General features: G+C 45.1%; 1 protein-coding gene across 1 annotated transcript; it reads right to left on the reverse strand.

The window, feature by feature from the left end:
• Positions 1-19,223: 19,223 nt before the first annotated feature.
• Positions 19,224-59,900, reverse strand: LOC135877790 (uncharacterized). The gene is made up of 16 exons (XM_065403342.1): positions 59,886-59,900; positions 55,588-55,705; positions 53,337-53,395; positions 50,551-50,709; positions 49,852-49,972; positions 47,477-47,553; positions 39,400-39,491; positions 35,410-35,481; positions 34,716-34,818; positions 31,497-31,634; positions 30,515-30,690; positions 28,659-28,852; positions 27,527-27,591; positions 23,055-23,076; positions 19,733-20,101; positions 19,224-19,633 (listed from the first exon to the last, which is right to left on the reverse strand). Exons 1-16 carry the CDS (start codon positions 59,898-59,900, stop codon positions 19,224-19,226), a joined length of 2,190 nt encoding a protein of 729 aa, XP_065259414.1.
• Between the last annotated feature and the right edge of the window lie 1,048 nt (positions 59,901-60,948).

Here is a 60,948-nt window from a genome sequence, read left to right on the forward strand (position 1 = left end):
AGGTCTATGCCACTCTCAGACTTCAGGCCCTCACCGCGGTGCCGTAGCCTCCTCGCCTGGTTTAGCTGCATCTGCCTCTGGGAAATGTGGATGATAAGCTGCGAGGCGTTGACAACGGCCACAACTGCAGCGATGGTCGCAGCGGGATCCATGCTCGCAGTGCTGTGGCGTCCGCGCTGTCACTGACCGGAAAAGTGCGCGAACTGATTTCCCGCCGGCGCTTTCAGGGAGGGAGGGAGGGCGGTAGTGACGGACGGATGACGACAATTACCCAAAAGCACCCTCTACCCTTATTTTTTTACCCAGAAGGCATTGGCGGCTCGACCCAGAATTCCAATGGGCAGCGGGGACTGCGGGAACTGTGGGATAGCTGCCCACAGTGCACCGCTTCCAATGTCGACGCTTTCCCCGTTAGTGTGGACTCACAAAGTCGAATTACTGTCCTTAGTGTGGACACACACGTTCGACTTTGCAATATCGATTCCACAAATTCGATTTAAGAGAAATCGAACTACCCTCGTAGTGTAGACATACCCTAAGAGATCACATTTGGGGAAGAGAGAGAAACGTTTTTGTGGTAGGATGGTGTGAATAAAATATGGTGGCTGTTTAAAGCCGCTCACAGATTTGGAATGAAACATTAAATCCCAAAGAGATGTATTAGTGGATAAAGCATAGGTGAGATGGTTAAAGGACTATGTTTATCACATGGCTGAATAATATGTCTCATGCATATCACTTCCATTTGTATTTGACTCCATAGTTAAGGTTGTGTTTTGTGTTTAAAGCAGCTATTCAGCCTCCTTATTATGTATGAAGAAGACCGTGTATCCTTTCAAGACTTACACTAGTTAGCAATTTTCTGAAAATTTACAAATTAATTGTGTGTTTAAAATTCATTTAAAAATTGATATTTTGAGAAATTTAGCTTTCAATGTCAGATCTTTTTTTGTCCCGAATGGTCCTAATAACACAATGCTGCACACTCTTCAAACTTTCCATACTTAAAAACATATTCTCTTAAAGTGGCAAGCTCCAGATGCCTGTAAGAAAAGTACAAAATTTTCCAGAATAGGCAGATGTGTGATAATCTGCTCTCATGAAGAAGTCCTCTCTTAACCTCCAATAGTTAGAAGTTGGCTTAAATAATGAAGTATGAGGTTTTATATTATTAAAGAAAAAAGGTTTTGAAAGATTTACTATAAAAAATCTGGATATTATTGTATTCCATATAAATGACTTTGACATTCCCCAGGGTACAATCTGGACTGCTGAATAGCTGTGTCTCCTCAGTTCTCCAATCTGAGGCGCTTTTTACACTGCTTTACTAGTGAACAGCTACTCTTGGCCCATTAACACACAGCCTTCAGAGTGTAACTTGCTCCCAGCTACACAGCATTGAGTGCTACTAGCTAGCCACTCATGAATTGCACTGCAGAAGAACACCAGCAGATTCCCACTCCCAGACTTTCCCCCAGAAGTGTGCATCTTGTACTTCTCAGTACTCTCCTGAACAATACAAGCTCATAGAAAGTTCGTCATTTCATCTAAGGAAAATGATATGGACAAATCTTGATATCCCAAGTGATGGTTCTCAAACACTTAAATCCAAACACACAGGTTTAGATAAAACAAGAAGATAAATTTATTGTCCATAAAAGTCAGGATAGAAAAGAAAAGAAAAGAAAACAAACAAACAAACTAATACCCAACTTAACAGGTTAAGTGAACTTAAAAGCTTAAAAGCAAAAGTTTTTTCTGACCATAAGCTGTAGTAAATTTCATAGGCTGGGTCTCTTTGCAGCCTTGGACGCCTCCCCCTTAGTTCAATGTCCTCCAGGTATTCATTTATGTTATCAGCAAAGGGATGGGAGGAGAAAAGGTGAAGTGGAGGGCATTGTCTCACATTTTTATACCACTCTCCCCTCTTTGAGGATTACCCCAAGCTGCGATGCAGGCAACATGCAGTCTGTTGCCGACGTGAGGTATGAACCATCCCTGTGATGAAATGTACATTTCTTGTTTACACCTTCCCGCCTGCTGGTGAATGGCTGCTTTAACACCTGGCTGGGGCCAGTGTGTCTTTGTTTCTGAAAAACTGGTTTTATGGGTATTATCCAGAATTATAGCATATTACAGTAACAATCATATAGTAGAATTTATAAATTAATATACAATGCTGATATACATGTTTTACTCAGACAATAATGTTCAGCAGATTGTAACTTTTCATATGATACTTCACAAGGCATACTTTGTACAAAATTTATCATAGTCCTGTGAAAGGGGTGAACATAGGGGTGTGGCTGCCAATCCCTCTTTGAATCTTGTTAAATTCTTGACCCTTGGTGATATACTGTAACAATATGTTCCAGATAATAGCAGGCAATAGCAGATAATAGCTTCCAACTACAGTAGTCTGGGAATAATCAACCAATATGAGGATTACATTAATGTTTATTCTGAAATGAAGACTAGTGCTGTGTTTTTTATAATCTATCTCTGTGCTTTTCTTTAACATAGGTTCTGGTCAATGCTGACATTTTTGGCTCATGTTATGATATTCATTATAACTGGAATTGTGATAGCTGTAAAAGCCTTTCCACATGTGACTATTCATGATTTGTTTTATATCTTAACATTCTATCTTGCATTGAATCTTATAAGGTAAGGACTACTGTTTGCCCCTATGTAGGACAACCCTCTGCCCCATCCCCCTGCCTTTTTAAAATCATGATTGCACATATTGCTTTAAAAATATTGAGTTATCTGTTTTATGATGTTTTAAACTGCATTGCATTTTCTTTGTTTATGCAGGCACTGGCATGTTGGGGTGCTTTCAGAAATACAATTTTATGTTTATTTTAGATTTTATTTAACACTAACAGCAATGAGTTCAGCTTCTAACAGTAATTGCTGGAATTACATTAATGCTTAGCATTTTGTGGGCTTGCAGGGTAACCTTGTTAACAGGATTCCTTTGCTAAACCATGGGCTGAGTCTGATCAGTTGCCTTATAGAGAATATTTGAACTCTCATGGCCTGGTTGTATAAGAGGCAAAGAGGAAGTTCTACAAAATTTTGAATGGTAAAATTGTGTGGTAGACAGCTTAAGTAATTCAAGCTGCCATCATTCTGTGGTTGAGTCTGTTGGGACAAAATATCAGATTTTGTGGATAAAATCATATGGATTGGGAATGAACTGTCTGTTTCTATGGCTGCAGAAAGGAATCTGAAGGGGACAAATGCTATATCTTCTCTGTGTTTAGTCTGTGACTTGTGAGGAACTAGCAATTTTGGGAGCACTTTGTTCCAAAATCATGTCTTTTGCTCGGAGTAGTTCTTGGCCGGTGAAGGCCAGTGAGGAAGTACTGGGTCCATTGTTAGCCGAGAAAGGCAGCATTTCCCTTAGAACAAGGACACAATGCCAGCTTCTCTGAAGGTAGCTGCTGTGGGACTTTTTGGTCAAACAAAAAAACCAAAAACCCCACCAATAGTACAACAAAAACCACTGACAATCTGGCTGACTATCAGCCAGTATCCAAATTCGATTCTCAATCAAATTTATAGAGAAGTTTGCAGTAAGACCACTCTCATAGTACTTAAATGCCTTGGATCTACTTGACTCTTGGCAGTCTAGGTACAGACCTAGATATGGGACAGAAAATGCACTATTGTCACTGGTTGATTTTGATCTCCTGGTGGTGAATGAAGATCAAGTATCTATGCTAATATTGTTAGATCTATCAGTGTAACCCCTCTGCCCGTCAGAGTTGGCAGCAACAAGGGCCGGGTTCAATATCTAGGGGTTCCGTTTCAATAACACCATGCAAAATCGGCTCAAGCCCCCACCCAGTGACCTGGGACAATTACATACCACTCCCCTCTCTCAAGCACAGAGTCTGAGTGTAGCAAAAGCCTTTTAATAAAGGAGGGAAATAATGCGGCATTATGTTGGGGAAACACCACAAACAGGATTCATAACACAAACCATGAGCAAAAGACCCACTCCCAAGTAAGTTTGGCAGTGTCCTTTTCCCTTCAGGGTCTTAAGTCCAGCAACCCAAAAGTCACCCCCCTCCCCCCCACAGTTTCTGTACTTGGTCAGTGCAGCCCCCAGAGTTCAGAAGTTCATCTGCAGAGTTTACCTCCCAGCCTGGGTGGAAGTGGGGGGAGGTATGGAGGGAATCTTACATGCTCCGCTGCTCGGGTTGATGGCCAATTGCCTGGCCTCTCCATGGGGTTCTGCTGCAGTCTTCACCGCCAGCTGCGCCTCTCCGCTAGCCGCGCCGCTGCACTATCCGCTCCTCTCCGCTAACCGTCCTTCTAGCCGCTCACCAACTTGTCTTCAGGCCCTCCCCCCTACTTAACACAGCTCTCAGTGATCTCAGCTCTTAGTAACTTCAGCTCTTTAGTGACTTCAGCTCTCAGTGATTTTAGCTGGTAGTAGGGGAGCATCAGTGCTGGTGCACCACTAGCCCAAAGTAGGTCTAATGCTTAGACCTAGGTATTGGTGATCTCAGCTCTGCAGCATGTAACAAGACTCCTAATGGAGTCAAAATTAGCTCTGTTATTACACAGGGGAGAGAGGAGGGGTCAAAGTGGTGTTTGGGGCCCATACTACCAGGTACAAATACCTGCTCCCCACCTCTCTCAATTCACTGGGTTTTGGAACCCATGTCCCTTGCCTAGCGAGTGCTACTTAGTTGAGGGCGAGTCCCTCCAGCATAAAATGCCAAGTACAGTTCTACTGTCCTTGATTCATATAACCAGGATAATAACCCTTTATTACTCCTGCCCCAATAACAAAGAGACTGGGGATCCCACAGCAGCCAAAGTGACCATTTGGGCAAGCAGTCCCTTCATGCTAGGCAGGGTGGGTGTGCCCATGCAAACGAGATCAGCCCCTGAAGTCCTTTTCCACAGCTCACCACCAGATGTCAGGGTAGAGCTCATTCTGACTCTGCTTACATCAGCTACCTTCAATACCATAGTTCGTGAGGTAATATTGATTCACTTGCACACTGCATCAAAAGTGGATGCTGTTGCTTTTGGGTGGCTCTTCTTTCCCGGCTTAATGTTCCCATTGGATGGTGTGGGATCGTAGCTCCTCCCACTAAGCACTATTTGAAGTTCTCTAGTGTTCCATTTTATCTTCCCTCCTGTTCAACATGTGCATGGGATTGTTGGAGGGTTTGTATAAAGCTTTAGACTGCAATGCTTTCAATATGCTTGATGACACCCAGCTCTATGTCTCGATCTCTGAGCATTGATATTTTTGCTCATTATCTTATTCTTTTATTTACACAGAGGTCTAGTTGTTTTGTTCTTGAGCCCTCTTCTGAGCCGCCTTGGTTATGGATTTAACTGGCGCTGGGGAGCTGTCATTGTCTGGAGTGGAATGAGGGGTATTTTTACTTTGACTATGGCTCTTGGGATTAGCCAGTCAAAAGATCCGGGTACAGCAGCAATGAAGAACATGGTAAAAAAAATTTTTTAAAGGGCTATCTACATTTTTTCCCCAAAACTTGTTCATAACTTGTACTAGATACATTTTGTTGGAATAAGTGATAAAAGAACTATAAGGACAATCAGGACAAGATTTTTCAAAGCAAGTCAGCCAAATATATTTGCATATGAGTAACCCTTGCATAAAATAACCAGCACAAGTACACACAGATTATTTAGGTACATAAAATTAGCACATTCAAATCTATTCATACCATTATATGGCTAACTTTGAAAATCTGGTCTGACTAATTTTGATTCATAATAGAAATATGCATGTAGATGCTACTTTTTGTATTTAAAAATGCATTGCAGTTTAGTTTGTTTAAATGTTTATATATAATCTGAATTTTCACATACTATACAATGGGTCAATATTGTTTCATCAATACTTTCACTATACCTATGTAATTAGCACAGAAATATTTTTACTACAGTTAGCTGTCCCTCTTAGAACTTTATGTGGACTCAGGTGCATCATGTGAGCCTTTGTGAACTAATCCATTTTCTGCTAGGGATACTGTTATCTGGAACTGTGTTTGTTACAAGTGCTTATGGCTAAGATTTAAAAAAAAAAAAGCATGCTTGAAGTTGGGTCCTAAATCCATATTTAGGCACTCTGAAAATCAGGCCAGTTATTTAGTTATCTCTGGAGTTAGGAGCCTGACTTTAGGTATATTCCCTATATTCCCTCCTGTGAAACTTTTGATGATTCTGGAACTGGAGCCTCCATTGTTAGATGTCTCTCTATTGTCTTGTATTTAGAACTGTGGTGGTACCAGAATTTAAGATATCAAAAATGAAAATCTCTGCCTCCAGCATTGATGGTATCATTGCTTACTCTCATGTAAGATCTGAAACTCTCTCTGTTTCTGTACCTCAGGGATCTGCTCTTCCTTTAGAGGAATTTTATTCACCTGTATCCTCAGCTCTGTATGGTAGTAGGAGTCCTTCTCCAAGGATGTTTTTGCCTTCATCTAGGCAATCTCGATGGAAATTCTTCTCACTTCAGATTTCATGCTTTACAGAGGTCTTGTTCCATGGATCCCATCCTTTTATGACACCATATGCTTTATCTTATGGGGCACAAATGTGGCCATTTGACCCTCACCTTTTCCCATCAGCTCCTTAGTCAGCTGAATCAAGTTGCAGGGGGAAATAGTTGCTTTCTAAGAATCCTGCTGGAGACACTCAGTTATCCTGTCAGGAACTCTTAAGAACCTGCATCACCAGGAATCTCAGAATGAGCAGCAAGACCTTGTGGAGGAATATGAGGACCAACCTACCCCTTTATCCATATCCTCAGTATCACCTGATGAGGCTGTGACACCATCAAATATGTTAACTGTAGATTACTTCAGGACCTCCTTAAAAGGATGGTGGACATACTAGATATTCCTTTGGAATTGTCTAGTAGAGAGATCATTAATTGTTTGATTTTTTTGCACCTGATATCCCAGGATCAATTAGCCATGCCTATTAATGAAGACATCCTTGAACTTGCTAAAAACTTGTGGCGGACTCTTACTGCCTTGTCTTGGCCGTATCTTAGAGGGCAGATCTTGGGTACCAAGTTCCTCCAAAGGCGTTTGAGTACTTTTTTATACATCTGGTACCTGGATTGCTTTTTTTTAAAAATGGCTCATGAAAAATTGAAGTTGCCTGGGCTTTCTAGGTGTTCCCCAAGAGATAAAAGACCTAAGAAGATGAGGCTTTTGGGGAGGAACGTTTATTTATCTGCTTTCTTGCAGTTTTGTAGGCCAATTATCATGCCTTGTTGGCTAAATATGATTTTAGGCAATGGGACAATGGTTTACATATGTCTGAGATGCTTTCTTAAGAGCCCAGAGATGAGGACATTTAGGAGCCAGCAGGGAAAATGGCTGTCTAGATCTGGCGCTCCTGCTCAGCTCCACTAAAATTCACTGACGTCTGCTATTATTCTAAGGCCACAGTTTTTGTCTCAAAGTGGTTCATCCTGCTCTTTAACATCTTAGTAGCAGATAGATCTGTTTTTGGAACACCCTTTCCTCCCCTTACTCTCTCACCACCCTCCACCCCAAACTACAAGGAAGCAGAGGCTCTCTGACAGCCCTATGCAGGGCAGCATGACACCACTTGCACAGGAGGTCCCTCTGCCTGGGCCCTTGATCAAGTCTATAAAATGCTAAAGCAGATATTTGAAGAGCAGATTCTGCTTAGGAAAATGTGAGAGGATATCTCTGAAATTAAAGCCATGACTGAAACACACCGGGCCAGTTTGCAGGGACTATCCTTCCAGGATTGGGGAGGCTGAGAATCACCAGAGTTAAAGGGAGCCAAAGAAGTTCCCACCTCAGTGCCGTATCCCGCATATCTGCCATCTTGCCAATATGTAAATCGAGGCAGAACCATCAGACACTCGCAGACTGAAATCAACACACCACATCCCACTGATCATGACTCAGACCAGTCTTGGTGCCATAGGGGACAGTATCTATATTGTATCCTCTCACTGTGGCACCAGGGTTGATTGATTTGCCTAACAAACTGTGCAAACTGGGGTTGGACAGCTATCAATCCAATCTCCTGACTCCATTTCTAATAATGGTTATGGAGATTTGTTTTACTGGTTTTGTGATTGTGTGCTGCATCCACTCCTATGTGCAGCTTACATGAAATGTTGCTTCAGATCATTTTGAATTTCTTGCTAGAAGTTTTCCAGGAAAGTTAACACCCTACAAATCCATGCTTCAGACGTATCTGATATCCGTGGACCTATCACCAGGAAAGAAATATGGTTTCAGATGTATTTGAAATATTTGTTCTACTCTTCAAATTTAAAAGGGCACTTGCACTGACCAATGCACCTTCAATGGGATTTGTCCTTTGTTTTACAAGTTTAATGGGCTCTCTTCTGATACATTGGGAAAATAAAAAATTGAATTGCTTTCTCTAAAGGTGGCATTTGTAGACATTCATTTCCATTCTGAGGGTTAAGGAACACCGTTTCCTAGTTATCTGTCCATCTCTTGAGTTCTTTCAAGATAGGGATGACCACCATGGAGACATGTGGACTTAGTGGGTCAGGATTTCACCCAGGATTTCAATGGGTCATGGTCACTTTTCGGATCCTGACAAGTTTATGTCTGGAGTGAATCCTGAGTTCCACATGAATCAAACCATTATTTGCTTCACTTTGTACCTGGACTTTGACTTCTCTCATCAAAAAAATATTCCTTGTGTGTGAAAAGGGCTTTGAAGTTTTCTCTCTCCTGTATTCACAGTTTTAATGAGGTAAAAGTTTTTTTGTTGTTTTAAGGGTGACAATGAGAAAAAGCAGCTACCAAGATACTGGTTAGGACATGCTAAGCCCTTGATCCTCGAGTTAATGTAGTGCCACTCTTCTATACCTTGGAGGGTTAAAGGCATCTGCATAGTTGTTATTTGGCTATCTACAGATTGCAATATGTCACTACCAGCTAGATTTCTCCTCCTCAGAGAACATTTCTGTTGATCAGAATGTGCTTGCATGTACCATGTAAAGTAAGCTACAAGTAACATTTTAAGGTAATCTCTGATGGTCTGCTCACTACATCTATCATATGTTCATTCTGTTTCTCTCTATTAGTAAGATGGGAGAAGAGGGATGTGTAACAAAGGCAAATTACTTGTTTGTAATTCCTTTTGTTGTAGTCTTGTCCCCTCCTACACCTCCTTGGTCCTGGGTGCTACTTGAGAGTGTGGGTGGAGTTTTTTTGTTGTTGTTTTTCTTTGAGGGGTGGGGATGAGGGAGTTCTTTTTTTTTTTTCTTTTTTTTTTTTTTTGACCTACCTGGTTGTTCCTTGTCTTTTGCTCTTGAATAGTCTTACTAGAAAGAAATGGATGCACTGGTGTTTTTATATACCAATCTTACAATCTTGTTTCCTGCTAGTGGGGTTATAATGTTATCTCTTCATACTTTCTTCCTCTTGGTAGAATGGGGGGGAAAAAACAGTACAAAAGAAAGGTAGTATGGTCCAGTGGTTAGGGCACTACCCTGGGGCTTGGGAGATCTGGATTTGATTCCCTGCTCCACCACAGACTTCCTCTGTAACTTTGGACAAGTCCCTCAGTGCAACAGGGATGATAATACTTCCTTAATTCATGAGGTGTTGTGAGGATAAATACATTGAGAAGTGAAGTGCTTTGAGATATACTAATGAAAAGCATTATTAAATACTTAAAAATATTATTATAAAAAGGAATTACTTTTAACTTAATTTTCCTTATTTGGACATTCTGACAACCATGAAGAACATATGGTTAAATTTAGCAAAATTATAAATAAATAAAAACATCCACTATTTGAAGATACACAGTTGTGTTGCACTGTTGAAGATGATGTCAGCAAAGGCATTGTTTATGGAAAATATGTAGAGTACTTCACTGTTCAAAATAATTTGCATTTTACTTTATACTACTGATGATAACACTGATTTGAAGTGGTGACATGCTCTCTTTGTTTTTCTGTTTTAGATATTACTGCATGCAGGAACAGCATCATTAATGACTTTGATGATTAATTCTACCACGGTCAAAAAGCTGGTTACAACATTGGGTAAAACACATCTATTGATATTGGGGAGGGAAGGAAAATATTAAAAATAACATCTTTGATATTCAGTTAATTTATAAAATCTGCTTTGTTCAGTTCTGGCCTATTTGGTGGATATTAGATTGAGTGCACTAGTGTAATTTTATTACTTTTTAGAGTGCATTCTGCATGGATATATTAATTGGACAATTAACACAAAATAGTAAAATATATAAAAATCACAAAACAAGGCATGATATAAGAGTTATCAAAATTGAGTTCACTATAACTCAGTACCATTTTTGCAGCAGTACCCCTTTGTACAGACATTTAAAATTCAGTTACCTGAGAGCTAATTGATTTATCTGAGAGCTAATTGATTTAAATCAATGTTTTTAAGGTTTGATATATTTAATGAACTCTCTTTAACAAAATTTTCTACATATCTGCATTCCTTGTTTTGTCCAGTAGTGAAAATACCCAAAATTATTTAATGATAAATTGTTTGTCAAAGATTTCCCTGTCACATAACAGAATTCCTGGCAGATAATGTTGTGTCCACTTACTAAAGAGGAAGAAGACTACAAACAAAATAAACAAACAAAACAACCTATCAGACAAATGTGATTATAAAATCACCAGTACAGCAACTTCTAGTTTAGCCCAGAAACTTCCACAGTTAAAAATCTGTAGTCCTCCATCCTAAACGGGCAGCAGGATTGGAAGTTGGATGGGGAGATAAGGAAAACTACAGTAAAGTACACACATTGTCCAGGAAGTAATTTTCTCTTGTATATCTCCTCTTCACCATTCTACAGCAGAATTTTGAAAAGAGAGCAGATGTATTGAGTAATACACATTTGAGAAGGAAGACTTACTTTACAAAGGAGGCTATAGCAATTTGTGTTTAAAGGCTGTGTAGTGAGCCGGTGTGGCTCCCCGCCGCCCTGGAGATGGTCGAGCCCCGGCAAACTCTTGTACAGGCTGCCTTTGAAAACGCAGTCAAGTCCCTGCTTTTAGTGGCTAGTGAAGATGATGGACGGTCATGAAAAACAGTGTGACCAACTTAAGAGCCACAGCGCTTATTGATCTGTGAAGCGTAAAGTTAGCCTTCTCTTTTTTGATAACCACTGAGGGAAGCTATTGCTTACACGGGAAGAGTTAATTAAAAATGTATTTTTACAGTTTTATATAACAGCAAAAATTATGACAAAGCAACCACTTTGTACTGAGTACTGACAATGTGCTGAATCATAGAATCATAGGACTGGAAGAGACCTCGAGGGGTCATCTAGTTCAGTCCCCTGCACTCATGGCAGGACTAAGTATTAATGTTGTATAAACATCTGAAATATATGCGTGATATATCCTGACTTTAGTAAGGCTTTTGACCCAGTCTCACGTGACATTCTTATAAGTAAGCTAGGGGAATATGGTATGCTGAAATTACTGTAAGATGGGTGCACAATTGGTTGAAAAACAGTACTCGAGTAGAGTTATCAATGGTTTGCTGTCAAATTAGAAGGATGTATCTGGTAGGTTCCCACAGGGTTCTGTCCTGAATCCGGTACTGTTCAATATTTTCATTAACAACTTGGATGATGGAGGAGAGTACACTTTTTTAAAATTTGTGGAGGACACCAAGCTGGGAGGGGTTGCAAGCACTTTGGAAGACAGGATTAGAATTCAAAATGATAATGATATACTGGAAAATTGATGTGAAATCAATAAAATGAAATTCAGTAAAGATAAGTACAGAGGACTACACTTAGCAAGGAAAATTAAGTACACGAATACAAAATGGGGAATAACTGACAGGGCAGCAGTACCTACAAGAGGATAGAGATTAATTGTTCTCCACGTCCACCAAGGGTAGGACAAGTAGTAATCAGATTAATCTGAAGCAAGGGAAATTCAGGTTGGATGTTAGGAAAAACATTCTAACTATAAGGATAGCTAAGTACTGGAACAGGTTATCTAGGGAGGTTGTAGACTCCCCATCATTGAAGGTTTTAAATAATAGGTTAGATAAACATTTGTCAGGCATTGTCACCATATACTTAATCTTGCCTCAGTGTGTCAGGGGAAGGAGGTTGATTAAATGACCTCTTAAGATCACTTCCAAGCCCTGATTTGAGTCTAGATCATGTAGTGGCTAAACAGTTAAAACATAAATAATATAGCAGTTGGTGGTAGAAGCTTCATGTTGATAAATTTTTTAATGATTATTTTTGAAAGACTTTGCAGAAGTATTTTAGTGAGTTAGTTTCATGCACAAGAAGAGGGAGATCATTCCAACAGTTGCATTGAAGAAAGCATCGAGGTACAATAGGGAGAAGTCTGGATTTGAGCTTTTCTACACTTGAAATTTGTTGCAGGTTAACTTGAGTTATTTCACGTAATTAAACCCACTTTGGAAGCAGGTTTGCTGAGTTGTGGGATGAGTTTATCTGCAAAGAAGTGTGTGTGAATGCATCCCCATCCCAAGCAACTGTTGTGATCTTATAAGTCCTCCTACTGGTATCCCACAGAGGTATTCCAGCTACCTGGATCAGCCTTTCTGCTTACTTGTGTGCCCTCTATTGTTCCAGGGTCATCCTGACTGGATGTCACCTCTCTTTTTAAGTGCTGTCCTTTGCACCTGACATCCAGGTGCTGTCCTTTGCATTTCCAGTTCATGGAATTCACATACTTGTGTCATACTCCTGATTATTAAGCAGTCATGCCTCATGTGTCAGTATAGTCCTGTGCTGAGGGCCAGGACTTAATTGCCCTCTGGGGAGAGGAGCATGTACAGACCACTCTGAATTCTAGCCACTGCAATGCACAAATATACAAGCAGCTATCCAAACAAATGGAGTAGGTCACCACCAGGACCCAAGCAAGTGCTGCATTAAGGGAAGGTACTCCAACTGGATTATAAGCAGGCCTCAAGTCAGGCCAGAATGCCCCAGAACACCATTCCAGCATGCCAGAAATGTCTTCCAATTCTGTTACTTATGACTGATAGCACTGGAAGTGGATTCCAGCCCTTCCTTTTTTAGGACTCCAGCACTTGTTATAATACTGTGAAGGACAATAATAGGACCACTGGGAGAGCTTGTAGCTGCTGCAATGAGTGAACCATGTATTTGTGAGAGATCCCACCAAACAATCACTGAATTGTATAGACACCACTGAGTACACCTCCACTGATGTCAAACAGGATGCAGACTAGGAGATTGCTAATGAAGTACTGGATATTGACTCAGTGGACCAAGAGACAGATGCTGCTCCAGAGACCAAGGAGCAGCTGTCCAAGACACAACTAGAGGTTGCACTTGGATCGCCAGCAGAAATCCAAACAGTGGAGGGTGCAACTTCCAGTAAGTATTGTATGATACATTATATTACAACTTTATGGGGGGATTTAAACAACTTAGTTCCAGGTGTCATTAGAATGCTGCCAGATGTTGGTCTACCCTCTGCCTGCCTCCTGGGTTTTTAACCCCCCTTCTCTACCAGTTACTCAAAATAGTGGCCATGCGGGAGGGTGTACAAACTCTTCACTGCCCCTGTCCTTTTTAAAAAAGTAAACACACAACCATCACTTAAGCTTATTGTGTACTGCTCCACACACCCCTATCATGGCTTATTGATCTCTCTCCTTCCCAGTCATTCCTCCCCAATCAAGCCTCTGCCTCCCCAGCCAAGATGGTGGCACTGCATGGGTTAACAAGGAGATAGTTTGAAGAAAAGGCACTTCTATAGTGTTGGCAGATACAGGAAAGAAAAAACAATAAAATTATTTCTCTGCCTCAGGGCTTTAGTAATACCATTAGCTTTAAGGCATTGTGCGGTATTATAAAATAAATCAGCTGTCACACTACACAAACATTTCTAAGAATAAAGACTATGGGTTACTGCAGAATTCCATTTCTCCTGCAGAGCACTTTGCGCTGATCTGATGGTGTTAAAAATGAGAATTAAACCACAGATAATGCTCTAATTTGGTATGGAGATTGCATGATTATGCAGCTCTTAGCACTGCCAAACTGAATAACTGTCTAAATAGGTGATTTATAGGGGTCAAGGGTATGTGTGTGTGGGGGGGAGTTTTGTGGAACATTGTAGCAGTTACTGTGGAGAGAGGGGGTTGTATGATTCTCATGGCCTCCTTATCAGCATTATGGTACCAATCTCCTGCGTGATAGGAATAGCTAGGATTGTCAGGAGGGCTTTAAACTAACCATAGAAGGAGAGAGTGATAATGGGGCAATCATGACACAAACACCCAAATAAGAAAACCAACCTCAAGGCATCACGCATATTAACATATCCAAGCACTAAGGTGCATGTAAGGAACAGATTTTTAATTGTTTATATGCTAATGCTTGGTGCCTATACAATAAACAAGAAGAATTGAAGATACTCATGAGAAAAAAATATGACATTTTTGGTATTACTGAAACTTGGTGATGGCTCTAATAACGGGAACATTAAAATTGATAATTACAACCTGTTCTGTAAGGAGAGAATGGGAAAACGAGAATGGCACTCAACATCAGACACCATTACCTGTTAGAGTCATAGATGATTCAGAATCATAGGACCTTGAGTACTTATGTATTAAAGTTCTAACTAGTAAAACTAAAGTTGGGATACTGGTGGGTATCTCTTACAGATCACTTAATCTCACTAGAGAACAGGACAAACTCCTCCTTAAACATCTGTCTGTAATGTGTAGAAAGAAAAATTGTTCTTCGAGTGCTTGCACATGTCCATTCCAATGTAGGTGTGTGCACGCCCTGAGCAGAGCTGCCAGAATTTTTTCCCTTAGTGGTATCTGTTGAGTCAGCTCTAGTGCTGTCTGGTGCCATGCACTCATATTGCCAAGATAAAGGGCCCTGCCAACCCCATGCCCCCTCAGTATCTTTTTACTGCCTGTGACAGGGCGTTGGAACTGTTCTCTTTGTTTCAGCAAGCTTTTCCCAGTGGTTTTTTCACTCTGTTTGCAGTATATATAGTTGATTTGGTTGTATGTTTTTTTTTTTTTTTTAAGTTTTAGTTAGTAAATGTTTGGAGTTTTCTCCATCAGTTAGTGAAGTAGGTTCGTTTCTCAATGCCGGGGCATGCCTCTGTCACTGGGTTTCAAGGCCTGTGGCAAACCAGTGCCCTTGAGTGACCTGGACTCAAGTTGTCTCAAGGCCTTGGGAGAGACTCACATAAGAGATCGCTGCCAGATCTGCAAGAACTTCAAATCTCACACAAAAAAGGACCAAGAGGCAAGACTGAAGGTTATTCTTATGGAAGCAGCGCTAAGACTCACTTTGGAACTGAGTTTCTCTGACTTGGCACCGAATACCTCGGCATTGGTGCAAAGTGCTCCTCTCACTGTGTGAGAGTCTCTGCACCATTCCCCATTCCTGGTGCCCAAGAAGAAGCACAAGACGCAGAAATCTGAGAGGGGTCATTCCCCAGTGCTGAAGATGGCCAGGCATGGGGACTGGGACAGAGTGAGACAGGCTACACCTCAAACTCAGCATTGCAACAGCCGGTACCAGTGACCCAGGAGGCCCTGCTGACTCTGGCACCAGAGGTACCGTTTTTGGGCAGACAGCACGGGACTCTTTCTCTTCAGAGATGGAAGGGGAGTTCTCCTCTCACCCTCAGAGCCACCTGTGCTACTCTCTGAGGCACTCCTACCCTGACATGACCCAAGCCCAGGGTTCCCTCTTACGCTCCTACTCAGTGGTCTCTGAGAGCAGAGTGCCACCACTGGCTAGACGATCCAGAATCTCTCCTTCAGGTGGGAGCCATGGAAGAGATTTCACAAATCTGGAGATGAGAGGGGTTCTACTCCCGTTACTTCCTAATTCTGAAAGCCCAAGGTTGTCTCGGGCCTATTCTAGACCTGCACTACCTCAAGAACTTAAAGTTCTGCGTAGTGTCCCTGACTTCCATCATTCCCTCTCTGGATCCTGGGGACTGATATACTGCCCTCAATTTAAAGGACGACTATTTCCACATATCGATTTTCTGAGGACACAGACGGTTCCTCAGATTTGTCTTGAACCATACACACTACCAGTTTGCAGTACTTCCGTTTGGCCTGTCGGCTGCTCCATGGGTCTTCACCAAATGTATGGCAGTAGTGGTGGCCTTCCTGAGGAGATGGGGAGTACCGGTCTTCCCATATCTTGACAACTGGGAGTCTAGAGGCCAGTCCAGGGTTCAAGTGGGGTCCAACTTCCACCTCATCCAGTCGATTTTCCAGGCCTTAAGCTTACTAATAAACATTCAGAAGTCTACCTTCGTCCCAGTACAGAGGATAGAGTTAATCAGACCAGTACTCGACTCCACTCGGGCCAGAGCCTTTCTCCCAGGAGGCCAGTTTGAGGCGATCATGGCCCTGGTAAGGTCCCTCAAGGTCCACCCAGTTTCAACAGCACGGAGCTGTCTAAGACTCCTGGGCCACATAGATTCTTGCACTTATGTGGTGAAACATGCGCGCCTGCACCTAGACCCCTTCAGGCATAGCTGGTCATGGTGTACTTGCCAAGCTGTCACCATTTAGACTCTATTCTCACTATGCTTCCCTGGATTGGTGGCTAGACCAGCGTATTATTTGTGCGGGAGTTCCCTTTTCACGGCCCCAGCCATCGATGTCCCTGGTCTTGGATGCGTTGGAACTGGACTAGGGAGCCTACTTGGGGCCCTTCAGGACGCAAAGGCCTCTGGTCTCCAGAAGAGCTCTCTCTCCACATTGTCAGAGAGTTCAGGGCAGTTCAGCTGGCCTGTCAGGCATTCCTGCCTCACATTATGGGCAAGGATGTGTTGGTTCTTACAGACAGCACTACAGCTGTGCGCGCACTTCCCCCTTTGCCAGGAGGCAGTTTAGCTGTGGGAGTTCTGCATAGTGCATTCAGTCCACCTCAAAGCTTCTCACCTGCCGGGAGTTCAGAACGAGTTAGTGAATCGCCTCAGTGTGTCTTTCTCCACTCGCCACGAGTGGTCCCTTTGGCTGGACATCACAAGGGACATTTTCCAACTGTGGGGGACTCTCCAAATAGACCTATTTGCTACCCAGAACAACAGGAAGTGCTACCAGTTCTGCTCCATGTGAGGCCCACAGCCCAGGGTCTTTACAAATGCATTCCTGCTACCATGGATAGATCATCTGTATTACGCTTTTCCCCCATCCCACTAGTGCACAAGGTTCTGGTGAAGATCAAGCGGGACCAGGACCAAGTCATTCTCGTAGCCCCGGCATGGCCCAAGTAACACTGGTTCACCACTCTATTAGATCTCTTGCTTGCTTCATCCAAACCTTAACTTTTCATCAGACTGTGTGGAAGCTCCATGGCTGACTATTGGAGAGCAAAGCTTGCTCGGAACATGTTAGTCAAGTCCTGTTAGGTAGTAGGACGCCCTCCACCAGGGCCACTTACCTTGCTAAGTGGAAGTGGTTCTCCTTCTGGTCTTCCCAATGCAGAGTTTTGCCATCACATTCTTCACTACAGCATATATTGGAGTGCTTCTTCCATTGGAAGCAACAAGGCCTAGCTATCTCTTCTGTCAGGGTTCACCTTCCAGCGATATTGGCCTTCCATTCCCCAGTCAACAAACACTCCATCTTCTCCTATGAGATGTCGATCCATTTCCTAAAGGGCCTAGAGATTATCCCCCCGGGGTAGAGAACCAGTTCCTCCCTGGACCTAAACCTTGTCTTATCAAGAATTATGGGTCCCCCGTTCGAGCTGCTAGCCACGTCCTCATTAACACACCTTTCCTGGAAGGTGGCCTTTAGAGTGGCCATCACTTCAGCCAAAAAAGATTTTGGAGATTCAAGCCCTCACCTCAGAGCCCCCGTATATGATTTTCTTTAAGGATAAGGTGCAGTTGTATCTGCACCCTGCTTTCTTCCTGAAGATGGTTTCACAGTTCTATTGCAGTTAAGCAATCTTCCTACCAGTTTTCTTCCCAAAACCACATGCGAATAGGGAGGAGCAATGTCTCCACTCTTTAGATGTCAGTTGGGCCCTAGTGTTCTACATAGAAAGGACCAAGCCATTCTGTAAATCTACTCAGCTGTTCATATCGGTAGCTGACAGGATGAAGGGCCTCCCTATCTCTGCTCAGAGAATTTTGTCCTGGATCACATCCTGCTTTCGCACATGCTACGATCAGGCAGGTCAGGTTACAATCAGGTTAGTTCTGCCTCCAACTGACCTAACTACTCATTCCATGAGATCGTAAGCTTCCTTGGCTACTTTCCTAGTGCAGGTGCCTATTCAGGACATCTGCAGGGCAGCAACTTGCTCATCGGTGCACACGTTCTTGGTACACATCACCCAACAGGCCAGGGACGATGCCAGCTTTGGCCAAGTGGACTTGCAGTCAGCACGTCCATGAACTCTCAGCTCACCTCCTATACGACTGCTTGGGATTCACCTACATCGGAAAGGACATGTACAAACACTCGAAGAAGAAAAATGGTTGCTAAACTTCTGTACCTGTTGTTCTTCAAAATGTGTTGCACGTGTCCATTCCAAGACCCGCTCCTCCTCCCCTTTTATCAGAGTTGGTCGGAAGAAGGAACTGAGGGGGGCTGGGGTCGGCAGGGTCCTTTATACTGGCACTATGAGCGTGCAGCACCAGAGGGCACTAGAGCCAATCCAACAGATACAATTAGGGGGAAATTTTCCAGTGACTGTGCTCAGGGTGCGCACACTCCTACATCAGCATGGACATGTACAACACATCTCCAAGAACAACAGTTACAGAAGATTAGTAACCGTTTTTTATCATGGATGACTTTAACCTGGGGGACATTGGTTCAATATTTTATGTAGCCAGTAATAAAACTTCCTTGCAGTTTCTAAAAATAATAGACGATGATTTATTAACATAGACAGTGATAGCTCACTGTTGGAGTCCATTCTGATGGGCAAAGAATAGTTAATCACTGAGATAAAAATTACCAATCTCCTAGGTACCAGTGATCACAATCTGATGCCATTTGCCCTGTGTAAAGAGAATATAGCACTGTCACAGGGTTTCCTGCTCACTGCTAGGGTGCCTCCTTGTGGCACATCTTGGGATTAGCTCTTGATCTATTTGGTGCTTCCTCCTTTGGTTGCTCGCCTTGTGGTCAGTCTCTCTCTCTCTCTCTCTGGACTCAGTTGCTTCCTCTTTGTGGCTTGGCCTTCTGGTCATTATAGTTATATGAAACGGCATCTTTAGATGATTTGGCGGCATCACTGACAACCAGATTGAGCGAATGCGCATGGCAAGGAATGAAAAAAGCTCGATTGTTTAAATTCAATATTCTTTGCTGAACACCTGCATGTCGTCCTCTCATGTTTGAGCCGTTATCGTACCCTTGGCCACGCATATTTTCTAAAGGTATTCCATAGTGTTCCAATCTCTGTAGAATTACATCTGTGAGGGCTTTCCCAGTAGTTTCATTCACTGGTATAAATTCTAGAAAGTGTTCACAAATTTTCACTTCTGCATTTTCATCAATTTTCAGAAATCGTAAAACTATTGACATTTGCTCAGTTTTGCTCAGATCTTGAGTACAATCAACTATAATTCAGTAATATTTGGCATGTTTCAAATTCGATAAAATTTCATTACGCACTCCATTAGAAATTAATTCTATTATCTCATTTTGTGTATTTTTACCCAAATAATGGGTGTGAATCTCTCCATCTTTCACTCTTCGTACATGCTCAGCCATAACATTATCAAATTTTGCCAATAACTCAACCAATTTTAAGAAATTTCCATTGTTATTCTCATATAAAATATCCGAGGCTCCACGGAATGCGAGGCACTGTTCGGCTAGGAAATTAATGATTGCCAGTAAACGTTCCAACACTGCTTGCCAACGTAGAATTTCTGAATTTAGTTGACGTTGCTGTACCGCATCGATTGTTGTACCGGTCCGTAATCTGTTTGACAGCTCAATCCAATTTGTCAATGAGCGTAAATGATTTTTTGATGTTTCATGTTCTTTCAAATGCTGATGCAAATTTCGCCAGTCATTAAAACCTGCAGTTGCCAGAAAAATGTCCGAGTTACAGAACAGTTTGCAGCAAAAACAAAAAACTACATCTTTGGTCTGTGAATACACTAACCACGATCTATTAATTTGTTCCCCATTTTTCATTTTTTTCTTCATACTGGATGGCATAAATCGACGATTTGACTCATTAAATGGATATTCAAATGTAGGATCTAGTTTTGAAGGACCTTTTTTCACAATAATAATTCGCATTGTATCAGTAATTATTGTCGGCCATGTACTTGGATCCGATCCTATGTCAGTCTCTCCACCTTCCAATAATTGTTCTTCAGTTTTAGATTTGGATAACAGTTCTTCATTTCTGGACTCTTCAGCTGAAGTAGTAAATCTTTGGATGGATTGTGATTGTTCATCTTTATCAGTTAGTGAAGATAATCTTTGGTCAGATTGTTGTTCATCTTTATCAGTTGATAAAGGTAATCTTTGGTTGGATTGGTCTTCATCAGTTGATGAATAATCACCTTCAGTGCATTGCTTAGAGCTTTCTCCTTGATTGTCGACTTTTTAAAAATACTTTTTTGAAGTATGAGATAGTTTTTCTAATTCTTTTTGCCGTTTCTCTCTTTGTTGCCGGTAAGCAGCACCAGAAAGTCGTTTTCGTTTTTGTCCCGGCATTTTAACCCTATAACCACTGGCACCGACGCGAAACGGAAATTAGCGCGAATGGCGCCGATAGGGCAGCACAGTACACACACGTAATCGTGATTTGAGTGACCGTGTCACAACATGACATGATATTTTTCACGTCACACTCCTATTGCACTACTGTACTTGCCGTAGATAAGGCGCTAGTCATTGGGGCGAGAGAGCTCCCCACGAGCTCGGATACACACTGGACCCAGCCCTGCTGGCGTTTTCCCAGCGCTGAGGCCGCCCAGCTGGGAGCCTGAGGGGCATGCAATGGAGACAGCTCTGTGGCTGGAGGAGCCAAGGAAGAGGTGCTGGGCTTGCTGGACAGATGCTGCCCCTCTCTGCCAGGTTGCTCGCCCCCTGCAGGGGAGGAGGCAGAAGGAGACTCCAGGCACTGGAGTGCTGTGAGGGGCTGGGGAGGGAGGCAGCAGCCTCTGGGTCTCCAGCAGGCAGAAGCTCCCCAGGGGTCCTGGGGACCCTCCCGCCTGGCCCGACTCTTACCTTGCTGCAGATCTGGCCTGAGGTGGAGTCATCTCTGGTCACCGCTGCTCCCAGGGCCAGGGGTTGGGGCTGCTGCTGGATCCCAGCCCTGTTCATCCTTGGGCTTCGCCTTGGCTCTGGCACGAGCTGGGCTCAACCCGGGCTGCCACTCCGCTCCCCTCTCCCCTCCCCTGGCAGGAGGCGGCGCAGGGAGGAGGAGGAGGAGGAGGAGGAGGCGGGGACAAGCCGAGGAGGAGCGGACCGCCCGGGCGCCATGTTCCCCCGTCCTCTGCAGCCGGAGCAGGGCCGCGCTACCGGCTCCCGCCTGGGGGGGGGGGGCGCTGCCCGCGGGAGAGCGGCGCGAACTAGCCGAGGAGCGACCCGTCCTCTGAAGCCGGGGCAGGGCTGCGCTACCGGCTCCCGCCGCTCTCCCGCTGTCAGTGCCCACCCCCCAGGCAAAGCCGGTAGTGCGGCCCTGCCCCGGCTGCAGAGGACGGGCCGCTCCTCGGCTTGTTCACGCCGCTCTCCCGCGGGCAGCGGGAAGCGGCCGCCCCCCCCCCCAGGCAGGCGCCGGTAGTGCGGCCCTGCCCCGGCTGCAGAGGACGGGCCGCTCCTTGGCTTGTTCACGCCGCTCTCCCTTCGGGCAGCGGGAAGCAGCCCCCCCCCCCCTCAGGCAGGCGCCGGTAGTGTGGCCCTGCCCCGGCTGCAGAGGACGGGCCGCTCCTCGGCTTGTTCGCGCCGCTCTCCCGCGGGCAGCGGCCACTTCCCCCCCAGCATTTTGCCGCCCTAGGCACCAGCTTGTTTAGCTGATGCCTAGAGCCGCCCCTGATTATGCAGCAGCAGCAGAAACCCTACCTCAGTCCTGTCTCTGGGCAGGGGTTCATGGCCATTATTGTCAGTACTTGTGCCAAGAAGTGCAACAGCATGTACTTAAATGCTTTCCTGATTAAGAATGGATTTACGTATGTGCTTAAGTGCTTTCCTCAACTGGGGATTGGGTGAGCAAATCAGCAGCAAATTACAATGGGGACAGGAAGGAATGAGCTCCAGGAGGACGTGGCCTTTTAGTGGTAGAGACAAGGATGGTTTTTGTGACAGGCCTTACCAGGGGGAAATAAGGAGGAGTCCTAGCTCAGGTCACTCAGCAACTCAGTGTTGCTCTAGGAAATGAATGAACAGTTGTATTTTTCTCTTTGTTTTTGCTATCTCTGCTCAGTGTATTTTGGGGAATTTGCTAAAAAGTAAAATAAACAAAACTCCAGGAAGAGCAACTTGTTTTCCATCAGATTCCCAACAAGTCTGGGCTGCTGTAGGGGTGTGTGTGTTGGGGGGGAGGGAGGGGCGAGGACAAAGCTCACAAATACACTATAATCTTTAGAAAAAGATCAGTGACAAACTTTCTACCCTATAAATTGGTTTAGATTCATGTAAGTTTTCAAGACTAAATTGGCAAGGAAGAGGGCTAGAAACAGTAGCCCAGACTTGGTGGGATGGATCTTTACATCTAAAGTAGGTGGAGTCCTATTCAGGTGTTTATATATTATTGATTTTAGGGCCCAGTCCAACTCCTAGTGCAGTCAATGGAAAGACCTTGACTTCAATGGGAGTTTGAACAGGCCATAATATCTAATCATGGACACTAAACATTGTATATGTTTTCATATTAGGAACATGTGTAGTGAATATATATTTTTTGAATTTAGGTTATAAAAATTCAACACCAGTGAAATTTATGAACATCAAAAGAAGATTAACAGCTCAAAATATGGACATTAACTACTTGGAATAGAACAAATAAGTTTACTTTACCTGCTGCTAATTTCTCATCATGCTGTAAAAATAAAAACAAATATGTTAACTTAAAAAAGTTACTGTAAATGTCACTGTGAAAAGTTCCATTAAAGGCTGGTAAACTTTAAATCAGTTTGGTTTAGTAACAATTTCATTTTATGTTAATAAAATTAAATTTGGTAGTCATGGAAGCTAAAGGGTGAACAACACATTAAATGCTTGATGTTCTTAGGAGCGATATCCAATGTAAAAAAGCAACAGCAAAGTTTACAACTCCCAGGTATCTGCAAAGTAGCAGTGTTCAAAACACAAGACAGGTGTCTCTCTCTGCTTTCACCAAAGACATGCTTCCCCAAAACTGGTACATTGACTGTGCTTCTCACTTCCACTGCAGTCACATTAAGCGTCCTCCTGTGTTTGACCCACTCAACAAAGTCATCCCCATCAGCCAGGTGTTTAAGCAGAATGAAATGTCCAGCTGGAGCTGCCTCCTTTGCAATTCTCTGGTCCGACAGAAAGAGCACTTACTGCCTCTCATCACACATGTAAAAGACCATGCTATCTTTAAGACATAGATTAAACAAGATGGCAATGCATTTGTACCTCATCGATGTATCTGTTTTAGTTGTGGGTAATTGGCTTTTCTGATTTTATTGCAATCAAGTTATTAGCTTTCTTTCTTTATCAGGTTTCACACATCACTGGCTTCTTAAAGTTTGTTCAGGAATCTGAACATGACTTAAGTGGGATTTTGTACATGCAATCTTCACAAATATTGTGCTAGGAGATGTTTGGTACTTGTGTAAGAGCTATGAAACACAACAGCATCCTTCAAGTGAGCTGCTTTTGATCTTTCTGGTACAAATGCCGTCTTTGCTAATTACTCATTGAAATTTTACATCAGATGCTCACTCATCACACTGACACAGGACATCTGTTCTGAAAATGGTATTGTAGCCTTTGTATTTAAACAACTAAGTCATTTATAATATTTGCTGTATGCCTGGTGACACTGTACACTGACACAATAGGATGCATATGCTATATGCATCCGAAGAAGTGGGTTCCTTGACTGCAAAGTGGGTTGTAGCCCACGAAAGCTTATGCTCTAATAAATTTGTTAGTCTCTAAGGTGCCACAAGTACTCCTGTTCTTTTTGCGGATACAGACTAACACGGCTGCTACTCTGAAATCTGTTATTTTTGTGAGGAGTGGACTCAACACAATGTTTGTCATAGGAATGCATTGTGTTTGGATATTTGTGTGGTTTTCGTGAAAATGAGGTTTCAGCATTTATTTGAAACACATGATATTCAATGTTAAATACCAAAATGCATTGAGAAGTCTGCTTAACTTTCTGAATAAGTTACTTGTGTAAGAGCTATGAAACACAACAGCATCCTTCAAGTGAGCTGCTTTTGATCTTTCTGGTACAAATGCCGTCTTTGCTAATTACTCATTGAAATTTTACATCAGATGCTCACTCATCACACTGACACTGGACATCTGTTCTGAAAATGGTATTGTAGCCTTTGTATTTAAACAACTAAGTCATTTATAATATTTGCTGTATGCCTGGTGACACTGTACACTGACACAATAGGATGCATATGCTATATGCATCCGAAGAAGTGGGTTCCTTGACTGCAAAGTGGGTTGTAGCCCACGAAAGCTTATGCTCTAATAAATTTGTTAGTCTCTAAGGTGCCACAAGTACTCCTGTTCTTTTTGCGGATACAGACTAACACGGCTGCTACTCTGAAATCTGTTATTTTTGTGAGGAGTGGACTCAACACAATGTTTGTCATAGGAATGCATTGTGTTTGGATATTTGTGTGGTTTTCGTGAAAATGAGGTTTCAGCATTTATTTGAAACACATGATATTCAATGTTAAATACCAAAATGCATTGAGAAGTCTGCTTAACTTTCTGAATAAGGAAAGACTGCAGACAGGAAGAAAGATATTATAGTAAGGCCTGGTCCCCACTAACCCCCCACTTCGGACTAAAGTACCTTAGTCCGAACTTACCGCGGGTCCAGACGCGGCAGAGAGGCTCCCCCGTCGATGCCGCGTACTCCTCTCACCAAGCTGGAGTACCGGCGTCGACGGCGAGCACTTCCGGGATCGATCCGGGATCGATTTATCGCGTCTAAACCAGACGCGATAAATTGATCCCAGAACATCGATTGCCTGCCGCCGGACCCTCCGGTAAGTGTAGACGTACCCTAAGAGAAATTGTCAGACCAGGCCAAAGGTTCAACTAGTCTGGTACCTTTTCTCTGCAGTTGCCAACACTATAAGTTTCAGAAGAAAGTGTAAAATCCCCATGTTGTTGAAGCTTAATAATAAATAAACAACAACAATAATAATAATGGTGCAATACTATACCATAGAGGGAATCCCTTCATGTCCTCAGCTGATGATCAGCTTATGAAATTAAGTTTATTAATTACTGTCGTTTTCATTTTGCTAGTATAATTGCTGATATTTCAAAACTCTAAATATTTGCACATTTTAAATATTTGCATGATTTGATAAGACTATTCCCCTCTGATTATCTAATTTAAATGCTTTATGTCTAAATAAAATAGGTGAAATTCTGTTCTCAGATTCACCAGTGTAAATCCATTGGAGTCAGTGGGGTTACATTGATGTATGTGAGAGGAGAACTAGGCTCAATATACAGTATCTGTATATAGATTGATAAAGGATGGATTGGAACTCTGCTGTACAATACTGAACTGAAATATCCTATTAGTGCAGTGCAACTGGATATGATGCAAAAACAGGCATCCTGAGAAAGTCTTATTGAAGAATTTTTGCTTCAGAGGGTTTGTCTACATGGTGTAGCAATGCGCACTAAAGGGGTGTGAATTTTAAAGAGCACCAACATGCTGTGTACTAACTGGCCTCTCTAGACCCTAGTAGCGCACACTAAATGCTCCCTAGTGCATGTTCCTGTAGTGCTGTTGAATCAGTAACTATGTTACTGCGCAGTAGGGAACATGTAGTGTACACCAGCAGCAGGGGTGAAAGTAACTTAACGGACTTACCGGTACCCCGGAGTCCTTAGGAGGGGGCAGGGCCTCCACCAGAAGAGGCGTGGCCTCCACCAGAAGAGGCGGGGCCTTTGGAGCCCCGGGCACTTTACATCACCATCGGAGGGGGCTCCCGGCTGCCGCTGCTACCCCCAGGCCCCGACCTCTGGTGGAGCTTTAAAGGGACCGGGGCTCCGTTGCAGTAGCAGCAGCCGGGAGCCCCTGGCCCTTTAAATCATCGCCAGATCCCTGCTGCCGCTACCCCAGGGCTCCAGCAGCGGGACTCGGGGGGCGATTTAAAGGGCCCCAGAGGGTAGTGGCAGTGGGAGCCCTGGGCCTTTAAATCGCCGCCGGAGCCCCACCGCCGCTACCCCAGGGCTCCGGCAGGCTCCGGGGACGATTTAAAGGGCCCGGGGTGGTAGCGGCTACCAGAGCCCTGAACCCTTTAAATCGTCCCCAGAGCCCTGCTGCTGGAGCCCTGGGGAGGTGGCAGCGGGGCTCCAGCGGCTATTTTAAGGGCTGGGGCGGTAGCGGCTGCCGGAGCCCTGGACCCTTTAAATAGCTGCCGGAGCCCCGCCGCTACCCCAGGGCTCCGGGGACGATTTAAAGGGCCCGGGACGGTACCTGCAGCAGGCGCCCAGGCCCTTTAAATTGCCACCCAAGCCCCGCCGCCGCTTCCCCAGGGCTCCGGGGATGATTTAAAGAGTCCGGGGCTCTGGTAGCCGCTACTGCCCCGGGCCCTTTAAATCATCCCCGGAGACCTGGGGAGGCGGTGGCGGGGCTCCAGCGGCTATTTTAAGGGCCAGGGCGGTAGCGGCTGCTGGAACCCCGGACCCTTTAAATCGCCACCCGAGCCCCGCCGCCTCTTCCCCAGGGCTCCGGCAGCAGGGCTCCGGCGTCAATTTAAAGGGCCTGGGGCTCCAGCCACTGCTGGGAGCCCCAGGCCCTTTAAATTGCCACCAGGGGAAGCCAATCCGCCCCGGTACAGCGCACCAGCTCTTGCTGGTACGCTGTACCGGGGCGTACCGGCTTACTTTCACCTCTGACCAGCAGGGTCTACGTGGGCCAGTTAGTGTGCAGCATGCGGTGTGCTTTAGAATTCACAACCCTCTAGCATGCACTATCAAGCTGTGTAGACAAACCCTGTGATAAATTAAGTTATTAAGACGTTAATTTCAAACACTGATTCTAGAAATTGCTTAAAATACAGAATGCTGAAGCATGTAAATTACCTATAAGCAGTATAAGATACTGATTGTCAAAAATAAGTTCTGAAGCATACAATATCTCTTATGCTTTATTCGCTTTTTTATACATATGGTTCACAACAAAGTTATATTAAATAAATACAATGACATTGGAAAGAAGATTTAGGCTACCATCCAGCAAAGCACTTAACTTGCTTAATTTTATTCACGTGAATAGTCCTTGTTGAAGGTGATGGGATTACCCAGGTGATTAAATTTAAGCCCATATTTAAATGCTTTGCTGGACCAGGGACATAGTGGAAGAATACTATGAGAAATAGGAAAAAACAAATGAAATAAAAACACTGCTCTGTCATATCAAACTCCAGTATAGAGCAGTGTGGAAGGGTTTTTAGAACATTAGTATTTGTGATAACATATAAAACTTGGAAATAAATAGATTAAATATTTATTGTGTGAATAAAGGTGGATCTAAGTGAGGATGCAAAAATGTGAACACCTTCAAAATACAGTTATCTGCAGGTAGATTGAATATTGACAGGTACAGTATATATGTACCAAAACCAAATATTCACAAAACTCCCACAAAAATGGGCAGTGACTGTTTAATCTTTTTTAAAGTAGTGCAGCTCTACTCATTGTAATTGGAAGAGCAGGTGTGGAGATAGGTCTAGAGAAAACTTTGAGGCCCTAGTTTTCAGCTGCGCCTCCATCCAATCTCCATTTCTGCAGGCGTTTTTGGGCAGCTGTAGTGAACTGCACATATAAATATCAATCATTCACATCTAACTACCAGATTTGTGGGAGCAAAATTGCAACTGCAAAAATGAAGGCTATATCTAAAAATCTTGGTTTTAATATTTAATTTTCCCCCCAAACTGGAAAAGTGGAGAAAACACCAAAAGATGTATATTACAAGTTATAAGGTAGCTCTCTACTCTTCCGATTTTACTAAGTGCTTTCATAGTACTAAAAGGGGCCTAATCCTAATCCTAAATCAGGCCTCTTTTGGGGCCTAATCCTAAAATCATTGACTTAAATACCTTATTTAGGTAAACTCCTCTCAAAACCATGTAAATTATTTGGATTTCAATGGCAGTTTTGTTTGGGTAAAGACTTCAGAATTTGGCCCAAAGCAATGATGTTGTTTTATGGAAAATCCTTTAACATAAATAAAATATTCTAGGTGACTCTTAAATGTTTTGGTCCTGATTCTGATCTCACTTAAATCACTGTAATTCAGAATCAACTGAGTTAAAGTCAATGAAGTTAAGCCAGTGTGAGATCAAAATCAAGCCACTGAGTAATAATAGTACTCAGAATATAGTGATGCTCAATAAAGTGAACACTCATTAGTTTTAGAATACATTGTACATTGCTCAACTGTCAGCCCTTTGGACTTAAATTCTGAATGCAGAATCTGTGACAAGCATCTCCCAAACTCTTCCAAGATCATTTGCTCTGCTAGACAAACAGAGTAAGTTTCTTTTTCTGCCTCTTCAGCTTGTGCCAGGAGACAAGCACATGTTGCTTCAACCACTTCCCAGGATATACATGTAGTAGGTTGCCTGTCAGGAAAAAAACAACAATATAAACTATTTGAATAGTAAACACTCAATATGCGAAAGACAAATTACACTCTACTAAACTTACTGAAACTGAAAATACAGAGTCACAGTAGTTGCACTGTTTCTAGATAGCATATTCTTGTGGGACATCTTACTCCTCTACTTGTAACAGCTCTAGAAGCCAACAAGCTGCTTCTGAATCCTCCTAATTAATCACATGTAAGATAGTGTTCACACAAGGGGATAAGTGCATCCAAGTGCTGCACACGTAGTACAAGTTGGGAACGATGATGCAATGAATTTCTTTCCTCTTTTGTAAGAAACAGTCAGATTCCCACCTTTGCAGTCAAGGAAGATGGTCTACCATTTAAGAGGCCTAGTCAGGCACCATGGTATATGTTGCAGGAAGCAACACACATTAGCTGGAAACATATTCTGCTAATTTTTAAGGAAAAGGCAGTGAGTGTCCTCTCCTGGCACACACAGCCATCTTGCTTCAAGTCAACAGGATGACTCTTGTAACCACCATATGGTTGCCATCATTCCACTCCCCTGCAGCATGACTCAAGCAAGTAATGGCAGGACTTAGTACTAACTAATTAACCAACCTCACAAGCACATGCACAAACAGCAAGCCTACAAAAACTATTTAAATTAATCAAAATAAGTAACCAGTCAGTTTTTAAACCAGAATTAATAATACAATTAAAAATATATATATATATATATACACACCTCTACCCCGATATAACGCTGTCCTCGGGAGCCAAAAAATCTTACCGCGTTATAGGTGAAACTGCATTATATCGAACTTGTTTTGATCCGCCGGAGTGTGTAGCCCTGCCTCCCCGGAGCACTACTTTACCGCGTTATATCCGAATTCGTGTTATATTGGGTCGCGTTATATTGGGGTAGAGGTGTATATGAAGGTTAAAAAAGAAAAAGCAGTGGTTGATGCAGTGAAAAATTCATCCTGCATAGAAGCTTCTGGGCCTGATGCAAAGTCCATTGAAGTCAATGGAGAGACTCCTATAGATTTCAATGGGCTTTGGATCCTTATTAATTTTTATTATGTTTATTAGGATGGTCCCTAGGATGGGGCCCTGTTGGGCTGGCCACTGTTAAGAGTAGCAGACAGTTCCTGCCCCACATAGCTTACAATCTATATGGGCAAGACAAACAACAGGTAGAGGGGAGAGGGGTATAACATACAAGCAGGGTGAACAATGTGATCACCTGCAAACATTTTGTAAATGCCATTTTAAAAAAATTCTTTGGCCACGATTTTGTTAAAAGGGGATTAGCTAAATCGAAAGACAAATGAAGAGAGAAGGGATGCTGAAAGTGAGTGGGACAGGGGAGGAGAGAAGGGGGGGCAGGATCAGGCCCTCAATCAGTAAAAAAGTAATTGCAGTTTGGTAAGTAGGTGTAATATTTATAAACCCTAAGCTATGCATAGTGTATTCCTAAATGGTTTGTCTTAAATGATCTTTCTAATCCTATAAATCCAAAATTATGTGTGGATCTACAGATATCTGTTATACAAACCATTAGTCAATATTAGTCACTATTTTTTAGATAACCCAGTGATGGGCACTTCAGAAAAATCTAAAATAGCTGGACAGATAGATGGACTTGATTTTGTTAATGCCAAATATTCACCTGTCTCTTCTAGATTTTGATAACATTTCAAATGTAGATGTTGAAACAAGGATGTTTTCTTCATTATTTCTAATCTCCGTGTAGTTGGGCATGTTCATTAGTGTTTTTCGATCTGGGCTTTCTTCATAATTTTTGCAACCAATGCATTTGCAAATAGAGGAACACATAATTTTTGCCTGGAAAACAACAAACACCAAAATCATAAATTACTAAACATACATAAGACTATCCATTGGAGCCATGCTACCACAGACTCATCCTGGCTGTTCCAGTCCTGGAGACTCCCAGAGGGAGACTAGAGAAAAGTCAATAGAGCAAGGGGCTATTATCAGCTTTTGCAAGTATTCTCTGTGGGGCCACAGAGGGGAATGATTGGAATGTGTATGCCTCCGACCCTGCACATGGCCCACCCACTCCTTCCCTCTAGCCTGCCTAGTCTCCTTCAGCTCCCCCAGCATGGACTCTAGACATGTGGAGGACTTTGCTGGATCAGATGGGAGGGCAATGTCACAGAAGCAACTGAGCCACCATTCCACATGGACAGGAAAAATCTGCACTTGGGGCCTGATCCAAAAGTCCAATGGGAAACTTTCCTCTGTCTTCAAATACTTTTGGAACAGGTGTGGGGCAAGCCCCTTAAGGAGCCACACAACTGAGAACTAGTGGAGCAAAGTTGTGCTTTGCTCCTCGCAACACAGCCTTTCCCCATCCCCTACACTGGAGCAAGGAGTGCAGCTGGCATAGGAGCTGGCTGAGAGCTCCTCCACCCCCATGGGGAAATTCTTAGCTGGTGAGCCACAGCGATCAGGGAAAAGAATCTGTCCCCCTAAGTTGAATAAGATTTAGAATGAACAATCTGAGGGGGGGAAAGAAAAATATTTATTTTTAGTGTCTAATATTATTTATGCAAAAACAGCTGGATCAGAACATATCCATTTCTATTAAGAACATGATTAATGCTAGGAAAGTTCACTTGACTAACCTCAAAGCACTCACAATAATTCTTAAGGCACCCTGAGCGCTTGCAATTACATCCTTTGTTGTGGCGAGGTTTAATATCACCCAGTTTCCCTTTCCCAATCTTTGGTAGGAAAGCTTCTGGGTTTCTATCAAGACAAGCCTAGAACAAAAAGCATTGGCATGTGAGACATTCACAGAAACAGGGCCGGCTCTAGGCACCAGTGCCACTTTCCAAGGGGTGGCACTGCAGGGCCCCTCCCCCCCCCCCCCTTTTTTTTTTTTTTTTGCTTCTGGCGCAAAAAGCCAGGAGCCGGCCCTGAACCAAGATGTTCCCTGTCAGCTGAGGCTTTCAGGCTGAGCTGGAACTGATACTGCAGTTCTGGCTTCAGTAGCTAGATGGCGCTCATGGCAGCCTGAGTTGCACAGGCTGGACTGCAGTTCAGGCTGCCCTGCCGCTGGAGAGCCAGAGCATCATCCCCCGAGCTGAGCCCGGGCTACGGCGGCGAGAGGGGCTTGGCTCTGGGGGATGATGCTCTGGCTCTCCAGCGGCAGGGCAGCCTGAACTGCAGTCCAGCCTGTGTGTGAGGAGCCGGGGAGGGAGGGAAGTGGGGCCCGGGATGCAGGGAGGGGGAGGGGTCCTGCTGCCGCTGCTGCTCTGCTCTGAGTCTCCCCAGGGCGGCATGGCGTTTCCCCATCCGAGTGGGCTGTGCAGGGCGCGCGGATCCCAGCTCGCGCGCTGACAGGGCAAATGGCTGGGTAGCCCGAGCTGCCAGGGAACTGCAGCCACCAGGGCCGGTGCTACTATTAAGGCAAACTAGGCGGTGCCCCCAATTTTTTTTTAACAGCGTTCCTACGCCCCCTTCCCGAGCGCGTGGTCGCCACTCCACTTCTCCCGCCTCCCAGGCTTGCAGCGCCAATCAGCTGTTTGGCGCCGCAAGCCTGGGAGGGGAGGAGAATTAGAACGGGGGCGGCGTGCTCGGGGAGGAGGCGGAGCAGAGGTGAGCTGGGGTGAGGAGCTGCCGCACAGCTCCCCGGGGGGGGGGGAGCTGCCGCGGGGGGCGCCTCAGGGCTGTGGGGGGAGCTGCTGCGGGTGGGGGCGCCTCAGGGCGGAGCGGGGAGCTGCCGCAGGGCTGGGGGGGGGTGGTGCAAGGTGGAAGTTTTGCCTAGGGTGCGAAACTTCCTTGCACTGGCCCTGGCCGCCGCCCCCTCCTGCCCCCGGACCCAGCCCGCCGCGCACCTCCCCCGCCTCAGCCCCGCGCTGCCTGCCCTGGGCGGGGAGAGGCAGAGCCCGGTTCCGAGCGGGGCAGCGGATACTGCCCCGCCAGGGGACCCCCGCGGCTCGGGCACTTGGGGGTCAGTGTCCGTCCTCTCAGCTCTGCCTGCACGGGGCTGGGGAAGCAGCTGTCAGCGCCTGCCCCTCTCAGCCCTTGCACCCCCCCATCCCGCTCGCAGCCCGTCCACTTGTACCTCCCCCCATCGCTCCTTCGCCACACCTCTTCCCCTTGTACTCTCCCTTCACCCGCATCTCTCCCCTTGTACCCTCCCCCTTCCCCTGCACCTCTTCTCCCGCAACCCTCCTGATACCTTCTGTCCTCCTTCACCCTCATCCGTGAGTACATCACACCCTGCTTCTCTGCCAGTGTAGAGCCCTCAAGCACTCCCACACCTGCTCCTCTGCCTGAACCCTCTTTACTAGAGACCCACCCCTTTCCGGGTACAAGGTTTGAGGGTTAGTCCCTATGCCTTCCATGTGCATTTGGAGCACTAAAGATGGGGTTGCGGGGGACAGGGGGGTGAGATTTATACTAAAGTGAAATAAAAATAGGAGAAATGGTTTGATCCCCACTGCAAGTGTAAACGGGGATTGCTGTGGTGAACGAGGAGGTCACGTTTTGGGGGGCCAGGGCTGGGGCGGCAGGGGGTGCGGGTGGGGGGGGAGAGAGAGCCCGGGGCTGGGACAGCAGGGTATGAGGGAGGGCACTGGTGGGGGGGGGAAGCCCAGGGCTGGGGTGGGGGGCAGCCAAAATTTTTTTTGCTTGGGGCGCCAAAAAGCCTAGAGCCGGCCCTGCACAGAAATTTTCTTTATGTAAAATACAAGATCAACTGTGCTTATGAAAGAAAAAGTACTTACCTGTACTTCTTATTCTCTGAGGTATGTGCAATAGACCCACACCTCTGAGTCTGGATATCTAGTGTAAGGTACGTGGGAATTCCTATAACTCAAAATTCTGAGCTGACAGGGCTCCACCAAGGGTACCATGTGCTCTCCCTCTTATGGTAAACTCTAGTGACTCCTACTCTCTCCGGCTCACTTAGGATCAGTCTGGTACACAACACATTATTCTTAAATAATCTTAATATAATATGGTTCAATCACGAAATGCTAAAGCTCACTCACTGTGCAAACTGAAGCCACTTTCACCAGAAATATAACATTCCATGTAAGAAACTTGAAGTCACTGGTATTTATCTGAGGAGGTTTCATCAGATTTATAAATATCATACTAAGGGCCTGATCTAAAGCCCTTTTGTTGAAGACAATGGGAGTCTTTCAATTGACTTCAATGGGTTTTCAATCAGGCCTTAAGATTTCATGACACCAAGGACTTCTAAAAGGCAGGCTTTAAATGTAACAAGCCCCTCATGAATCTGAGGAAAAGGGACAGCAGAAAAACTGGTCTGCCTTCAGCATGGTGATACACAAAACTGAAGCAGCAACCAAATGTACTCTCCAGGATGTAATCTGAAGAAGCAAGGAGGACTTCAGGCACCTGCTTGGAGAGTCCAAACCTCTCCAGCTTTACCATCCAAAGAGCCATGCTGACACAGAAAGAAGTCCAAGGGTATGATGCAATGAAGTGTCATGGCTTTGTGTGATCAGATGTGACAAAACTCTCAGTCTGATGAGATCAGCATCAGCTACTACCACTATTCACAGTGCTTAGAACCATATTGAGGAATTCTTAACAGTTGCACTCTAGGAGCACAGACCAAGTAATACAGAGTTATTACAAAGCACCTACCTTTGGAGAATAGATTTTTTTTTTTATGTTACAAATTTTACAAAAATTAGCTAGATAATATAATTCCGTAGTAACAGCTGAGACAGATATACTATATTGCTTCTTGCATAGCAATTAGCCCTCTATTTTTCACTCTTTTTGAAACCAAACCAAAACCAAACAAAAATACTTGTATATTTTTTACTGTCTGAACTACATAAATATTGTACTTTTATTACCTTAATAGCTTTAAACCGCTCAGTTTCATGAAGTGGATTGTTGTAACAATTATTACAGTTGCAGTTGTTGCAAAAATCACCATTGGCAAAGCAATCGCAATATCTGTGATTAACAAAGCAAATATATATAAAAATTAACTATTTTTCATCATTCTCCTGTTTCAAGAAAGAATTTCTGGTAACCAAACAAGAAACATATACGTCTCACACACACACTATATCTGATGCTTACTTCTCTCACACACATTTTATAATCTATGCCAAAAACATAATGACATAATGAAATTGTATCAGCATCTGTATCTCTCCCTATATATATATATATATATACATGGAGAGGAGTGAGCCTCAAGTATACAGAGGTTGATACAACTTCATAATGTTTTTGCCACATATTATAATCAATATTATTTAGTTTCAAGTTTTATTCTTCAAAACTCTGGACCACATGTAGTCATGTACACCTCTGGGCTAGATCCACAGGCGGTGTAAACAGGCCTAGCTACAATGACCACAACGGGGTTACACTAATTTACACCCACTAAGGATCTGACCCTCTCTGGTTTTAACCCAACATACTAGTTGTGTATTTTGGAACATGCATGTATTCTATTTCGTGTTTTCTAAGTTTTGCCTTTTCCAAAATAAACTTAGCTCATATTTCATAATAAATGCTAGTTGGTTAGTTACTTACAATTTCAAACACTGAGATTTGGTACAGTTACACGATTTTTTAGACTTTGTATCCCATGAACTAAGAGGCAATCTATAAAGATTAAAAAAGAAAAAAGATATTAGATGATATTTTAATGTAAAAACTTATGAAAATTAATTATGATTATTTTCCCCTAAACCACAAATACTGACTTTTTAGCATCAGGTATCAATATTATTTAAAGACGATTTTCAAATACAGCATAATTAAGAAAGATTCATTAGCTATAGAATTATATGGTGAATTCCCCATAGTTAGATTTCGAGTCATCAGCATATAAATTAACTTTTAAAACGGACATATTTTATTCTTTCAGGTCCCCAAAGTCCAAATCACTGACTCCAAGTGATGCCTAGCATGCACTATGCTTGTAACATCACATCAACTATGGAGTCTGTTGGAACACACAGCAGGCCTATGGAATGGGTTAGGAGATGTCAGATAAACACAGATTTTTTTTTAAAGCATATTATATAGGTTTTCTCAATTTTTTTTTAATCTAGCATGAAATAAAGGAATGTCAAATTCTTGAAATATTTCAGAGTTGAAAGAAAGGAAAGAACCCCAAATGTGACTGGGCCTACGGAAAGGTGATGGGGAGAGAGGAGAATCTGGTTTTTATTGAAGTTTTCAGCTGGGGTTTTACTGAAGAGTTAGAGTATGGGATAAATCTGCAGCACTACAGAGAGTTTTGCAAAGAGTTTGGAGTGCAGAAGGGAGAAGATATATGTACTGATCCAAAAAATCCCAAACTAAAACAAGGTTTGTTTCATGGCTTTTGTAAAGGGAAATCATGCCTCACCTATTAGAATTCTTTGAGGGGATCAACAAATATATGAACAAGGATGCTCCAGTGTATATAGCGTACTTGGACTTTCAGAAAGCCTTTAAAAAGGTCCCTCACCAAAGGCTCTTAAGTAAAGTAAGCCATTATGGGATAAGGGGGAAGGTCCTCTCATGGATCAGTAACTGGTTAAAAGACAGGAAACAAAGGGTAGGAATTAATGGTCAGTTTTAAGAATGGAGAGAGGTAAATAGTGGTCACCAAGGGATCTGTACTGGATCCAGTGTTGTTCAACATATTCATAAATGATCTGGAAAAAGTGGTATACAGTGAGGTGGCAAATTTTGCAGATGATACAAAATTACTCAAGATACTTAAGTCCAAAGCAGACTGCGAAGAGTTACAAAGGGATCTCATAAAACTGGATGACTGGGCATCAAAATGGCAGATGAAATTCAATGTTGATGAATGCAAAGTAACCCACATTAGAAAACATTAGCCCAACTATACATGCAAAATGATAAGTTCTAAATTAGCTGTTACCACTCAAGAAAGAGATCTTGGAGTCTTTGTGGATAGTTCTCTGAAAACATCCGCTCAATGTGCAGCGGCAGTCAAAAAAGCGAACAGAATGTTGGGAATCAATGGGACTAATACAGCATTGGAGAGTATGACAAACAGTGGTTGAAATTAAGTGCTCTAAATAGAGCAGCACAGAGGAAGCCACTATTTGCAGGTTGCAACTGTGGTGTCCTGTCCCTTTAAATGTTTGAGCATACCCCCCTGCCCCAGTGCAAAGCCTCACTTTTGTGTTAGTTTCAGTTTTCCTGCTGAACAATAAACCTACCATCACAGCAGTCACCTGTGCTTTTATCAGCTCCCTCTCTGTCTATCTCCTTCTGTGCTGGGTTCAGATAGAACATATTAGTGATGAGGAATTTTTATCCCATGAGTATCTAGTGCTCCCTTTGCCTGAAGAAGACAATCATCATCATCATGATCATCAAAAAGAAAAAAGTTCATCTAGAGCAGGGGTCTCAAACACGCGGCCCCCGGGGTTATTTTCTGCGGCCCGCGAGCTCCTCGCGGCCCCCCCACCCTCCTCCAGCGTTTACCTAGAGCGGCTCCAGCCCGACGCACACCAGGGCAGGGCAGGCTCCCTGCCTGCCTGCCCTGCCTCCGCGCCGCTCCGGGAAGCGGCCGGAACGTGGGGAAGGTGGGGCACATGGGTCTGTGTGTTGCTCTTGCTTCTTGCAGCGCCCCCAGCAACTCCCATTGGCCACAGTTCCCCATTCCCGGCCAATGGGAGCTGCTGGGGGCGGTGCCTGAAGCAACAGCAACACACAGACCCTTGTGCCCCTCCTCCCCCAGGTTCCGGCCGCTTCCCGGAACAGCGCGGGGACAGGGCAGGGCAAGGCAGGGCAGACAGGGAGCCTACCCTGCCCCGGTGCGTGCCGGGCCACAGCCCGCTCCTCGAACCTCTCCTGCAGCGACCAGATCTGAAAAAAGTTACTGACTGTATCAGCCCTTACACATTCAAGAAGGCTGTTGAGATACCAATTGTCATGGAGACCGCAGAGAAGGATTTGCTGACATTTAATGTGAATCAAGAAGTTCCCCTCCTGCATTGGCGAGACAGAGGACCACGGGAACCTAAGGAACTTCTGTGTGGCTGTTATGCATAAACCACATGTGCTGAGAAGGAATGCTGGGCATGCCAGCTTATCTTCAGGAAGTGCAAAAAGAAAGGACACATTGCTGTGACCTGTCACACAGTTCAATTACCAGCAACACAGAGTAGCCATACATCTAAGAAGACACCTACGGAGACTGAACCTAAGAAAGGATGGAAGTTGGGAATTCATCATATGGAAAAAGACAAGAGTTCTAGTGACACTGATCAAGACCTAGCACTACATCTGTTATCAGAAGCTGGAGTAAGAGATGCTATCTTGGTCACATTCTTGATCGAGGGAGTTCCTACAAGAATGCAGCTTGATACTGGAGCTGCCATCTCACTGAGTTCTGCATCTACCTATCACCAGATGTTGTCACAAGTTCCTCTGGAACAGTGGTTCTCAACCAGAGGTCCGGGGCCCCTTGGGGGGTCATAAGCAGGTTTCAGGGGATCTGCCAAAATAAAACAGAGAGCAGGGCTGGCATTAGACTCGCTCGGGTCTGCGGCTGAAGCTGAAGCCTGAGCCCCACTGCCTGGATTGAAGCCGAAACCCGAGTAATTTAGCTTCGTAGGGCCCCCTGTGGTGTGGGGCCCCGGGCAATTGCCCTGCTTGCTACGCCCTAATGCCGGACGTAGCTTTCAATCTACTGGATATGCAGAAAAACAACTGTTGTGGCACAGGTGAGCCATGGAGATTTTATAGCATGAAAGAAAAAGGCTGAGAACCCCTGCTCTGGAAGACACCTCATGGTTTTGAAGACTTATACTGGAGATAAGTTAGTCCCCAAAGGGATACTCCAGGTGAAAGTTCACCTTCATGGACAATCAGTTGTTTTACCCTTGTATGTGATTGAAGGAAAGTATCCACCATTCTCAGGCAGATCTTGAATTGAGAAGCTCAAGGAGAATTGGATTAAGATCAAGGTGATAACAAAAGCACCTTGAAATCAAGAAACACTGGGCAGACACTCCAAAGTTTTGAAAAAGAAGTTGGACGGATGAGCAACATGTCAATGAAGCTCACTGTTAAGTCTTTAAGGTGTTTCCTGTTAGCCACATAAATGATAATGTACATAGATTAGGGAAGTTTTTTAAAGTAGGGTGGGGAAATGTGATGCCTGTCCCTTTAAAGGTTGGAGCACTCCTCCTTCCCCAGTGCAAAGCCTCACTTTCCTGTTAGTTTCAGTTTTGCTGAAGAAGAGAGGGGAAAAGACATATTAAGAACAACAATATCAGTGCTTGAAGTTAACTCTCCAAAACGACAAGAAATATTACAATGGTTCTCTGTGTGTGTATATATATCTTCCTACTGTATTTTCCACTGCATACATCCGATTACGTGGGTTTCAGCCCACGAAAGCTTATGCCCAAATAAATTTGTTAGTCTCTAAGGTGCCACAAGTACTCCTCGTTCTTTTTGCTGATACAGACTTACACGGCTACCACTCTGAAACAAAATAACTTGACACTGAAATTAGTAGAAAATTAAAGGTTTTGTGTTTCTTACCCAACTAAAGTCATTTTTGTTGGCCCTTGAAGATTTACTTCTGATTGGAATGTGGCATTGCTAGCTACTGATTGTAAGGATCCGTTCTCAAGCTGTTCAAAATAATAAGCAAAAATTCTGTTTTTGCTAAGTTTTAATAAAGACAAATCATGTCTGTGACTATGAGAATGAGACAGAGAACAGTGGACTAGTTTAATCACGCAAAAGTTACTAATAAAACTAATGGAGGCACAGATCTTGGGAAAATATGTAGTCACATTCTTTAGAAAGGTTCGATATGCCAGGACCCTTGTCCTCATTATTACAGAGAACTAGCAGTAAGTTTCATTTATGCTGTTCAGCACTGGCACAGTATTTTCATGCTGCTGTCTAGTCTGGGTCCAATCTCTTTTTAATTCCGGCAGTCAGTAGCCACTGGCCACTGCCACTGATGTTTTCCATTGAGTTTAAATGTAATAAACCCTTTGACTAGCCCCAGAGCATTTGAAATTTAAAAAGAGAAACAACGGTTAGGAACTTTTTTGGAGAGGATCAGGAAAAGAAAGGCTGGGGCTATGTTGGGAGGTTATACAGATGGAAGGAGAAAACAGGGAACTGTTGGGAAGAAGAGGATGGGAAGGAATGTAGAAATAGAGGATACAGAAAGATATGGAAAACAAAACTGCAAATTTCTTTACACCACATTTCCAGTGTGTCTCACCCCTGACCTGCAGTCACTATCTTTATGGATAAGAGAACACTTCAGGCACCTTACTCCATTCAGCGCTTGGGGTTTCTCTCCTCTCCCCTTTTTATATAGACACTTATCCACTAGGAATTTGCCTGAGCCACAAATTCATCTGACACATTTCATTCAAATTAATATCATTCAAATCACACGTCATCACGTAATAACTTCCAGTCACTATTTGTTTGAACTCTATTTCTACTGACAGACTAGAAATCCAGGGCTTTCTATCTTCTTATCAGGCTTCTGTCCCATTGTTTTATTTAAACTAACACACTGTTCTAACAACTACCGCAGTGATAATAGATAAATAACAAGGATAACAACCTGAATACTTATAAAGCATAATAACAATGAACATTTTAAGTCCTAACCAGGGTGAGTAGAGGAGAGGGAAATCCTACTGAAGTACAACGGAAGATGCTTGCCAGAGTGCTTACAATGGCAAAAAAATTAATGCCCAGCATATGTATTATGCATTGGGTTGTGATTGCTCCACTTCAAAATTTGACATTTTAAACAAACACTTTTGCCTTCTGTGTGCATGTGTGAGTGAGTTTTAATTCCAAAACCATTTCATATTTTATATATGGTGGGAATTTCTTCCAATTATGGCTCAATCCCCCAAGGTGCTGACCACCTTCAACTCTGATAGATTTGAATGGGAGTTGAAGGTGTGACAGACCCAGACCAGTGGAGTACAGGAGTCTGGTAGAGGGCAAATATACTGGTCACTGGATGAGTAGTTTTCTGTTCCCTGAGTGACCAGAGCAGGGGCTGCACTAGAGTAATCAGGAACCTGCTAGAACCAGTTAAGGCAGGCAGGCTAATTAGGACACCTGGAGCCAATTAAGAAGAAGCTTCTAGAATCAATTAAGGCAGGCTAATCAGGGCACCTGGGTTTTAAAAAGGAGCTCAGTTCAGTGGTGGGAGTGTGAGGAGCTGGGAGCAAGAGGTGCAAGGAGCTGAGAGTGAGAGGGTGTACTGCTGGAGGACTGAGGAGCACAAGCGTTATCAGACACCAGGAGGAAGGTCCTATGGTGAGAATAAGGAAGGTGTTTGGAGGAGGCCATGGGGAAGTAGCCCAGGGAGTTGTAGCTGTCATGCAGCTGTTACAGGAGGCACTATAGACAGCTGCAGTCCACAGGGCCCTGGGCTGGAACCCGGAGTAGAGGGCGGGCCCGGGTTCCCCCCAAACCTCCCAATTAACCTGGACTGTGGGTTCTCCCAGAGGGGAAGGTCTCTGGGCTGTTCCCCAACCCACATGGTGAATCTCTGAGGCAAGAAAATCCGCCAATAAGCGCAGGACCCACCAAGATAGAGGAGGAACTTTGTCACACTGGTGTCAGAGGTGGGATCTTGGGGTGCACAGCACGGCGGAAGAAGGAGGGTGATTTAAACAAAAAACAAAAACCAAAAAAAAGGGAGAGGGTTTATTTTTTTTCACAATGGATGACGTACTGCGGGCACTGATACAAGCTACGGCAGCCCAGCAGGAGGCTACCCGTGTCCAGGCAGCCGCCCAACAGGAGGCAGTGCAGCTGCAGCAAGAGACTAATCGCCTGCTGATGGACTAGGCTGCTCAAGACCGAGCTATGTTGCGGGAACTGGTAAACCAGGTAAAGTCCCTTACAGAGCTGAATCGCGGCTCATACGGGCCAGCCAATGGCTGCAGAAAATGACACGGGAGGATGATGTAGAGGCATACCTTCTGGCCTTTGAGAGGACAGCCCTACGGGAGGCCTGGCCTCGAGATCAGTGGTCTGGCATCCTTGCCCCATTCCTGTGTGGGGAGGCCCAGAAGGCCTACCATGATCTGCCTGAAGAGGCTGCGGCAGACTACCCCCAGCTGAAAGCAGAGATCCTGGCCAGATCTGGGGTAACGACAGCAGTGCGGGCCCAGCAGTATCACGGTTGGAGGTACCAGGAAGACAAAACCCCGCAGTCCCAATTGTATGATCTCATCCATCTCGCACGAAAGTGGTTGCAAACAGAGTCCCAAAGTCCGGAAGAGATACTAGCAGTTCTGGTCATCGACCGATACATGAGGGGACTACCACCAGACCTTCGTGCCTGGGTAAGCCAGAACGAACCCTCCACCTATGATGAGGTTGTCGCCCTGGTAGAGAGGCGAAGGACAGCGAGGGAGCTGACCCGACCAGTTAAGGAAGAGGCACCCCGGGTTAAACTAGCAGCACCAAGCCCTAAAGTTCGGGTGACTGGGCCACCAGGAGGGCCCAGGTGGAAAAAGAGAGAGGCTGAAGGCCCATTAGAGGCCACAAAGAGTCGGCGCACTGAGGGAGAAGAGGATCGTGATGTTAGACTGCCCAAACCAAGAGACCGGGGAACGCCTAGGGCTCCATACAGATGTTATGCCTGCGGGGAGTGGGGACACATAGCTGCACAGTGTCCCAATGCTGAGGAGCCTATGCAGTGTAACCTGGGGAACTAGGCAGATCCATGCTCCCTAATCCACCTTGTGGGGGTCTCACTAACCCCACATATGTATACCAGACCAGTGAAACTAAATGGGGTAGGGACCACGGCACTGGTTGATTCGGGGAGTGCTATCTCGCTTATCTCAGGGAAGCTCGTGAAGCGTAGTCAGCTGCTGCAGGCTAAACGTACAGGGATAACATGTGTCCATGGGACAGTTAGTTACTACCCCACCATTCCAGTAAAAATCGAGATCCAAGGGAACACTACTGAGGTAGCAGCAGGTGTAGTCCCTAAACTCCCATACCCGGTGCTCATAGGGAGGGACTTCCCAGGGTTTGGAAACTTACTCCCAGTAGGGGGATTGGAGAAAGACGGGGACCCTAAAATTGATGAGGCATCCACAGCAGACTGTCAACCCCCAATCTTCTCTGAAATATCCCCAGATTTGTTCTCCACTCCCAGACAGGGTAGAAAGACAAAAAGGGAAAGAAGGGCAGCTAAGGCCTTGGGAACCCGAATACTGACCCAAAGCCAGAGGGTCGCTCTTGTAGGTAGGCGGACCCGCGCAGCTGAAAAGGAGGCTACGCAGGAGGGAGAAGCACCTGAGTCTGACCCCCACCCTAATGCTTCTGAACCAGTAGAGGCAACAGAGACTGGGCCCCTAGATCTTGGGCAGATTAGCCCCGGGAGAGGAAATTTTGGACGGGACCAGGCAGAAGATCCAAGGTATGACAACATTAGGAAGGAGGTGACTGAAATAGATGGGGTCCCCGTGGAAGGAAAACCCCAGGGACCAGGACCCTACTTCATAATGAAGAAGGATCTCTTATACCGGGTTACACCAGTACAGGGGCAGAAGGTACAGCAGATCCTAGTACCTCAAAAACACCAGAACGCTGTATTAAGTCTTGCTCATAGTCATCTTTTTGGGGGGCATTTGGGGGTAGAGAAGACCCTGGCACGAGTCCTACAACGGTTCTTCTGGCCCGGAGTACATGAAGAAGTGCGGAGGTACTGTGCCTCCTGCCCGGAGTGTCAGCTGCACAGTCCCTGTCCCCACTTGAGGGCACCTTTAGTACCCCTTCCCATCATAGAGGTCCCCTTCGAGCGAATAGCCATGGACCTAGTGGGACCCCTGGAGAAGACGGCTCGGGGCCACCAATATATACTTGTTGTTTTGGACTATGCTACTCGATACCCAGAAGCCGTCCCCCTGCGGAACACGGCCTCTAAAACTATAGCCAAAGAGCTGGTGGGGATCTTTGCCCGAATGGGGCTACCGAAGGAGATATTAACCGACCAAGGAACCCCATTTATGTTGAAGCTAATGAAGGACCTCTGTACACTGCTCCATATACATACCCTGAGAACTTCGGTCTACCATCCGCAGACTGATGGGTTGGTAGAAAGGTTTAACCGAACCCTCAAGGCTATGATAAGGAAGGTGGTAAGTCGGGACGGGAAGGATTGGGACATCCTACTACCCTACCTTATGTTCGCTATCCGGGAGGTACCACAGGCCTCAACTGGGTTTTCCCCCTTCGAGTTATTATACGGGCGTCACCCCCGTGGCATACTAGATATCGCCAAAGAGATCTGGGAAGAGGAACCCAATGAGGGGAGAAATATAATAGAGCATGTAATGCAGATGCGAGACCGGATAGCCCGGGTTACCCCTATTGTACGGGAACATTTGGAGAAGGCACAGGAGGCACAGCGAACCCATTACAATCGCCAGGCAAAAGTGCGACAGTTCCAACCAGGGGATCGGGTTATGGTGTTGGTACCCACGGCAGAAAGCAAGCTTCTGGCCCAATGGCAGGGGCCCTATGAGGTGGTTGAACCCGTGGGGGAAGTAACCTACAAGGTGCGGCAGCCAGGACGCAGAAAACAAGAACAGATTTATCACGTTAACCTTCTGAAACCCTGGCATGCACAAGAGGCATGCACAACGGTCCAAAAAGACCTAACCCAGGAAAACAAGCCTTCCAAACAGGTGAGAGTGTCTCCCGATTTAACACCAGACCAGAAGAATGAGGTGTCTGAGATGAACTTCCGGAACCAAGATGTGTTCTCGACAAAACCGGGTCAAACAACCGAGACATATCACCACATCGTCACGAACCCTGGGGCCAGAGTAACAATGAGGCCCTATCGGGTGCCAGCGGCAAAAAGGGAGGAAATAAAAGCAGAAGTAAAAAAAATGCTGGAGTTGGGGATCATCGAACAATCCCACAGTCAGTGGTCCAGCCCAATCGTGCTGGTGCCCAAACCTGATGGCACCACAAGATTTTGCAACGACTTCCGGCGACTAAACGAAGTATCCCAGTTCGACGCGTACCCCATATCTCGCATAGATGAGCTAGTGGACCGTCTGAGTAATGCCTGGTACTTGACTACCCTAGACTTGACAAAGGGGTACTGGCAGATTCCCCTTGCAGAAGACGCAAAGGAAAAGACTGCGTTTTCTACACCAGAGGGTCTTTTTCAATATACTGTCCTCCCTTTTGGACTACATGGGGCCCCAGCTACCTTCCAGCGCCTCATGGACAAGCTATTACGCCCGCATAACAGTTATGCTGCTGCCTACTTGGACGATGTGGTCATTCATACCCCAGACTGGGAAACCCACCTGGAGCAGGTGGAGGCAGTCCTCGATACCTTCAGGCGAGCTGGCCTTACAGCAAACCCTGCCAAGTGCGCTGTAGGGTTTACAGAGGCCAAATATCTTGGCTACATTGTGGGAAAAGGTCTGGTAAAACCCCAAGTGAACAAGTTAGAGGCCATCCAAAATTGGCCCCGACCAAGTCGCAAGAAACAAGTCCGAGTGTTCCTAGGTGTGGTGGGGTATTACCGACGCTTTATCCCCCACTTTGCCACAAGGGCAAGCCCCCTGACAGACCTAGTGAAAGCCCGTGGACTTGATCTGGTGAGATGGTCTGACGCAGCAGAAGAAGCATTCACAGACCTACGGACTGCCCTCTGCAATAACCCCGTACTGATAGCCCCTGATTTCACCAAGGAGTTTATCCTGCAGACGGATGCATCGGAAGTAGGGTTGGGGGCCGTTCTATCACAGATGGTCGGGGAGAAGGAACACCCAATTCTATACCTCAGTTGGAAACTCCTTCCAAGGGAACAAAAATATGCAGTGGTGGAGAGAGAATGCCTCGCTGTAAAATGGGCCATGGAAACATTGCGCTACTACCTGCTCGGGCGCAGATTTGTCCTCGTGACCGACCATGCCCCTCTTCAATGGATGCAGCGGCACAAGGAGAAGAACACAAGGGTGACCAGATGGTTCTTATCCCTCGAACCTTTCCAGTTCCGTGTGCAACACAGAGCAGGGAGCCGTCATGGCAACGCCGATGGCTTGTCACGTGTGCACTGTCTGGCGTCCCAGGCTGCCCAACCCCTTGGCGTTGTGCAGGGGGGAGGGATATGTGACAGACCCAGACCAGTGGGGTACAGGAGTCTGGTAGAGGGCAAATATACTGGTCACTGGATGAGTAGTTTTCTGTTCCCTGAGTGACCAGAGCAGGGGCTGCACTAGAGTAATCAGGAACCTGCTATAACCAGTTAAGGCAGGCAGGCTAATTAGGACACCTGGAGCCAATTAAGAAGAAGCTTCTAGAATCAATTAAGGCAGGCTAATCAGGGCACCTGGGTTTTAAAAAGGAGCTCAGTTCAGTGGTGGGAGTGTGAGGAGCTGGGAGCAAGAGGTGCAAGGAGCTGAGAGTGAGAGGGTGTACTGCTGGAGGACTGAGGAGCACAAGCGTTATCAGACACCAGGAGGAAGGTCCTGTGGTGAGAATAAGGAAGGTGTTTGGAGGAGGCCATGGGGAAGTAGCCCAGGGAGTTGTAGCTGTCATGCAGCTGTTACAGGAGGCACTATAGACAGCTGCAGTCCACAGGGCCCTGGGCTGGAACCCGGAGTAGAGGGCGGGCCCGGGTTCCCCCCAAACCTCCCAATTAACCTGGACTGTGGGTTCTCCCAGAGGGGAAGGTCTCTGGGCTGTTCCCCAACCCACATGGTGAATCTCTGAGGCAAGAAAATCCGCCAATAAGCGCAGGACCCACCAAGATAGAGGAGGAACTTTGTCACAAAGGGTAATTGGCACCTCACAAGTGTGAATTTTCAGACTGCTATTCTTAGCTCATGTTCTCTCTTCAGAGCTTCTGGATGAAGAGTTTCCGCCTTTCCAGGCAAAAATCAGGAAGTTGTGATTTCATTTACAAACAGAAACAAGTCTCTAACGCCTTGTCTGTATGGTGCCACAGACTGGACTACAGGTGTGTGATTTGTAGAGCACACTAAACTGTTGTTCTCTGACTACCCTGTGTAAATTCTGCTGACATGAACTAAAAGGTACCTAGTCCATATTGATGTATTCCTGTTTCAGACAGGACTATGTTAACTCAGAGTAGATAACTTTTAGATTATGAAAGCCAGAAGGGTCGAGTGGAACACTTCAAAAAGCTCTACAAATCACACACCGATAGTCCAGATTGTGGCACTGTGTAGACAACACCTGAAACAGTTTCCAATCATAACAGCTCATATATGAACACCAAATTCAAGATCTTGATACTGTAATAATTACATTCTTGCTAAAAGGTATGTTCTTAACACTGGGTTCACCTTCATTCTTCCAAAAATGATATTGAAATCACAGGCCTCAATATATCTTATTGTACACTGGATGCAGACCTAGCCAAGCGTTATACAGTAACATGTACATAACAGCTAGAAATTCTGATTTAAAGGGCTTTACAGAATTTACAATGTGTTGGTTACTTCCCTAAGTTGAATGAATATCCCATTTTATGAATGAATGAGAAGCCTTAAGAGAAGAAATGACAGTATATTTACTTTTTTCTTCTTTTTTTTTTTTTTAAAGGCTTCCTCACCTGTTGTGCATTGAGATCCACTTTACCTGGAATTGGCAAAAATTGTCCCAGCAGAGATGTCATAGGGTTAGGCACATCTGATAAGAAAAAGTTTATATGAAGTTAATTGGATTGCTCATAGGTCATAAAGTTAAGCACATGCATAAGTGTTTTCAGGATCAAAGCCTAAACTTGTGGGAACAGATGTGCCATTTAGCATCTTTAAGCCTTTCTTTTATTAAAAAAAAAGACATTTCCAGAGTTTATCTTTCATCTCCGCTTCTTTGTCATAGATTAGCTTGGAACCAAACTCATGCTTCCCCCACAATAAATATTGTTAATGGAGGGCCCAGAAACATTTCTTTTAAATTTGCAAAAGGGTTGCATTTTGGAATTAAATACACCTCTACCCCGATATAACGCGACCTGATATAACACGAATTCGGATATAAGGCGGCAAAGCAGTGCTCCGGGGGGGCGGGACTGCGTGCTCCGGCGGATCGAAGCAAGTTCGATATAACACGGTTTCACCTATAACGCGGTAAGATTTTTTGGCTCCCGAGGACAGCGTTATATCGAGGTAGAGGTGTACTAAACAACTGCAAACAGCCACCAAAGGCCATCACCAGTTTGTCAACAAGTTGACCATCGGAGGCCTTTACTCTTTGACCTTAAATGCATCAGAGTATGTTTAAAAATACTCCAAATGCAAATTTTATAGCCTAAAATACCTTTACAAATAAGTAACTGACAGAAACTTTCATTTTATTTATTTTGGACTCTTATTTTACAACTTTCAAAGTCAAAAGAATGCACTTGGAGCAGAAGTATTTGCCTATGAACAAGAAATTACAGCTAGAAAAATAAGGAGGAGGCCATAGCCCTAGAGGGGGTTTCTTTACATAGGTCCTGATTCAGCAATTCACTCAAGCACATGCTTAACTTGAAGTACGTGAACAGTCCCACTCACTTTAATTCATATTAATCCTCCACACCAGTTTGAAAAAAAAAGAAAAAGGATTAGACTCTATGAGATTGACGAAATGAATCTTGCTATCTGAAATTAATTTATAGATGCCTTCTTGCAAATGTTGTAAGAAAAAATGGAGCTCAGAAAAAAGCTGAAATTGGAAACTTTTGGGGTCCATCGCTCTGGGACTTTAATGGACTTCATTTCTGGTTCTTCTAATACTGGGCCTCCCATTGTCCTCTGTTTTATACTATGAAGGTGAGTAAAATGGAAGAAAGTCTGGTCAAATGGGAGATAAAGACATATGGTAGTTCTCTGATATGGTTTCACCATCCTCTCCTCTGGAGATATTGTGACTGTAATAGAATTTGGAATTTCAATATAAATATTTTCCTCATTTTGGATCTTTCAGATTTATCCTTGGTAAGGGCCTTGTTTGTTTTTTTTACACTATATCAAATATGTTGGGCATCTGCAGAATGTACTGAAGTCAATCAGGGTTGGAAATGCTCTGCACCTTGTGAAATTGATCCTGTTAGTCATGTTTTTACAGTGCCTAACATAATCAGACCCTACCCTAATCTCAGATTGGTGCCCATTGGCACTACTGCAATACAAACAACAGATAATAATAAAAACAACATGGAAGGAGACAATGGTAAGATGGCTCTTAAGAAAGTCATGCTGCTGGAGGAAAGAGAAGCTTACTAAAATGTTACCATTAAACTACATGTACATACAGCCAGGGCCGGCTCCAGGCACCAGCCCAGCAAGCAGGTGCTTGGGGCGGCCAAGGGGAAGGGGCGGCACGTTGGGCTCTTGGGCGGCAATTCGGCAGCGGGTCCGTCGGTCCCTCTCGGAGGGAAGGACCTGCCGCCGAATTGCCGCCTCAGAAGAAAGCGGCGCCGTGGAGCTGCCACCAATCGTGATCGCGGCTTCTTTTTTATTTTTATTTTTTTTCCCGCCGCTTGGGGCGGCAAAAATCCTGGAGCCGGCCCTGCATACAGCATTGCTGTTGTAGATGAAAATGTACTAAATCACTAAAAATCTTAATGCTAAATCCATGCCCCTTCAGCCGCTTTTTATTTTTGGAGAAAGAGTAACATTTGGTGGCAAGCTTGGGTAAATGCAAGTGGGTGTCATCCTTGAGAATGCATGTGGCTTGGACAAACTGCTTCCTACTGAATGTAATCTGCTTATTAACATCATATGACCAATTCATTAATTTCAGCACATCTATTGTAGCAATCTTGTGGTCTTTTTGTGAAGTACCTAGCAGAAACCGTAAAATAATAAATAGTAATTGGTGGTAGTCCTGGCTCATCTCAGCACCAATGTTGCTTAGAAACACAAACACATAGATACACATTAATGATTTGTGGCATAATGTCTGACACATTATTTTAAATTTTCATTTTCTTTGTACCTGACTGAAGATAATTATGTTGGTTTTGATACTGGGGAACCAGATGAACTGTTTTCAGTTCTCTTGTGCCAGAATTGTTTATGCAGAGTATTTGAGTACCTCCTTTCAACTGGCAGATCACCTGAAATACACCATAAATGATTAGTTTTCATCTAAGGATAGTCATTCTAGGCACATAAGATACAAAGTTTTTCATAAGAATACCTATCTGTCTGATTGCAGAATGCCATTGAACAGCTATGCTGCTGCTCCTCATCTCAGGTGGGAAGGATTTATAGCTTTCTAGACTCCCCAACCATGGAACTCTCCGGGACACATTCCAATTACTAGTGCTGTGTTCTGTGTTTAGGATTTGGTCCTCAAGACAGAAATATGGCTCTGCAATGGTGTTTCATTTTGTTCACCCAACTATAACTATAGAGCAAGCATCTCTTTTTGGTTGTAGCCAACTCCACAGCTTGCTTTGTTTCTAATGTTATATAGTAAATATAGACAAAATATAGTATAATTAAATATAAGCTCCTAGATCATGAGTTCTCTGGAACAGGGACTGCCTTCTCATTACTTGTCTGTATAGCACAGGCATAGTGGTCCCCTGACTGGGGCCTCTAGACTACTATAATACAAATAAATAAGCAAACAAATAAACATAATTTCCTTCAATGTGTACTGTTGCTGTCAGTTTCAAGAAGTAATTACCACTGGACTGGAATCTTTTCTGTGTGAACAGCTGGGGTCCTCCATTACATTTTGTGCAGTTAGTAACTTGCAGCTGGTTTCTCCTGCATTTGAATTCTGAAAAACTGCTTCCTTTTGGTTATTAGCCATATTACTAACAATTGCTTCTTTTACCTCCGCCTGACAAAATAAATAGTTTCACATCTTAAAAGGAATACTTTAAATGCTACCCTAAATTGCAGTGCCAGTAGGACAGGTGATGAAAATTTATAGCTGCATAAACAATGCATTTTAAAGCAAAAACTGTATTCAAACCTAATTTGGAGAATAGCTAGTTCTAACTGTTACAGCTTACGCTGAATGATTTTCATTTAATATTCAAATGAAAATACTTCTAAAGAATAACAATGGGTAATGCACAAAGACATATTTTACAGTAACAAAGCCGTTCCTTCCCTTCCTATACTGGCAATCATCAACTCAGTTCCACGCTGCCCTGGAGAAGCTAAGAGACTGCTTTAGCAAGTAATGTGAAACACATGAATTAGTCATAAAATACACAACTTGAGCCCTATGGACCCAAGGGATTTAATTTAATTAACAACTGAGCAATAACATCAGGACTGGAACCTAACAGTTTAAGCAGCATTCCCATACTAAGACATTTGTCACAGTGGTCAGTGAGTAAACTTTGGTGGTACTCTTCTTCAAATGGGAATTGCCACACCTTTACTCATTGGCAACACTATCCACCATAAAGCATTTGTCAAGCTGGCAGGGCCGGCTCCAGGCACCAGCCCACCAAGCTGGTGCTTGGGGCGGCACCTGGAGGGGGGCGGCGCGGCGCTCCGGCCCGAGAGCGGGTCCGCGACCGGGCTCGCCGCCCTCCCCCCGGCGCTGCCTCTGGCCGCCGGGGAGAGCGGAGCCCCGGCCGGGATCGCCGCCCTCCCCCCGGCGCTGCCTCTGGCCGCCGGGGAGAGCGGAGCCCCGGCCGGGATCGCCGCCCTCCCCCCGGCGCTGCCTCTGGCCGCCGGGGAGAGCGGAGCCCCGGCCGAGCTCGCCGCCCTCCCCCCGGCGCAGCCTCTGGCCGCCGGGGAGAGCGGAGCCCCGGCTGGGCTCGCCGCCCTCCCCCTGGCGCTGCCTCTGGCCGCCGGGGAGAGCGGAGCCCCGGCGGGGCCGACTCCAGGCACCAGCCCAGCAAGCTGGTGCTTGGGGCGGCACCTGGAGGGGGGCGGCGCGGCGCTCCGGCCCGAGAGCGGGTCCGTGACCGGGCTCGCCGCCCTCCCCCCGGCGCTGCCTCTGGCCGCCAGGGAGAGCGGAGCCCCGGCCGGGCTCGCCGCCCTCCCCCCGGCGCAGCCTCTGGCCGCCGGGGAGAGCGGAGCCCCGGCCGGGCTCGCCGCCGTCCCCCCGGCGCTCTGGCCGCCGGGGCTCAGCTCTCCCCGGCGGGGCTCGCTGCCCTCCCCTGGGGCGGCAAAAAAGCCAGAGCCGGCCCTGCAAGCTGGTACATGGAAGAACTGTAGTACCCACTGCATAATGATCAAACCTCTGAATAAAGCCCTGATTCATTCAAAGCACACACTAAAGCACTCACCAGGAACCCCGGCCCACCTTGTCCATGACAGTGTTCTAGGGATGTCTAGCAAAAAGTTCTCCAACCTGGAATTTCTTTGTTTTTATGGTTTGTCTTTTATAAACCTAGGAAATTACATTTAAAAAACCCAAACACAGTAAGAGAATGTTAGGGTTGCAAAGTGAAGCACTCCAACAGTAGGAATTGCCAGTGTTATAGTTGTACCTCAGCCTTAACCCTGCCCCTTTGTATGCATGCAACATAATACAGGCTCAGATGCTAAGTGACAGCTGAGGGGTTTTTGGCACAGGTCAGGATGGGATATATGCAAAGGTAGCCATAAGCCACTTTTGTATTCTCTGACTGTACAGGGATGACTGGCCACAGTCCATGTGACTGCCTTAGGCAGAGGGGTAGCATAGAAGCTACTACACCATCCAAGATCCCCCTGGGCTGGAGAAATCCTTGGGGGGGCAGGCAAGGCAGCTATAGTGCATTACATTATCAAATAAAATGCATCTGCAGGACTAGTGTCTCTTTCGGGCCCTGATTTAGCAAAGTACTTACGCATGTGCACAGCCTCACTGGGTACGTCCATGTTGCCTGCAGACTGCCCACAGAAGCAAGTCTCCCAGCCCAGGATGAGACACTTGGGGAATTGAGGCTTGTGCTAGTGATCTAAAAAGAACTGTGCAGATAGTGCTTTGAAGTTGAGGCTTGGGTTGGAACTCAGGCTCTGAAGCCTACCCCCTTCCCCAGGCTTCAGAGCCCGAGCTCCAGCCCGAACCATGATATCTACACAGCCTACTTCCAGTGCAGTAGTGCAAGCTCCACTAACCTGAGTCTGTCGACCCAGACATCCCCATTCCCTTCAATGACAGCTGCTGGGCCTCAGCACTTTTGAAAATCAGCCCCTACTTAGGTGCCTAGCAGCCTGATCCAAAACCCCTGAAGTCAATCAGAGTCTTTCCATTGACTTCAGTGGGTTTTAGGTTAGCCCCTAAATGAGGATTTAGGAGCCTAACTTTACAGCCAAGATTTTCATAAATGGATGTCTAATGTTCTCTTTTTTCTTTTGTATGTGGAATATGTAGGACTGCATTTGAAAAAACATTTTACCCTTTGGCAGTTTAGGTGATTCCCGTTTTCAATTTCTACAATATTTTGCCTGTAAGATCACAAACAAAGAACAAAAACTTTCAGAAAAATAACAATAACATCCTAAATTCATACTTACAAGTTCATCACAGACAGGAGCACTAGTCTGAGGTGAAGTGCTGGTATCACTGCAAGGTTCTGTCACACAAAATGGAAGGTTTTTTAAACAAACAATGAGGACAATGGCAAACATTAGGAGATCTTTTATACTATAGGTCTGAGGAAAAAAGATTTGGACATCACAGGATTGCGTAGGACACTGACAAAAATTAAAACAAGCACTCTGAAGGTGCAGCTAAGCTTGCATAAAAATATTGAATATTCTCCTGTAACAGACTTCCTGTCAGGAATGTTGGGAAATGAGACCCAGTATTGAGCCAGCTTGATGTTTCTCAAAATAGCTGGGAAAAATTATACATTTCTCAGTGATGTTATGTTAATAAAGGCTAATGAATGTGCAACTTGCCACTGGAGGGATTCTAATACCCGATCACATGACAAATGGCTATGAGATACCTCATATATTAGAAGAAACAACTGGAGAACATGCTTTGTGGTCTGGCATCTATATAAGGGCAGCTTTGTCTTTTTGACACTGGCTCATGCTAGGACTGATGCAGAGCAGCACAATCGCAGGGGGAGCTCCAAAAGGCAACATTCTTCAAGGATGCACAATCCCTCCAAGAGGTTCCAGGCATGCCTACTGTAGGGAGCACCCCCCCGGCATCACTGCTTAGGAAGATGCAGCATGATCCTCTCTGCATATCTGTCCAGCTCTGTATATCTGGCTTTACTCCTGTCTCTTCCCTCACCCCTTTGGGATGGCTCGTAAGCAAGGAATACTGTTGCATACAGGGAGTGCAACTGTGCATGGTCCCTATGCAATGGTGTAAGGCTCCTTTTGCCCACCCCATCCCCTCTCCTTCCCTTGTACACCTGTGTATGGAAGGGCACAAAGTGGCCATTACGGAGCCCATGAGAAGAGAGCTCACTCCTACCTACTTGAACCTGAGCAATATCTTTTTAAAGGACCAGGAAGAAAACTATCCTTTAATTGAACTTTATGTCTTCACTTTTCAAGATAACCATTGAGCTACGATAATTTTTTTGAACACATTCTCTTTCAAACTTCTTCAGCTTCCTTATGGACATCAAAGTAAATAGAGGTACATGGATAGAAACAATACTGCCTAGAAATTAAAAACAATTCCTTTCAACCTCCATGATGTAAAGCCCACATTATCACATAGCAAGATCAAAGGTCACAAAGCTAACGTGCAATCAGAAATCAGAGCACTGGGGAACAATTCAGAGGATTGGTGATGGTATATCATACTTCTTACCTTTCAGTAACTGGTTCAAATTTGGGCCTTGTGAGTAATGACCAAAAATCATTCCCATTTAATAGCTGTTCAGTGGCTTATGTCACTTGAGCTTATGATTGCTGTCTTGTTTCTAATGTGTAAGCATCCACATTACAAATTCCCAATTACAAGTGGCACTCATTGCTGGCAGACTCAGCAGAGAGGTCAAGATCTAAAATAACCTGAAGACTGATAATCTCCCTCTCCCTAACTAGAGCAGCAGCTCCTCCTAAATTGGGGCTGAGGCACACTGATAAGGGAATGTGGAGAAGCTTGCACTGCTGTAACTGCTGCATGGATAAGGCTAAGATTTTGTCATGGTTATTTTTAGTAAAAGTCACAGACAGGTCATGGGCAATAAACAAAAATTCACAGAAGCCGTGACTGTCTGTGACTTTTGCTGCTGCGGCTCCATGGTTTCCTCTACCACCATGGTGGCTGGGAGCTGTGGGGTTCCCCCTCTGCCTGTGGCAACTGGAAGCTGCAGGGGGGCCCCCTCCAACCACGGTGGCTGGGAGCTGAAGGGGGGCCAAATTTCCCAAAGAGAAAACTGGACACCCTTAGCCACTCGCCAAAGGCGCCCCCTACCCACCCTCCCGCGTGAGGCTGTTGCCTGTTGCTGGAACCCCGAGGGCCCACTCAGGAGGCTGTTGCCTGTCACTGGAACCTTACAGGGGGCCCCTGGGCCTGAGGCAGAGAATGTCATGGAGGTCTCTGGAAGTCAAGGATTCCGTGACTTCGATGACCTCCATAACATAAACATAGCCTTATGCATGGATAAATAGAAGACTTCCATCTCCAATCCCATCATGCTTTAATGAGTGCTAACAAAAAATTAACTTAGAGGAGAAAAATAAACTAGAAATCATACAGGGACAGTCAATCATTTATACTGTCAGTTGTAGATGGGAGGAGACCAAATTAAAAAAATCAAACTCACAGTAGGTGACTTCTCCAAACACTTACCATTGGAGGTACCTGGCAAGGCTTGTGACTGTACACAACTATTAAGCATTCCTTTGAATTGGTCATAACAAATACAATTATTCCCACCAGTAACTGGATCTAGTAGAGGTCTGAATACCTAGAGAAAGAGAATATGTTTTCTTTCATTCATTTCTTGAACTTCAACACATTTATAGAAAAATTTAATTATTTGATTTCAATTGTGAAAAATCATAGCCATTTAGTTCAAAGTTTAAGAGAAGGTTGCTCAGCTTGTGCAGTAACTGAGGTTCTTCGAGATGTGTGTCCCTGTGGGTGCTCCACTTCAGGTGTTGGTGCGTCCCAGTGCTGTCAATCGGAGATTTTCAGTAGCAGTGTCTGGTCGGGGTGCGTGTGCGCAGTAGCAGTCTCGCAGTGCCGCTGGTGCCTCATCTAGCATGCTCAGGTCCCGACCCCTTCAGTTCCTTCTCTACCGTGGAGTGTTTAGCTCGTACTCCGAATTAGAGGGGAGGAGGGTGGGCAGTGGAGCACCCACAGGGAGACACACATCTCAAAGAACCTCAGTTACTGCACAAGGTGAGTAACCTTCTCTTCTTCTTTGAGTGCTGTCCCTGAGGGTGCTCCACTTCAGGTGAATGTAGAGCAGTGCTCTCATGAGGACGGAAAGGAATTCGGAGTTCAGTTTGTTGCTGAGGCTAGTACAGTGAGTCCTGTCTACCTGTTGATGGAAGGCCGTGATGGCGGCAAGATGAACTCTATGTGAGCTCATAGTAAGCCCTGAGTTCTTTAGGGATAATAAATATTGCAGGATTAGTGGAAGTGGTGCCTTGCTTGCAGATATTTGTTTATTCTGGCACCATAGGAAGAATCTTTTCCATTTTTGGAGGTAAGTAGTACGCGTGTTGTGATTCCTGCTGTTTATTAACACTTGTTTTACATGTTCTGAGCAGGTTAGTTCGTCGTGGTGGAGCCATGAAGGAGCCACGCCTTCAGGTGAAGTTTCTCTGGGTCTGGATGGAGGACTTGACTATCGTCCTGAGAGAGAAGATTCTATAGGCCAGGGAGAGTGAACGGTGTGCAGATCACTATGGGTGTCAGGTAAGGGAACCATGTCTGTCTGGGCCATGTTGGTACTATGAGTATTATTTTGGTCCTGTCGGTTTGTATTCTGTGTATTACTCTGGAGATTAGAGGTATTGATGGGAATGTGTACAGAAGGGGAGCGTTCCATTTGATGAGAAAAGTGTCCCCTAGGGATCGTGCCCCTAGTCCTGCTCGTGAGCAAAACTTTGGGCATTTCTTGTTTACTGATGTCGCGAACAGGTCTATGTGTGGGGATCCCCATATGTAAAATATGTGTTGTGTTATTTCGTCATTCAGTTCCCATTAGTGCTCTTGGGAAAACTGTCTGCTTAATGTGTCTGCTGTCATGTTCAGTCGACCCGGGAGGTATGCTGCTGTAATAGTGATGTTGTGTTTTATGCACCAGTTCCATAGTTTTAAGGCCTCTGTGCATAAGGAGTGGGAACATGCTCCACCCTGTTGATTTATACAGAACATACACACAATGTTGTCCGTCAGAACCCTTATAATTTTGCCTCATATAAGAGGGAGGAAATGAAGGCATGTTTTGTGGAACGTGCGTAATTTGAGCAGGGTTGATATGTAAATGTGTTTCAGTGGGGACCACTTGCCTTGGACTGAATATTGGTTTAGGTGAGCTCCCCATGCGATCAGTGAAGCATCTGTTGTGATTTGTATGGATGGTGGATCCTGTTGAAATGGGATGCCTGAGCAAACGTTTATTGGGTTTGTCCACTATCGTGTGTGAATGTAGAACCTCTGGGGTCGGTGTAAGTCTTTTGTTTAGGCTGTGCTTTTGTGGAATCTATACCAAGCTCAGCCATCCTTGAAGGCAGCGCATGTAGAGTCTGGCGTGTTTTACAACGAAAGTGGTAGCTGCCATATGTCTCAAGAGTTGTAGGCAGGTGTGTGCAGACACCCATGGGCTGTCTGAGACCACCGACATGAGGGAGGTCATTGCTGTGAATCGGGGTATTGGAGTGATGCTTTAGCCTCCACTGAGTCCAGGTGTGCTCCTATGAAGTCCAAACATTGTACTGGAGTTAGGATAGATTTCTTTTAATTGATTTGTAGCACTAGGGAGTGAAAAAGAGAGATGGTTTCTCGAGTAATGCGTAATGTTTCTGTCAAGGTACGGCCTTTTAGCAGGCGATCATCTAAGTATGGGAATATCAATATTCCCTGTCTGCGCAAATAAGCAGCTACCACCACTAGGGTTTTGGTAAAGACACATGGAGTGGTCAACAGTCCGAATGTCAGTACTCTGTATTGGAAGTGATCTTGTCCCACTGTGAATCATAGAAATCGTCTGTGAGCGGGATGGATGGCAATGTGAAAATACGCATCTTGCAGGTCCAAGGTTTAGAACCAGTCACCTTCTTCCAGCGCAGGGATGATAGAATTCAGTGTGACCATTTTGAATCTGTGGGTACGGACAAATTTGTTGAGTTTTCTGAGATCTAGTATGAGTTGCCAACATCCATTTTTCTTTTTAGAGTCAGGAATTAATGGAAATAAAATCCCTGCCCTGTGTTGTGTTGGAACTTGTTCCACGGCCCCTAGTTGTAGAAGGTGATGTACTTCTTGTCTCAATAGGTGCTTGTGAGAAGGGTCCCTGAAGAGGAACGGAGAAGAGGAGACGGGTAGGTGGGATGGAGGTAAAGGGGATGGTATAACCCATTCGAATGATCTCTAAAACCCAATGGTCCGTGGTGATAGACGCCCACGGATGGTAAAATGGTCGAAGCTGATGACCAAAGTTTTGGATCGTTTGTTCCATTGGCGCTAATGGTCGGGGGAGGTCGGTCAGACCCTCGATCAATGTTTTAAAATTGTGTCTTGTTTGGTGGTGCTTGGGACGTCGCAGCCTGAGATTGGGTAAGGCAATATCTCTGTGGTCTGTGCCTTTGTCTTTGATTGTCGTATGGTCTCTGCTGGCGTTGAGACGTGCTGTCTCTGTTACCATTGTAAGGCTGGTATCTGCATCTCCTGTTAGGGTGTGTGTAGATCCTGAGGGTCCTCAGTGTGGCCTTCATGGAATGGAGGACCTCATCCGTCTTAGCGGAGAAGAGCTTGTCCCTGTCAAAGGGAATGTCCTCTACCTTGGTCTGGAGTTCCCTTGGGATATCAGATGAGTGCAACCAGGATGCTCTGTGCATGACGATAGCTGTTGCCGTCATGCATGCCACTGTGTCCACCACATTGAGGGATGTCTGGAGCGCTGTTCTAGCAATACGTTGTCCCTCATTGACAATGGCATGGAATTGGTCTCTTTTTTCCTCTGGAATTTCCTGGATGAAATCATTCAGTTTTATATAATTATCATGATCGTACACAGTGTGAAATTGGCTGTGTGGAATTCAAGAGTCGCAGAAGAGTAAACTTTTTGCCCCAAGAGGTCTAGTCTCTTCCAATCCTTGTCTTGTGGTGTGGATTTGAATTGAGGATATTTGCCCCACTGGTTGACCGCATCCACCACTAAGGAGTTAGGCTGTGGGTGTGAAAAAAGGAAGTCCATGACTTTATTTGGCACATAGTATTTCCTGTCCATATGCTTATGGGTTGGGGGGATGGTGGCAGGTGTTTGCCACACCGTTTCTAAAGGTTCCATCAGAGTGTCGTTTATGGGCAAAGCTATTTTTGTCATTGATGAAGTGTGTAGGATCTTGAGGAGTTGGTGTTGTGTTCCTGGTACCTCCTCAAGAGGAATATTTTGGCTCTATGCCACCCACCGGAATAACTCCTGAAAGTGTTTGAAATCGTCTGTACTAGTGGGAGGCGGGGGCATAACTGCCTCATCAGCGGAACACGAGTTGTGATCAGGGGATGTTTAATTTTCTGTGGTCTCATCCCTATCTTCCTCCACCTCCTCTGTCACCTCAGAGGGCTCGGGTACCAATGTCATTACAGAGCGTATGGTTTCCTGTGGGAAGTGGGAGGTCTGTGAAATTGAGACCTGTAGGCTGCCCATGGGTCCCATTGTGGCCATTGAATGGGAAATGGAATGGGAGGGCACATCCATGGATTAGTGAGCCATGGGGGGGAAGTCCCTGGTGCTCTGTTCCCTGGGTCTATAACGAGGTTCCTGCTGGGGAGGAGTGTCCAGGTGAGAAAACTGCCTCCTCCATGTTGTCCTCCTCATCACTCGAAAAATGTGGAGCACTGGGAGATTCTGGTTGGTCCAGTGCAGTCAGTAATGGCAAGCAGGCAGTGCCGAACAGTGGAGATCTGGGAACAGAGAACACTTCCATATCTGACAAGTCCATAAGGGGGATTGGTACCGTTGTATGCGGTGCTGTATCCTTCTGCGTTGCCGTCCTAGGTGGAAGTGAGCCCGGTGCCAACCCTTTGTGTGTAGCCTTCTTCGGTGCCGATGAGCTTGGTGCCGGAGGGGGAGCCATCACTGGTGGTTGAGGTTGTGGTACTGTGCCCTTTGTAGGGGTAGTCGGAGCTGTGGAGCAGGAGGTCTCTTTGTGCCTGCTACTTGACTCCTTTCTCCTGCCGGCAGAGGTCATGGAGCGGACGGTATCGGAGGTGCCCTATGCATCAATGGTGCTCATTCTGGAGGAGGTCGGCACCATGGGGAGCGATCTTGCTGGAGACCATTCTTTTTTAACAGTTCTTGGCTTGGTGGAGACATGACCCTTTTCCTCGATTTTGTAGAGGAGTTGGCACTTAGTCTGTCCATGGAGGATGCGCTGCAGAGTCCCTTGTTGCGGGTTGTCCAGGGCCCAATGTAGGAGTGAGGGATTTCTCCATTAAAATAAGTTTAAGATAAAGATCCCTATCTCTCATTGCTCTCGCTTTGAGATTGTTGCAGTGAGCGCACTTCTGCAGTACGTGTGACTCACCTAAGCATCGGACATATAAGGAGTAGCCATCAGAAATTGGTATTGCGTCCTTACATGAAGTACATCTTTTAAATCCTGGGAAGCCAGGCATATTTATGAAAAAGGGGGATGGGAAAATGAAAGGTTTTTTTATGGCTATCTAACTAAGTTTAGCTAATGCTAACTTTAACTATATTAATTAAAATAACAAATTACTAATAAAAAAGGGTAATAACTATGCTATCTAACTTAACCTAATGTTTTTGAAGGTTTTAGAGACATTGCTACCGGACTCTGTCTCAAGCCGAGGATGGCTGAGAAGGAACTGCAGGGGTCGGGGTGTGTGTGAGCTAGATGAGGCACCAGCGGCACTGCGAGACTGCTACTGCACAGGCGCATCCTGACCAGACACTGCTACCGAAAATCTCAGATTGACTGTGTGACGGGTTGGGTCACAGAAACTCCCTCA

Source organism: Emys orbicularis, chromosome 4 (genome assembly GCF_028017835.1).
Source record: "Emys orbicularis isolate rEmyOrb1 chromosome 4, rEmyOrb1.hap1, whole genome shotgun sequence".
Lineage (NCBI taxonomy): Eukaryota > Metazoa > Chordata > Testudines > Emydidae > Emys > Emys orbicularis.

What these genes read in the sequence shown, in the direction of transcription:
- LOC135877790 (XM_065403342.1), bottom strand. An exon ending in AGCGGTTTAAAGCTATTAAG is followed by an intron (nt 31,635 to 34,715) that starts GTAATAAAAGTA and finishes TTTTTGTTCTAG; the next exon opens with GCTTGTCTTGATAGAAACCC. An exon ending in TCAAAATCTAGAAGAGACAG is followed by an intron (nt 28,853 to 30,514) that starts GTGAATATTTGG and finishes TTTTCCTGACAG; the next exon opens with GCAACCTACTACATGTATAT.